General features: G+C 42.6%; 2 protein-coding genes and 1 long non-coding RNA gene across 9 annotated transcripts in view; all 3 read left to right on the top strand.

The window, feature by feature from the left end:
• Positions 1–17,783: 17,783 nt before the first annotated feature.
• Positions 17,784–21,842, top strand: LOC132341709 (sushi, nidogen and EGF-like domain-containing protein 1). Of its 5 annotated transcripts, none has more exons than XR_009490289.1 (8): positions 17,784–17,937; positions 18,669–18,722; positions 18,813–18,857; positions 19,170–19,300; positions 20,054–20,335; positions 20,478–20,615; positions 21,120–21,294; positions 21,724–21,842. XR_009490289.1 is itself a non-coding variant. In XM_059873662.1 (8 exons), exons 2-8 carry the CDS (start codon positions 18,686–18,688, stop codon positions 21,725–21,727), a joined length of 816 nt encoding a protein of 271 aa, XP_059729645.1. In that variant the 5' UTR covers positions 17,785–17,937; positions 18,669–18,685; the 3' UTR covers positions 21,728–21,842. The 5 variants fall into 5 exon arrangements, 4 of the variants coding, with proteins under 4 accessions (XP_059729645.1, XP_059729646.1, XP_059729648.1 ...); XM_059873662.1 differs by having other exon boundaries at positions 17,785–17,937; positions 21,116–21,294; XM_059873663.1 differs by having other exon boundaries at positions 17,788–17,937; positions 18,657–18,722; positions 21,116–21,294.
• A 1,583-nt stretch (positions 21,843–23,425) lies between these two features.
• Positions 23,426–36,276, top strand: LOC132341708 (IgGFc-binding protein-like). 3 transcript variants are annotated; one of them, XM_059873661.1, is made up of 14 exons: positions 23,706–24,164; positions 24,755–24,821; positions 25,784–27,037; positions 27,771–28,087; positions 28,547–28,877; positions 29,455–29,918; positions 30,908–31,469; positions 31,612–32,204; positions 32,414–32,987; positions 33,978–34,177; positions 34,583–34,963; positions 35,209–35,495; positions 35,636–35,668; positions 35,957–36,276. In XM_059873661.1, exons 1-13 carry the CDS (start codon positions 24,162–24,164, stop codon positions 35,640–35,642), a joined length of 5,040 nt encoding a protein of 1,679 aa, XP_059729644.1. In that variant the 5' UTR covers positions 23,706–24,161; the 3' UTR covers positions 35,643–35,668; positions 35,957–36,276. The 3 variants fall into 3 exon arrangements, with proteins under 3 accessions (XP_059729643.1, XP_059729644.1, XP_059729641.1); XM_059873660.1 differs by lacking the exons at positions 23,706–24,164; positions 35,636–35,668 and adding an exon at positions 23,426–23,561; XM_059873658.1 differs by lacking the exon at positions 35,636–35,668.
• Positions 36,277–65,719: 29,443 nt separating this feature from the next.
• Positions 65,720–71,186, top strand: part of LOC132322178 (uncharacterized) — a 21,191-nt gene continuing 15,724 nt past the window's right edge. Inside the window, exon 1 of the long non-coding RNA XR_009485036.1 lies at positions 65,720–66,010. This is a non-coding gene — a long non-coding RNA (uncharacterized LOC132322178). The remainder of the gene's footprint in view (positions 66,011–71,186) is intronic.

The raw sequence follows: 71,186 nt of genomic DNA on the forward strand, positions 1-71,186 counted from the left end.
ATGCCTTCCCTTTCATCTTCACAGAGAGAAGACGGGACCAGAAGTGACAGCTATCACTCTGTGGCTGTTGGTACTAATGGATTTATAGGCTCTGACAGTACAGGGCCCATGATGTGAAAACCTCGTTATTGCCAGAGAAGATTTCCTGTCTTTCACTATATATCAAGAATTAATATTCTTTTACAGAATGTTTTCAGCCTCTTTCTAAATTATTGTTCTTTTTTTGCCAGGGAATGGCAGCCAGCATTCCTTCAGCAGATCACAGGGAAACAGACACGGGACTGCTTTTGGTTGGTTTGTGAAAGTCCCAACAGATTTATATCGCAGAAAATAAAAAAGAGGTGTGAAGTTATACCTGCTATCCCTTCTACCATGTGATTTATAACTAAAAGTACAGTATTTTTTTTCCCCATTTTGGATGAGCAAGGTGAAGCACACCTGGCTCTTGATGTGACATGAGTATGAGGAGAGGCTTTTGCTGGCTTTTGAAGCTTTGAGGATTTTGACACCAGGGTTTGGTGCCCCACCAGCTGCAATAGACCTGTGAGATACCAAGAGGTGACTTGCACTTTGTGACAATGAACAAGGACAGTGAAGACAACATGGGAAGTCAGAGGGACTCCCTCCCTCCCTCCCTCCCTCCCTCCCCTTCCCCCCCTCCCTCCCCTTCCCCCTTCCCCCTTCCCCCTTTCTCTTCCCTCTTCCCTCTTCCTCTTCCTCTTCCCCTTCCCCTTCCTCTTCTTCTTCAAGAAAGTTTGGCTGTTTCATAAAAATGATTAAGAAAAACAACCATGTATTCTCCTTTTCTCAACAGTGACAACATTCTCCTGTTACTGCACTCCTGGCACAAAGCCCATTTTTAAAATTAGGGTCCTGAGCCTTTGGCTGTGTCTCTGTGTTGCCACATCCAAAGCAGATAAAAAGGTTGGTATCAGCAGGAACATCTGATCACCAGACTTTGTGGCTAAAATGTCATCAGTTAGGATGTCCTCTGTTTAAAAGGCAGAGTGGCAGAGAGCAAGGTGATCTGGGACGTAGAAGGTACTGAAGCATCCATCTCTTCCTGCAATGCTGGCCTCCAGCCAGGTTAGGTGCTGATGAAGAATAAACCCTAATTGGAGATGATAAGATGATTTGGGGCAACATGGAACTTAACTAAAGACTTCCATCCTGCTGGAAGGAAAGAAAGATGATATTCTTGTCTGCTCTCTGGAAAAGCCTGGCCTCTGTGAGAGGAAATTGGATTCTAATTTTTGTTACTCAGTGGTGAACACAGAATAGATAAAAGCAAACCCATGAACCTTTAATTTCCTAATCTTGCACTTCGTCAGATTTCACTCTTTTGAACACTTTTTATGTATTAAAGTGGTTTGTGTTCCTCTGTGTTTCAATTCTATCTCCTTAATTTATTTAATTTATTTTATCTTGACTAAAAGGAATTTTATGGGCCTTGATTTTATTCTTGTTTGGAAAGGAAAAGTAAAAAAAAAGAAAAAAAACCCACCAAACCCCAATTTTCAAATGGTGCCATGACCAGGAATAACCCTGACTCTTTAACTTTTCTGAAAAATTTTGCTCAGGTTCTTCACCCTAAAGTTCTAACATTATGATATCCCAACTTTCCTTTTAATGAAATCACACAAAGTGGGCAAGGTTGATAGAAACCACAGGAGATCATCTAATCCAACTTCCCTGCAGAAGTAGAATCTTTCCACCCTTTAAAAAGAAAATTCTTGGCATTCACACTGAGTCTGATTTTGTACAGAGAAACTACTGAGCATTCATCACAGCAACAGAAAAATATTTCTTGGGTGATTTTTAATTTTATTTTTTATTTTATTGATGAGTAGTGGTAAACAGCACTGAACTGACTTGCAGCTTCACACAAATCCCACAGACTGCATATATCCAAGAGGGATACTTTTGTCAGAGGGGGCTAAGAGTCAAAATCCAAGTGATTAAAATCCAAAATGATGCTTAGAATGGGACAGAGAAAAGAAATAGTTTATTTCAAGAATACTCCAGGCCCACCACTATCATTAACCTTGTCTTAAAAGACGAAGGAAAAATGAAGAAAAGCAGGTGGGGATGGGGGTACGAAGAAGAAACAAAATGGTGAAAAAAGCCATGTCTGCTCGGCAGGATTTTGAGAGACTAAAGGAAGAATTATGTTCAAAACTGTCCAAAGAGGGAGATTTATAAAATTAAGAATTTCTCAAGGAAAACAGACTGAAAAAGGCATATGCGTGAGGATTTGTGCTTCTGGCTGGTGTGACCTGGTTGAGTGGCTTTGTGCCAAAGGGGGCCGTGGGCTTCTCAGTCCCTGGGGCTGCAGCATGGAGGAGCTCAGGCACTCTCTGTCCTCTGGAGATCAGCAGTGTCAGGGGTGGCTCTGGAAAGGGCAGGGACGCTGGGGATGGACAGACACCCCTCAGCTGGCTGCAGCTTCAGCTGCTGCGGGGCCATCCCTGGGATATCTAGGCTTAATGCTGGAGATGCTGACACCACAGCAGGGCAGGACTCTGTGGGGACATTTTCTGCAGGACAGGGATGTTTTGGGGGGATGCCAGTCTGTGGGGCCCCACTTTGGCTGCAGTCCCTGCAACCCAGTAAGTGTTGGGTGCTTGGGCATGGCAGAACTTTGTTGTTAGTTTGGGGGTTTTTTGATGTTATAGTTACAATACCCCAAATTCTTCCTGTCTGACAGCCCATTTGTCTATTTCCTGAATATCTCTGGTGCAGATTGAGCTGTAACAAGAAACCATTACCCAATTAGCACAGAGCTTGTACATTGCAGAAAGAAGGCCAATAGATTAATTTAAAAAGAAGTCCAATAGATTCATTTCACACAGCTGCAATCTAAATTTCCATTAGTAACAGTTTAAAAAGACTGAGCCCGAGTCCATTCAAAGTAACCAATACTTGGACAACCTGCAATCCTCCCCATCTTGTGCTACAGGTAATAAATTTTTCCTCTGCAGTCAATGCAGCCAATTGTCTCTCAAGTGCCTTTTAAATATATTAACAAGCAATAAGCCGCTGTCAATACATTACAGAAATTGATTCCCTTCATAAAACACATAAGTACCTCTCAGGAATAATTTGGTAATTTCTTTGTATATGATCAAACTTCACATATTTAGCTGAGCAGAAGGTATTTCCTTCTGCATCCCTTAGGAAAAATTTCTTCACAGAAACAGCTAAGTGCTGATTTTTTTAAATTTTCCACCAATATTTAACACTGCAGAGCAGGAACAAGAAGAGAGATATTTTTCCAAACAGATTCAGAGACATTTATTTACTTTAAATCTATATTTTGCATTAGAAAATACCTACAATACCATCATATTTTTCAACTGAAAAACCAGTCTTTTAAAATTCTTTGATTGTGCAGCAAGAGTTTGTCAGAAATATTTCTGAATTCCTGTCTGTCCATTAGTTTTACTCAAAAGATGTTGACTGGTTGAAAGAGAGTCCTTGCAGCAACATGCTGAGAGAAGGAAAAGCTCTTGCCTGAGACAGTGACATGTTCTGAATCTAAACTCAGTAATACTTGCTGAAAATACAACTCAGGAAACACTTGCAACACTTGATCATTATTTGAGTTGAAAAACTCCACTCTGCTTTGTCAAAAAAACCTTCTTTAATTCACCTGGCAACTTTCCACTTTGGACTCACCTTTTTATCATCAAAACATACACTTCTCATTTACAGGAGGCAGAATTTCCTTCCTCACTAAAGGATCTTCCAGGAGCAGCTCCTTACTCCCTTACTTTGCTGTTCAGTCTCTCTTACTGACGATCTTGTTGCTCTTCACTGAGTGGCACCTGGACTTCTCGGGAAATTCAGTTTTTGTCATCCTTCCTGCTTCTCAGTTTTCCTGGCCTGCTGATTTTCCAGGCAGCCAGTTATCCAAGCATCTGCTATGGAACATCAGAGGTCAATGCTGTGGAAGCCTGATGCAAGAATCACATATTCAAAGTCACTGGCTCACGTTGGGTATTGGTTCATGAGGGCCAGTGGCAGCTGGGCAGAGAGGCTTTCTCTACTTCCCATCCAAAATCATTTCCAGGAGTTTGCCCATCCAGGCCAGTGCTGCTGCTTGGATTGTGTGCGACCCCTTGTTTCATCAGTCCTGATGGGTGTTCTCCACCCTGCTCTATTGTCTTATCAAGGGACTGCAAAATGTGTTTTACACCACAAGCCGTTGCTTCACTAAAATAACGGAGAAAAAAATAAACCTGCGAATTGAGGAGCAGGAGCACACTCTTTTCTACCCAGCTGCAGTGGTTTAATGTTTAGAATATGAGGTCAGTCAATTTCCTTTTCCCTGTCTAAATCAGTGCATAATATTTATGCAATATATTAAATTAATTTTACTGGCTCAGCATTTGAATCCTGTGGAACCAACACTTTAGAGAATATTCTCAGTAAAGTCATGAAAAGCAGCAGTTATAACTCCATCCATCCCACAGCTTCTGACCTAGTTCTGCCATATTGTAAAAAATGCCCAGCCAGAGGGCAGGTTTCCTCAGTCTTTTGTTTGCCTTTTCGGACATATTCTACAGCAGTATTCTAAATCAGCTGAGAAACTTAAAAATCACTATTTCCTCCCAGTAAAAACACCTCAATCTCTCTCAACTCAACCAACTTGCTGTTTCTGAATGGGTAAGTAATTATTATTTTTGCTATTTCCCTCTGTTCAGAGTTCCATGTGCCCCACTGGTTAAGCCATGGCCATAAAATGAGGCAGTTATTTACTGATATTGCAGTTATTTACTGTGGATATTGTGGTGAGAGTTTCCTTTGCAGCAATGTGAAAACACTGCTGATTGCTGGAGCCTTATGCCCAGGTTTCCTCCCTCCCCTGGTCTCCTTCTGACATTCACAGACAAAATCTGCAGAAGACTTCAAGGGGAGGGCTGCACATCAAACAGGGGGGTGTGAGGTGTTTGTTTCCATTGAGCCTTTTCCCTAAACGATTGATGCTCTGCAGTTGGACTCATTCACCATGGAAGCCAAGGCTGGGACAGGCTGGGGAGGCAGCTGGAGCAGAGACCCAGGATTTACCAGTTTAGAGTTCTTCCAGCAGAATAAATACTCTGAGTTCATAGATACCTCCACACAATCAGAACATGGAAATGCCTTTGAAACAAGTGCTGTTACCATCTCCATCATCCTGTGCACCCCTTCTGCACATAAACTGTCCTTTCCACTGCACAATGAAGCCCAATATACATTTTCAGCAGGATAAGCCAGCAGAGAGCTGGAAGCAAGAGTGAGACAGGAAGGTTTGCTATAAAAAGGCTGAACCTGCCCTCAGAATTTTGTTCAAACTTTCAAAGTCTGGATGCTGCCCTGCACTCAATGAGCAAAGGGAAAAAAGACTTTGTCACAACAGTGGTTTAAATCAGCCGTGCTTGATAAACAAAAAACCCACCAGCCTTTGTATGAAAGAAAAGACAGACAGACCAGCAAGCTGTCATGGGTGTCACTATTTAAATAACAAGAAAAACCAAAAAATTACTGAGTTGGCAATTTTTTTGCCATTGTATTGGACAACTTATTTCCCTGAACTTTCTCTTGATTGTATCTGACTTTCTGTTCCCTGCTGGAGCAGCCCGTGATGGCCCTGACACAATTTCTCTTTAGGCCAGAGCTGTGAGACTTTGGGAAGCCCAGGGAATGTGGCAATGTAGGACTGACCATGCCAGCTTAGGTCCCAGGATCAATAAGTCTAGGAACATATCCTGTAAGGTTTTTTAAGGAATATTAATTATTCAAGCCTAGAAGTCATTTTTGTACTGATGGTTAACACTTTCTTTGCAAGCAGATAAGCTTTATGAAGCATCAGACAAGATGTGTCACCTGTCACACCCATCTTGGAGCACTGATACAAATTCCAAAGTATTTATTTTTGCTTATTTATTTTTGCTGAGCCCTTTGCCACTGCAGCTAGATTTCACCAGCTTGGTTGAGAACAAAGTCATAAAATGAGATGGGGAGGCTTACCAAGTAAATTAATTACATAAATTATTTACAAGTTAAATTAATGCCAGACAGCATGGATGTTGTATTGTAAGTCTGGCATAAAACTGAGAAGGCCAAACGCTAACTAAAGAATTTAATGTAAATAACCCTCTTTGATGTCCTCTAATTAAACATACAGCAGAATGATTTTGGCATCAAAAGCATGGGAAGTTATCAAGTCTAAGAAGAAATCCCAATATTTATAGTGTGCCTGTCATCAAAATATATACAGAAAGTAAATTATTCTTCTTCTGATGAGATTGAGCAGAAAAATGTCTTTCCACGAGGCAAAAGCTATGAGCAATGACACAGTTTTAATTAAGGAATGGAAGTAAATTAGGGTAATTACACAGCTCACTAGAGGTCATTCCTTCTGCTCTCTGAAACCAGACTAAGATGCATTTGCAAATGGGCCCCTGTGTTGTACAGGAGTTGTTGTGTCTTCCCTGGTGCTGGTCAATAAAGAAAAACAATTGAATGTGCCCTTTTTCCTACAATTTCCTTTAGCAGAAACCTCTTCATTGTCACCGAATGAAAGTGAAGATCAACAATGTGCCTGAAGCAGGGTAACACAACCAGTTCCTGATGAGAAAGTGGAAATAGTCATGTTTTAACTAAAAGGGATGGAAATAGGAGATTTGGCTCCTCTTTGATACTGGATGACACAGAAAAAACAGTGAACATTGAATTATAAATGCCTTTAAAATATTTTTGCAACTAAGCAAGGACATTTAATTAGTTTTCAAAAGTATCTCATTACTGAGTGTAAATAACACAGTGAAAGTAATTAACTTGTGCAATGCAAATTGCCAGTTGCCAAATATTTACAGTTACAGCTTTACCAATAAACTTCAGACACAGCTATACACCAAAAGAAAAATGAAGGTTAAAATATCTTTGAAAGCTCACATATTTTTATGAGCATAAAATGAAACCAGTCATGACTTACCAAAAAGTTATTACAAATTGCAGACCCATGTCCTCAAGTAGCTGAATTCCTAATTTCACAGCCCAAGAAAAAAACTCCTTCTTCTTTAGAGAGAAGTAGCAGATTTTCCTCTACTGGGTCTGAAACACTCAGCTATTCATAAAAAAAAATGGAGTTGTAAGAAATTTTTGTCAGAAATTGCAGGGTTACTTCCCTCTTGCAAAATAAATCCTGCTCATAGTTCTGAAAAAACTACAAAATCTTGGGGAAGAAACACCACTGTAATATTTCTAGAAAAGCTTAGGGTTTTTTGCTTTCTGATCAAGGCATGTAATAGTTCAAGTTTTGTTGTCAAATCATCTACACTGTTCATCAGGAAAGTAGTCAAAAATCCTGAGCACTCTGTTAATTTGTGGGAAAAACATATTCTGGGGGCTTTCATTCCATTATAAGATTGATTCAGCATTATGCCTACAAAAGCAGAAGAGGAGAAAAACACGGTTGAAACTACCTTAAAGGACTAGCTAGAAATAGAGAAGCTGTGGAAAGAAAGGAGAATAAAAGCTGACAAAAAACCCAGCTTTTGGCCTCATTCCTGCACCATAAGATGCAGCTGAAATATGTGTTGATAATAAAAATATAAGAATTAGGAAGAATACCAACACACCAGACTACTCATTCTCACAGTTTTGGCTAACTGCTTGAAGTGTAAAATTTCACAAGCACAGGGCATATCCCATTCAAGGAATTTTCAGTTCATTATGAAAGGTGCAGATTTCTGACTGTATCAATTAATCAATTTCTTTACAGAATGCCCCACTTTTGCCTATTACACTGCTCAGGGAACAACCTAAGGCAGGGATGTTTCAGTGAAGTGAAATTTAAGTGACAAGATTACATCACTGTTATGCACATAAAGAAGATGTGATTTACCACTGTTTTTTTGCAGATTTAGGTGCAGCATAAATACCATTACCAATGCAGTGGCACACGCTTGCTATGATTGATTACTAAGGGAAAATGGAAAAGAATATTTCGTAATTCTACAGGAGTCCTAAGACATGTGAAACAGGAGCTGGAGTACATTTCTGACAGCCAAGACAGGCTTTTCACCAAAGAAAAAGTTGACGTTTCAGAGCAGATCATTCTATTTTTCTCCTTAATGGCATTTCCTAAACAGTTTATATAAAAACAGAAAAAGCATCCAAAACTTAACCAACTCTAAACATCATCAAATGTGTCAAAGGATTATTGAAGTATTATTCAGCGCATTTATCTGGTCTCATTGTGCCATCATTATGCCCTTGCCACATAACTTCCAGATTAATATAGTTAAAATTAAACATTAACAATACTTGACAACAAAATCCACAATGGAAACTTCTCCTTTGGCCATGGAACTCTTTGCAAAAACTAATGGGTAAAGGTGATGAAGAGTGTTATGGGAATTGTCTCCAAGCTTCTTTTTTTTTCCAAATCAGCATAAAACCACAAAGTGTGTAATTGTTTGGGAAAGGAAACACAATGGGAAAAGCAAATTTTCCTGATAATTTTGAGTTTTTGTTTTAAAATTAATGTTTTCCTAAGAAAACCAGCAGCTAGCCTGTGATACAGCATTTAAAAAGTCAAGATATAAAAATAAATGTGAAATAAAAAATTTTACATGAAAACATAAATCAATAACATTTGTAAAAAAAAAAAAAAAACTCTTCAAAATAATTTTCTTTATTTGTGCCTTTTTTATTTTCCTAGTGATATCTACAACTATTCTAATAGGGATACCAAGAAGCCATTTAAAATATATTTGTGTATTGGGAGTGGTATTGTTAGCAGGAATCTTTCAATGGTACCATTGTCAGTGTTTCATTCCTGTTGCTTATGAATGCATCCTCTTCTTAAGCTTTTCTTTCATAACTTCTCTCTTCAGAAAACTCTTTTTTTCTTTGTTCTCCTTCATATAAGTGAGCTTTGAGGTTTTATCCCAAAATTTTCCAAAAATTCTGATCCATTTTGTGTAGTTATAAAAATCATTTTTGAATTGAGTGAAAATGTGAAGCAAGCCCACTGATCAAAATGTGTGCTTAAAATAAATAATTGAACATTTATTTAAATAATTGTATAAACAATAGCTATAGCACATAAGGCACTTTATTTAGTATAATCTGTTAATATAGAATAGTATATTTATTCACTATTGTTAAAAAATATTTCGGTTTTTAATCTACAACCATGTGGTTTATGTTTATCAACCACAGAAACTGAAAGCTACTGAGGAAGCAGAATTTTTACTAAAAACTTAATTAAAAAGAAATAAAGCACAGAAAGTTAAAAATAAATTAACAAGTCTGGTTTCTTTAAATATCAATCACAATTTTTTTGCACTTAAATATCCTCACACATGTTGGCAAACAAGACATATTTTCAAGATTTTCCTCTTTAGGCTTATGAAATTTAAAACTGAAAGGAAATGTTTCAATGAAGATTTATGTTATTTACGTTTTGGTTTTTTAAAATCGATATTTCAAAACTAAAAATTGTGCCAAGCCCGAAACCTTTAGCAGGCTGACAGAAGTGTGAAATCCACCCTACTGATTGCTCAGCTGTTTTCCACTTCTGTGGCTGAGGAAGTAATCTGAACTGCCGCTGGACATAAAACTAAGGGAAAACTCCCCTATCCATTAGTAGCGTTAAAATGAAGCTGAAATAAAGGATTTATCCAGGTGCCCACACCACGGCGTTTTGCACTACCAGAAACACTCTAAGTGGTCCCTAACTTGTGGCCTCTCTATCTCTGCAAGGATTTTTGGTACAGGGGCAGCAAACCAGGGGCTGATTTGTGCTGAAATTCATTCAGCTGCAGTGATTGAGGAAGGTACATGGCAGAAGAAGTAAAGACACAAAAGGCTGAAGCGGCACATCCACAGGTGTAAAACCAACCACTGACCAGGGAGAATGGAGCCAGCACGTCCTCACTCGCCAGCCAGGCCACTCTGTAGACATCACAATAATTCTCCCTACAAATGTAGCTAATTTCAGAGGCAAGAGATTAGATGAAACACACCACTGATCTGCCAGCCTCGTTTCTACATGGAGTTTAGCATCCTTGGCCTCTCCTGAGTTCAGCGAATATGGAAATGTACAAGGCAGCTTGGAGCGCAAGGGAGCAGCGAGACGAGCTTTTGCCTCTCCCATATTTCAAACATACCATTAGAGTTTTAATGACTGACATAATTATGATACAGTGCTTGTGAGATTCCAGGTCATTAACCTCCTCTGCCATGTGTAAAATGGAATAACTCTGTGGTAACTACTGAAAGAACTACGCGCAGAAATAATTAACACTTATTAGAGGAGTCACACTGAAAATATGCAGACATCAGCAGGTGCTGAGGCTGGCTCTGACTGTGCCAGACCCTGCTGCCTTCACAGGAGAGTGGGATATCCCACCCTGCAGAAGTTGCATGTTTTTAGGACTGGGATCTCTGTAGGATCCCCAGGGGTATCTGCAAGTCCCAGGTGGGCACCTACATTTAGTCTGGTGCCACTTCCAGGGACTTTGAGGTTTCTCTACCTCTGGTTGCTTTGTCATGTTGTAAGCTGATAGTCAAAACCTGCCTCTTCTTGCAAAGATGTGAAAAAAAAAATCGTTTATCTGGCCCAAACTCTATCAAAAATGTTATTTTAGTGACCAAAAAGTCTATTTTCATCATGGTATTGATGGCATTGTATGAGGAACTTGATGACTGAATTCCCATACCTGTGACAACCAGAGAGGTCTGGGACAAGGCCCTGCTCTCTGGCACTGCCTCACATTCCCCAGCAGCTGGAAATTGATAGATTTTACAGAGAAAAAGCCAAGGAGACATAGGCACATGTTCTTGATATTCCTGTGCACTTCCTGGTTTTTCAGGATACTAATCTCAGTACACTACGTGTTCTGCCAGCAGTTCCCAGTGACCACAGATATTTCATCTGGCTGAAGTATGGCTCAGTGGCTTTAGGCTGGGTGTTCCCAGCTGAATCCTTCTGTTTGCTCAGGAGAACCCTGTCCAGCTGGATCAGCAGGAGGTCGCTCCCAGCAGTCACCCTGGAAACCCAGGGTGCTCAGACCCACTGTGTTCTGCCCTGCAGCACTCTCGCCTGGATGCAGGGTCAGCTCACTGCTTTCCAACAGCCCTTCCCCTCAACAGGAGCACCACAAAAACAGAACAGCAGAGAAACATGAATTAGTTTCGCAAACCTGCCAGCCTTTTTAGACCTCTTGAAAGTAATGTCTCACAAATGTCAGGTGGCAGGAAGGCAGGAGCTGTGCAGAGACCACAGGTCTCATGCCAGACAAAAAAGCTGCTACCCATTACTGCAGATAGTCACGAACTCCTAGAATCAGTTGCAATACATTACAGCTTACATTTTGTGAGCCTTAATTAAAATTTTAGTGAAAGGAATCAGTATTACTTGTGGCTTCAGTAGAAAGTAATGTAATTTCTGGAACTGCATATCTCCTTATGTATAATACAGGTGTATTACCACTTAAGCTGGGCTCAAGAGGCAATTTCCCAGTCATATTCTTGTATGACACACTCCTTCATTTCATGGAGCCCTTTCAGACCATGATGATGGGCTTTGTTTCTGGAAAAGGCTTAACCAAACCCTGACATCCAGAGGGTCTCCTAAAATGCTTCACCTCTTGCAGCCTTTCAGTCCACAGCACCAGCCTAGGGTTAATCTAAATAGAACACCCTGAGTCTGTGTGATGTGAACGTCAGCCCTGAATGTTTTGTCGTGCAGATCTGCTCCTTTTGCTCTACAGTATGTGCTAATGTACGTAGACCCTTGTGTCACCTCTGTCAGCATAATTTTGGCTTGCCTAAGCCATATCCATAATTTCCCAAAACACAGATAATTGGAGAGTACTGCACTGCCTATAGAAAATCAGCAATTACAAATAAATTCCTGGTTGTATTCCTTGTCAAGAATGGAACAGTGGTGTTACAATCAGGCCACAATTCTATTGCCCAAAACTACAGAAGGGCAATTCCAAAAGTTTTTGAGGCAGCTACCAACATCAAGCACAGCAGAGAAATGTTTCTGTACTCACTCCAGTGTTCCTCTGTTGGCCTTTTATTTCCCTCAGCTTTTATAAAGGAAGAGGGTCTTTCTTTGTTCTCTTTCATCTGGGTAAGTTCCCCATAGGGTAAACTGTCATTGGCTTGCTCTGCCTTTGCCAGAGGGGTGGGGAAGAGAATCAGAAGGGTAAGAGCATGAGAATCTCATGGGTTCAGATAAAAACCATCTAATAAATGAGGAGGGAATAAAAAAGTAAACAGAAAAGTGATGCAAAGTCAGTCACCCACCCACCTCCCACCAGCAAACTGGGGTCCAGACAGTCTCCAAAAAGTGGTTGCTTTGGGAAGAGCTCCTCTCCACCTCCTTCAGATTTACCTCTGAGTACGGTCCGGGATGATACAGATACTGCTTTGAGTTCCAGCTGTGCCAAATCCCATCCCTTTTCCTAACGCCACCTGCTCCCTGAGAGATCACAGAGTACCAAAGGAGATGCAGATGCTGTGCAAATGCTGTTCAGCAGTAACAAACCACCTGTGTGTTGTCCAATCTCTTTTGGTCCCAGATCTGAAACAGCCCCATATGTGTGGTCAGAAGGGAAATCTCCACCTCAGCTCAGTGCAGAAACATTACATTTTTTCTTTTATTTAACAGTCATGAATGACACAGATGTTCTGAATGGTGTTTTTAAATTTTTTCTCAGAGCTGTAATGCCTCAGAGAGATCTCCCTCTGCACCTTTGACTCACCTTTCCTCCCTTTGGCTCAGCCATACACAGACAGACTGCTTCTGTCAGTATGGGAAGTCACCCTGCGAGTCAGCTGATCCCAGGAGTTTCTGGCACTTGAACTTTCAAGGAAATTCAAAAAAAGGTGACAGTAATTACCTGGGGAAGGCAGAGGCTATTTTGAGGGTAGAAGGCAGCAGTACACTTCTGGAAGCATTTTACCATGTCATGAGTCAAAGCTGAACACTGTGTTGAACATGGGAATCTGTCAGTAAGGGTAAAGGAAGACACCAGATGTAAAAGGACTTATTATAAAAGATACATGAGATTATCTCTTGTGTTGATGTTAAATTTAGAGCTGGTCTTTAACATTTCATAGAGGACAAAGACATGCATGCTTTTGTAACCAAATTCCTGCCATTGCAGGATAGGGACAATCTGGTCCTGACAGGGTAACATCCCTTTAAGGTTGCATTTAATCATTGTCATAGGTGTTCCTGTCATTCAAGATAGCACAAAGTTTTAACTCATTTCTTCCCTTCTCTTCTCTTCATTTTCATGACCTGCATACAGAGAATGGAGATATTTCTCCACAAGAGAATTAGACTATTTGTGTTAGGGCTAGACAGTCAGAAAAGAAGTTCAAGGCCAAAACCACACACTCATGCAAGATCTACTCTTCTAAATCCTTTGAAACATCTGCACAAAACTTGTGAAACCTGGCTTTCTAAATCCTAAGTTACTGAATATCATGTTTGATTTAATTGGAGATCCTAGTAGCCAGACGCTGTGACAGCTAGGTAGAGTCCCTCTCTCATAAAACAAAGGGTGAATCTGCTTGTCCCTCTTAGTTGCACATAGGTCCAATTAAACCTTAGTTTAATTCAAAGCCTGCTGGCAGGCTGTAAGAAGTAAGCCAGTAGCACAAATAATGCATAAAGCAGCAACAAGAGGGTTGTGTGAGTCACGATTCAGCAGATCTGATTGCCTGGCAGGAAGATAAAAGAAAAAAGAGGAGGGAAGATGTACAACATCCATTATCTTCCCCATCTGTTTTGTGGAGAACACTGAAGTTGTCTCCCACAAAATTTTCCAAGGCAAAGCTTTTTTCAACCAGATCTCACCAATACTTGGAGTAAAAAAAAAAAATTAGTTCTTCTGAAAATGTTATTTCTAACACACTGTGCATCTTAAATGATCAATGGTCAACATGATTTTTTGGATAAAATCTTCTTTACCTGGCTGCTTTTATGCTTTCCTGGGTTGTAGGAAGCCTGAGTGCATTGTGTTCAATGTCATCACAAAAGGAAGCTACAGTCTGATCAAAATAAATAGATTCTCAGAATAAGTTAGCTGTGTAATTTGAGCTTCTTAGTCTACACCATCGCTGGAAACCGCTGGCAACAAATAAAATTCCTTTCTAATGGAAAATGCTGGTCCACTTTCCAGAGCACGATACAGCTGTCGTCTTGGCAGACTGTTAATTCACACCACGATGCACAGATGCACCCCAATATAAATATAATTCAGTCATAGATAAGTGCCTGGTGAAAACTTGAAATTTTATCCTAAAATGTTATGTTCTGCTGAGAGGCCAGCCTTGTTTCATGACTGGTTTGCATGTGTGATTCAGATCCAGGACTGAAGAGGTTGCATGTAAAGCCACACACACATGGGAAAGTGGAGCTACTGGCAATACCAGGATGCGGTCAAAGCCTTCCATCTGTTCCAGGGGATGTAGAACTGAGTTCTGACTAAGATGTTTTTGCACCTTTTAAAACCCTTTGCTAATTCAGAGTTGGGTTTCTTTTTGTTGGGTTTCTTTTTGCCAAGAAAACTGTAGTTTAAAACCTTAAAGCTTTGAAATCAAATAAATATTATAGTAAACTGAGTTATTCTAAATTACATCAATTTCAGTTTTAAAAAGAAAGTAAAATTTCTAAAGTATGATGAGCCAGTTGAATTAAGATTTAATAATGTGTGCTCAGATTTTTATTGCGAAGCTGTAAATGAGCTTTTTTGTGTGTCTCCTTGTATTTCCTTCTCTTTCCAAAGGTTCATTGCAAAAAGATTTAATGCAACTAATGATAAATACAACCCAAGCGTCAACCAGGGAGGGGTTCCCAGCGTCTCTTTCTCTCTATACTAATTAGGGAGCACAAGAAATATAAGCAGAGGGATTTAAAAGCAAACAGAGACGCCGGTAGAGAGCAGATACAGGAACTTTCACTACAAACCTGCACTGATGGATATTAATGCAATAAACTCAGCGCATCACTAAACCATCCCTGACCTCCTGTTGCTGCAGAGCAGCGAGTGGGAGCTGTGCTGCATCGCTGGGGCTTGCAGAGTCTCTTTAGAAAGGCTGCTGGCATGGCCAGCAGGTTTCCTGCAGGATTTGAGCAGGGAGAGGCGCCCGCGGTGCCCAGCCCGGCTGGGGCAGCAGGCGGTGACCGATGGCATGGAACGGGCCGGGGCTGTCCTTGCCACACTCCGGGGACCCTGAATAAAACCTGCTTTCCTCCCCCGACCTAGGCTGCCCTTGGGCGGGACAGACGATCGATCCTTCAGGCTGCACTTTCCCAGCTGCGTGCAGGGATCATTAGCACGGCAGGAAAGGGAGAGCCGGGGCTGCCTGGTCATATCAGATCGGATCAGATCAGCGTCTCACCACGTCCTGCATCGCAGCCCGGTGCACAGCCCTTTCCAGAGACTTTGGGGGGAGGTGACAGAGGCCACCCTGTTGAAATGCTGTGGAGTGAAGGTTCCAGAAGGAAAATGTGGCTGGCGTGTCATCTTCCTCCCTCCAACCAGAAAAATAAAGAATTTATTGTGTTTAGGGTCACAGCTGCTGAGGCAGAAGGGAGTGAAGCTCAAATCCAGTGTTCTGTGATCAGTACCAGAGGGAAGAGGAAGGGAAGGGCATTGTCTTTCTCTGTTGTAACTCTTGCTGGTTCCAGTTGTATGAAATTACAACAACATCATCCTCATGAGGGCAAACACAGCAACAAATATTCACAGCACCATGTTCTAAAGCCAAGGTTTAAAACTAATGTGAATCCAAACTCCTGCTTTCCGGTGTTTAAGCCTACAGTTTTCCAAGCAGACAGAATTTGTGCCATTTGACTCAGTCTTCTTCGGGAGCTAAAAGTTGAATATCCAGCAAGGGATCCATTCAGAATTTTTGGTAGTCTTGCAAGACATGACTCTCCAGATTTTACCTTTCGTAGGCACCTGTGGCGAGGAGGCCTGCAAGGTGGTTTCTTACAGTGGATAGAAAGAAGCAACTGAACTTCAGAAGAAAACAGTTATTTTAATTAAAACTACCTATGTAAATCTCTTACCTGAACTGAAAGTTTGGTCCAATCTAGAGAAAAGGAAAATTAGTATTTAACACTAATCAGAATGGGTATGATCCATGATTCATGTCCCCAGAGAGATGATACTAATGCAAATAAGCTTTAAAACCAGCACATAGCAAGATTCCTAGCAAGAACAGTTTTGCAGTCCCTCCCAGCATTAGCAGTGCACATAAATCCGTGTGTTGGGATAAAGTCTTGAATCGGGGAGGAAAACAGAACCAACCAGCCCCAAACCAAACAAACCTCTCTCCATGATGCTCTAAGACACAAAGAGCAAGACATTCCACACTGTCTGGTTTGCACCTCACATGTCACCAGACACTGAAAGCAGTGGCACCCAGTGACGGCCAGCATTAACCTTTCCTTGGAATTCTGCTCCCTCTCCCTGCAAGGCCCTGGCAGAGTTTTACCGATGTTGATGGCTCTCTCCAGCAAAACCACACAGGATTTTATTCCTTGAAAAAATGTCCTGGGGACATTTGCAGGGCAGGGACAGGGTGAGGGTGGGGGGTTGGGGTGAGCATTAAGCTCTGACCAGTTCATCACAAGCTCTTCATCACACCCAGCCAAAGGAGAGAAACTAACCCCAGAATTCTGGAGAATTTGGAAGTGGGCGGGTGGATCTTGCCACTGATGGGGTCCCACAAGAAGTATGGGTGAGGGGAATGCACAGGGACAGCCCAGCTGACTGTCCTTCTGGGAGCCCCTCCAAAAATCCAGTGAATTCCTCAGAATCCTTGCCCACCCTCTTCAACCCCTGTCCACCGTCTCCAGGGAAACAAACCCAAATCTGTCTGGTTTGTTTGCAAAATTAATGAGAGAAGTCCCAGCTGAGGATTCTGGAGAAGTCCAAGCCCAGCTCCTGGACAAAAAAAAAAAAAAAAACAAAAAAACAAAAAAAAAACAAAAAAAAAAAAAAAAAAAAAAACAAAACAAACAACTTTAAAGAGCTTGAAAAAACCCATCTGGAACTGGGAAAATTAGGTTTCTTAAAATACAAGCAAATTAAGGGCTTTTCGTTTAGAAAAATAAGAAGAGAAAAGGAGAGCAATAATAAAGAATTTTCCTGAAAAAATACTTTTAAATTGCCAGGTGAATAAGGAACAGAGATTTTTTTTTTCCTTTAAATAGAATAAAAACTTTTTTCCCTTAAAAAAAAATCCCTAAAACCAAAGATACTATCTTTTTTTTTTTAGAAGAAAAGAAACCACACTAAAAATGTTGGTGGTTTACAGGGTTTTATTTCCTCCAAAAAGTAGAATTCCTGCATATAAGGACTTCTTCTTTCTTCCAGGAAAGAAAGGCTAAAGTACATTATAATAATTTTTTCTTAGCCTCACAACAAAAAAGAGTCCTCAAAATCTCAAAAAAACAGGGATAATCTATTTTCTTCCTGATGATAAAAAAAAGGAGATAAGGATCTATAATTAAAAATAATTTTTAAAGGACTTTTTTGTTTAAAAAAAATTAAATTTGGGGATGAAAGTTGAAAGGGGAAAAATTTTGACATAGGGTGAGGAGGGATCCAGAGATGTCTCCAGAACCCCAAATTAATAAAAAAAAAAGTCATAACTGTGCTTAAAAAGATACATCTGGAGGAGCCCAAAATCCCCAACACATGACAAAATCCTCGCCACGTGATCAAATTTCCCTTTCTAAAGAATCCTGGGAGAGCTCAGAGAGATTGGAGGGGTGGAAAGTTGGCAAATTACATGTTCAGTATTTTTTGTTTTGATAAAAGAAGGAGCAGGACGTGGTGAAAGCCAGCGTTTGAGGGTGTTTGAGCTCATTTTCAGGCTGCAGTTCTTCGCTTCATTGAGATCCAGGTGAGGGAATTTTTATTCTGGTGGGATTTTGGTCATTCCTTGGAATATTGTCTCTTTAAAGTCCTGGGTTTTCATGCATTTAAGGAGGATTTGTGCCTTTAAATCACTTAAAATACATTAAAAAATGTAAATAATCCTCATTTTATTCAGAAAAAAAAGGAAAAAATTGCTGAATTTTGGCACAGAAGGGGAAAAATTTCTTCATTCACACAAATAGATAAAACTGAAGATTCAATTAAATAAAAATCAAATAAATACAACAGAAATAAAAATAGCATTCATCTAAGAACTCCATTAAATAAAATGGCAATGCATTTAGAATTAAAAATTGAAATTAAATTAAATAATGTTCACTTATATAAAATCTTTTATTAAAATTCAATCATAGTAAGTTAAAATTTAAAAATTAAATCAAATTTTAAAATGTCCTGAATTAAATTAAATTACTACTTTTAAATGTACTATAATTAAATCAAAAAGCCGGCTTTTCAAATACTTAAATTATTTTTAAAAATTGTTAATATACCACACATACACAAAGCCCTCCACACAAAATTCATGGACAATGTGTGTGCTTGGTGGTTTATTATGATTTTTTTTTTTTTTTTTTTTTTTTGCCTCTGGAACTTCATTGACTCTGGAACTGCATCATCTCTTTTGGGGAGTGTTGTTGGTTTGCTTGTTTGGATGTATTTATAGTTTCTTTTTAAGTTTTCCAGGTTTTTTTACAGTTATTTTAGGGTCAAGGATGTCACCCTCTAGTATTTTCTCCCTCCTGATTTTAGGTAAATATTTGTTTCTGAAAAGTGTTGTCATTTTCATCCCTGCTGGAAAAATGATTGATTAACTCATTTTCCCTCCTATTTCTTCTCCAGGTTCCATGGTAGAAGAAATAGGAGCCAAAACCTCATCTGAAAAAGGTGAATTTTGGGTGCTTTGCCCTAAAAAAACATTATTTCCACCTAAATCAGACTTTCTCCCACCCACATCATACAATTTTCTTGCTATTCTCCCAAAATTAATGTGTTCCCCATGTAATTCCACTGGGTTCATTCCCTTTCACCCCAGTTTCACTATGAAAACCCAGGAGAAGAAACATCCATTTTTAAGTAACCATGGGAGCCATGGGAACCCCAAATTTGGTGGGTTACACCGCAAAATCCATGTAATTGGCTGGGAATTTGGGGGCAGATCCCAAATCCTGATTTTCCCAAATCCTGATTTTCCTACAGGATCCCTGCTCTATCCCTATGGACTGCACCAGGGGGATAAAACCAACCCCAAACTCGATGATGGGACATCCGAAGCAATCGCCCTCTCTGTTCCCTTCACCTTCTATGGCAAAACCTACCAAACTGTGTTTGTAGGTCACCCCAAATTCCATATTTTGGGGAATTTCCTCCATTTTTTCCAAATTTCCCCTCCATTTCTACTTAATTTTTCAGCAGTGTGCGTGTGGGGTGGGGGGGGTGGGTGAGTGTGAGTGTGTGTGTGGGTCCCCAAAATCAACCCTTCTTGAATTCATGGTGGGTTTTATCCTTGGACACTGAAACATCTTCAGATGGGTGGGGGATCTTGAGCGAACTGGTGATATTGGGGAGGGGCTTGGGAGGTTCTGAGGATGGTGGGTGATGGTGTTGTCCTTCATGGTCATATGGCTGGGGGGGCTTGGGGCAGTTGGTTGGTTTTGGGTGATCCCCCACGGGGTGGATCTTGGGCATTGTGGGATCACGTGGGTAGCAGATTTCGTGAGGGTCCTTTATGGGTGGGAAGGGTGGGTGTTGTGGGGTCCTGTGGGTGGTGCGCCTTGGGAGGGTCCTGGGGATAGATGCTGTTAGGGGGTTCTATGGATCTGATATTTGGGGAGGTCCTGTGGGTGGTGTGTCTTGGGAGGTTGATGGATCTTGAGGGCTTCTTTGGGTGCTGGGGAGTCCTGTGGATGAGGGTTCCTATGGTTGGTGGGTCGTGGGGGAGTCCTGTGGGCGGTGGATCTTGGGGTGTTGATGGGTGTTGGGAGTCCCTGTGGGTGGTGGTTCTAGGCTTGTAGGGTCCGTCTTGAAGACCCCACAACCCCAGTCAAGGTGTTGCACCCACCCGCTCCTGGCGTCACCTCCAGGTGAACAACAACGGGGTGATCTCCTTTGACGAGCCCGTCAGACAATACACCCCCGACCCCTTCCCTCTGGCGGACGGGCGCCCTTTCGTGACTCCCTTCTGGGCAGATGTGGACAACGTGCTGGGTGGAGACATCTTCTACCGCCAGAGCACCGACCCGGCTCTGCTGGAGGACATCAGCCAGCACATGACCCAGTACTTCCCCGACAGCCCCTTCACCGCCACCTGGGCCTTGGTGGCCACCTGGGACCATGTGGCCTACTATGGCTCCACCTCTGAGAAGGTGAGGCCCATGGGGCATGGAGGTGGCTCATTGGGTCTTGTTGACCCACTTGGTGGCCTTGCTGACCGACCTATCTTTGACCTCCAGAACCCATCCCTGGCCTTCATGACCCATCCTTGACCTCTGTGACCTTTCTCCATAGGGGAACACCTTCCAGGCTGTGCTGACCACTGACTCCAAGATGTTCTACATCATCCTCAACTACTGGGACATCCAGTGGACCACAGGGGCAGCGAGTGACGGGGACGCTGAAACAGGACTTGGGGGAACCCCAGCACATGTAGGTGGGAAGAAAGGAGGAGGAGGGGGAGGTTGTCCCACTCCATGTTCTGAGGGTGATGACGATGAAGGTCAGGGATTGGCCCATCCCATTTTCTGGGGATGATGATGATGATGATCATGATGAAGGTCCAGGATTGGCCCACACCATTTTTGGGAAGGTCAAGTTGCCCTGTCCCATCTTCTGGAGAGGATGATGACAAAGGTCAGAGGCTGGTCCATCCCAAACATTGGATATGATAATGATGGTAGTGATGATGATGATGATTGATGATTGATGATGGTGATGGTGATGATGATGATGGTGATGGTGATGATGATGGTGAAGACAGGAGGTTTTCCACCCTTCTTCTGGAGATGAACATGATAGTGATGGTCATGGATTGGTACATATAATTTCTGGGTGACACCAAGTATGTTCGGATCCTGAAATAATTTTTGGGGCCCACTACCCCTTTGGGTGGGGTCTGCCCTTCTAGATCCCCAACCCCAATTTTCCAGGCAGGGTTCAACAGTGGTGATGACACCAACTTCTACAACATTCCTGGATCCCAAACCGATGCTATCATCAACATCACCACCACCTCCAACATCAAGGTCCCAGGACGCTGGGTCTTTAGGGTAGATGACTTCCAGGCCCCAGATGTGGATCCTCCCCAGCTGGACAACAACTGCTGGCTGTAAGTTGGAGGAGAAAATTTGGAAATTTGAGGAAAAGTGGGAATTTGGGGGGTAAATTCAGGAATGAGGGGGGAAAAGTGGGGATTTGGGGCAATAATTTGTGACTGTTTGGAGGCCACTGTGAATTTTGGGGAAGACAGGATTTGTTGGGGGAAATTAGGAATCTAATTTTCTAAAATTCTAAAATTAGGAGTCTAATTTGGGGTAATGGTGGGAATCTTGGTTCAAATATTGAGAATTTAGTGGCATTAGGAACCAGAGAAAATTGGGCATTTGGGGAACAATTGGAAGTTTATTGGGGAAAGGTGGGAATTTTATGGGATAATTTGTGAGGAAAATTTGGATTTCTGAGGGGAATATTTTTGAGGGGTATTGGGGATTTGGGTGGAAAGTGGCTCTTTCTCTTGGGCTGTTGATATCTCCTCTAGGTGAATTGAGGGGAGTGTGGCAGAGGGACCTCACCACTGCCACTGTTATCACCGATGAAGTCACTGTGCAAGTCAAGATCATGCCAGCTTCTAGCAGAGCAATAAAATTTCAGCTAAGACATTGCAGTGTCCATGTCCTTATTGTCATGGCACCCACAGTGATGTCATCACACTTATGTCACCATCACCCTCACTGTTCCCACAGTGGCAGGGGATCGGAGGTGTTTTGGGGTGAAATGTGACAGAATTCATCCAATTTTGCCTTATTGGGTGTTAATTTCTGGGGTCTTGTGCAATATGAAGTCACGTGGCAGCCATGTACAGAGGAGACACAACCCACAAGAAACAACTTGGCACACACCCCCAAAATGCTGCACCTACAACACACTTGGACATCACAAGACATACAAAAGATGCAAGACAAAACTTCACCCCTTCCCACCCTTGATTCCTACTCACAAAACCACAGGAACATTAAGGCTGGAAAAGAACTCCAAGAACCTCAAATCCAACCTTTGACTGAACACCCCATGTCAAGCAGACCATGGCTCTGAGTGCCATGTCCAGTCGTTTCTTGAACACTCCAGGGATGGTGGCTACAGCACCTCCCTGAGCAGACCATTCCAATGCCCAGTCACCCTTTCTGTGAAGAAATTCCTCCTGATGTCCAGCCTGAACCTCCCCTGGCATGGCTGGAGACCATTTCCTTTTGTCCTGCTGCTGGTTGCCTGGGAGAAAAAATTCACTCCCACCTGGCAAAAACCTCTCTTCCAGGTAATTGTAGAAAGTGATGAAAGTCACCCCTCATCATCCTTTCCCCCAGGCTAAACCCCACTAAGCTCCCTCAGCTGCTCCTGATTCTCCGGGCCCTTCCCCAGCTCGGTTCGATTCTCTGGACATCCTCCAGTCCTTCTGTGTCTTTTTTGCCATGAGGGGCCCAAAACTGTCCCCAGGATTTGAGGTGTGGCCTCAGCAGAGCCCAGCACAGGGGACAGCCACTGCCCTGGTCCTGCTGCCCCAGCATGGCTGGCACAGCCCAGGTGCCATTCGCCTTCTTGGCCACCTGGAGCACCTGGCTCAGGTTTTTCTGCGGTCATGAGCACCCCAGGGCCTTTTATAATGAGCAGCTTCCCAACCACTGTGCCCCAGCCTGGAACTGCAGAGGTTCTTGTGACCCAAGGGCAGGACCTGGCACTTCCCCTTGTAGCACCACATGCCATGGGCCTGGGCCTAGTGATCCCATCAATTCCTCAATCTACAAAATGCTGGGGTTTTGATTCCATCCCTTCCTTCCTTCCCTCCTTCCTTCCTTCCTTCCTTCCTTCCTTCCTTCCTTCCTTCCTTCCTTCCTTCCTTCCTTCCTTCCTTCCTTCCTTCCTTCCTTCCTTCCTTCCTTCCTTCCTTCCTTCCTTCCCTTTTTTCTCTCTTCCCCTCTTTTTTTATCCAAATTTCACCCCCTATTTCTCAAAAAATTACTCTATATTTGCTCCATCACTTCACTGTCATTGTGGAATAATTTAAACCACATTGGGAAAAAAAACCTTGATATCTGGTAATGCCAATTTTTGACATCAGTTTTAACAAAAAAAACCCTGTTTTTCTCTCTGTTTTCACCTTTTCTGGCCAAAAATTATCTCACGTCATTGGGTGGGGTTGGTCCCCTGGGGGTGCCTGGATTAGTCATTTTCTTTCCCCTTTTTCTGCCAAAATTAAAAAATAATTGAGGGAGGAGCCAGATCTGCTGTCCTGGGATTGTGTTTTCTTCACAGATTTGGGGATAAAACGGAGCTCTTTGGGGATACAGAGCTAAGCTGGGAATCAAACAGGGCCCAAGGCAGGTAAGAGCAAATGTAGATCTAATAACAATGATTATTTTTTTTGGCAGGAAAGACTTTCCCCAAAGTGGGAAAATCCATCTGAAGACTCCTCAACTTCCCCCCCTTTCCCCACCTCCACCCCCCCCCTTCCCTTCCACTCCAGCCCTGGGTCTTGTCCTGGGAGCAGTGGGATTGGAAGATTTATGAAGGGATTTGGGGGAGAAAAGGGCAGGATAGGGGTTTGGAAGGGAACAAGAGAGGGGAAAAAGGAAGGAAAGTAAGAAGAGAGAAGAAAAGGGAAAAAGAAGGAGGAAAGGAAAAAGAGGGAGGAAAGGAAAATTGGGGAAAGAAGAGAGGAAAAGAAAAAAAAAGGTGCAAGAGTGGGATAAGGAGAAAAAGGGAAAAAAAGGGAGAAAAAGAAAAAAAAGGGGAGGAAAGGAAAACCAGGGAAAGAAGGCAGGGAAGTAGGGAAAAATATGGGAAAGGGGGAATAAGCAGAAAAAAAAGGGGAAAGAGTAAGGCAAGAGAAAAAGGGATAGGAAAAGGAAATGAGGGAGGGAGAAGAAAAGAAAAATTAAGGAAGTGAATGGAACAAAGGGAAAAGGGGGAGGAAAGGATAAAATGGTAAGGAAATTTAAAAAGTGGAGGAAAGCAGTAAAAAAGGGGAAAAGGCATAAAAAAGGGAAAAAAAGATGAAGAAATGGAAAAGCTAGAAGGGGATTTGGATGGAAAAATGAGATCTGGGGAAAAGAGGAGAAAATGGAAAACTGAAACAAAAGAAAGAATGGGGGTAATAAGGGAAAAATAAAATTATAAAAAAAAAAAAAATAGGAATAGGGAAAACCAAAAGGGAAGTAAAGGGGAAAGAAAAAAAGAGGAAAAGGGAAAAGAGATTCAAAGGTACCTGGGATGGTGAGGGAAGACATGTGGAAATGTCCCCCCAAAAGCCAATTTTTGCACCAGGTGGAACAAAATTCATATTTTTGAATAAATACAATTTAAGTAGTGAATTTGAGGATGGCTTGAATGAGAAGAACAGATTTTGGGGAAAAATTCAGTACAACACTGGTTTTTTGGGATGAGTACAAGTCTGAAACACACAGATTTTGGGGATTTGTGTGAGTTTTATATCAAGAAATGGCGAATTTTGGGAAAATTCTAGTGACATTTCAAAAATATGAGAATTTGACTGTTTTTTCACCTTTTTCACCCAGAGCATCATGGATTGCAGCTTGGGAAAAGCAGATGTGCTGAGATGGTTCTGGAATGTTATGTTCTGGGGTAAGTTGAAACAGGTTGGGGAGATGCCCCAAAAGCTATAAAATTCCCCTGAAATAATGAATTTCCTCAAAATAAGGGTTATCCAGCACAGAAGAAGGATTACCCAGCCCCAAAACTCTATCTTTTTCTCAGGGAATTAATTGGGATTTTATCTCAATTCATGATTGGCCAAATGATTTGTTCCTGTGAATGATTATCTGACAGATTAACATAATTCATTAAATATTTTTTCAGAGTTTAATCTCCCAACAGGAGTTTACTTTCCTCACTGGAGAATGAATGTATGAAAAATTAATCAAATCAATGATCAAATTACCTCTCCATCAAATCAGTGATTTAACAAATTAATAGTTCATAATATTAATCAAGTCCATCAAATCTGTAGTCCATTACAGCTATAATCTGTCAGGTCAAGGTTTAAATTTTTTCTCCAAAATAATATCCCATCAAATCAAATCCATAGTCCATAAACTAAATAAACAGTCAAATCAAAAAAAATTACCCATGAAATTAGCATTTCATCAAATCAACAATCTGCCCAATAAAAAGTCCATCAATTTATTAATCCATTGACCCAAAAGTCAATTAGCTCCATAATCCATTGACTCAATAATCCATTAAATCAGTGTTTCATCAAATCAGTGGTCTAGCAAATGAAATCAAAGGCCTAGCAGATTCAAAGTCCATCAAGCCAATAATTTATCTAATCATTAACCCATTAAATTAATAATCCATTAATCAATTAACCAAATTGATCAAGTTATCAAATCTGTAGGCACCAAATCAACAATCCAGCAATCAGTGATCCAGGAAATCAACTGTCCATCAAACCAGTTATCCATCTAACCAATCAAATCTCCATCAAATCAGTAATCCAGCAATGTAATAATCCATCAAATCAATGATGGATTGATTACCAACCAATCTGTCAGATTATCCACCTCTCTTCTTCCTCCCCCCAGCTCTCCTCCATGCCCCCAGCATCACCTCTGAAATGTCACCACCTCACCTGGGTGACGAGTTCCTGGTGGCCTTTCTGCAGAATGGTGACCAGCGCACCCTTCGCAGCGATTTTCGCCTCCTCCTCCTCACTGGCCCCTCCCCATCCACCACTGCCACCATCTCCATGAAGAGGCCCGGATTACGGATGACGGTGCAGGCAGCTGCCAACCAACCAGTCCTGGTGAAGATACCACCTCAAGCTGAGATGGTGGGAAGCCAAATTTTTGAAAACGCTGTGGTGGTGAAGACCACTGCCGCTGTCACCGCAGTAATGGTCAATGACAAACCCACAGCAGCTGACTCCGCCGTCGTTATTCCAGTCCACAGGTGGGGGACGGAATACCATGTGGTCACCCCCAACCCTGGCCCCACCCGCAATGCCCAGTTTGTTGTGGCTGCTTGGGATCAACCCACCACAGTCAACATCCACCTCAATGCTGACATCACCTTCCGTGGACGGCTGCATCGACGCGGCTCCACCCTTACCATCCCGCTGGAGCCGTTCCAAGCAGCACAGATCCAGAGCGCGGCCGATCTTTCCGGAACGCGGGTGGTGGCCCAGAGACCGGTGGCCGTCTTCAGTGGTCACACCTGTGTGGGCAGGTTGAGCCGCTGCGATCACGTGGTGGAACAGCTCCACCCAATCACCCAGTGGGGAAAATCCTTCCTTGTGCCACCAGTGCCCTTCCAGGGACAATCCAACCTCATCTACATCACTGCTGCCCAACCAACGCGTGTCACCGGTCATGGTGAAATCACGAAGACCACGCGAGAGATAGACCCCAACCACTCGCTGCTCTATGGCACCCAAACCCCACAGGGCTTGTTCCTCACTTCCGAAGCTGGTGTCCAGGTTTTTCTGTTGGGCAGTGGCGAGAACAGCGGTGCAATAACTTTTGAGCCCTTTTTTGTCAGCATCCCAGACATAACTGGCTACTGCAACTCTTACAGTGTTGTTGCACTGGAGGGATATGACAACCGCATTCTCCTAGTGGCCAAGACAGCAGAAACTTCTGGAATACTGCTAAACAAGAGGCCATTAGGGAGTGTGGCATGGCAGCAGATCCCTGGGACAGAATATTCATGGGTTGGGATAAATTTGGGAAGTGGATTTGGAATCCATCGTGTGGAGCATGAGACAGCCGCATTTGGGGTGTGGAACGTTGGGATGGGACAAGGGAAGCGCTATGGAGCAGAAGGAGCTTGTGACAGTGGTGAGTGGAGGTGGAATTTGATATCAATAAATGATATAGAATTATGTAGATATCAATAACAGATAATTATTATAATTAAATTTAATTTATATTAATTATTAGTAGAATTAAATTTATATTTAATTTTAATAAATTATATGTAATCATGCAAATGAAAAACACCTATTAAATAATAGCATTACATAATTATATTATTGTATTATATTAATATATAACATTACATGATAATATATAATATTATAATATAAATATTTATAACTATATTAATATACAAATAAATAGGAATTGTAATAAAAAACCTAAATGTAATATACTAAATAAATGAATAAGAATCAATGGAGGGATACATAAATAATACATAAAAATCCCTATCTATAAATATAAACATATTATAAATAATAAATATTGAAGTCTAGAGACAAATACAATATATATATATGAGATAACATGTCTGTTACAAATTTATATTTATACATTATTTATAATCAGATATATCTATTACCTATTTAATAATTCTGTATGATGGAAATACATAAGCATTATGTGAAGAAATAATTCATATCTAAACAAACAGATATAAGATATAGATATTTATAAATAATATAGGAAAACTTACATGTAATTACAAATTAGATACAAAAACATGCAAAATATAAAACAAATATATGCTTATACATATCAATAATATAATCAATTAATAGAATTTAATCATCTTTCACTAATAAACCCACAGACCCCTGCCGGCAGGTGCAGTGCCGCCCTAAGGAGAGCTGTCACCTGGACAAGGGCACGCCCTCCTGCCGCCACGACTACCTGGGCACCTGCACAGGCTCCCCGTCCCTGCAGTACCACACTTTTGATGGAGCCTCCGTGTCCCCCCGTGGTGGCTGCAGGTACACCCTGGCCAGGTACTGCGGGACTGACCCCACCCTGGAGCCCTTCACCGTGGAGGAGCAGCGGAGCTGGGATCACCCCAAGAAGCCGTTGGCCAACGTCAACGTCTACGCCTACAATGTCTCCATCCATGCTGGTGAGGACAAGCCCGTCCAGGTGAGTTTCAGATCCATCATTCCAATAAAACCATTTGTTCCAAGTGGATTAAAATTTCTGGGTGAGTTTGACCTTCAAAAAACAAGGAAAACCATCCAAAAAAGTGTGAGAGGATAAATCACTGAAATATTGATGTTCACCTTAAAAAAATAAGCAGAACCACCACAGCTATGGAATTTGGGGAATTTTTCCCATTACAAATCAATTTTCCAGGTGGAATGTGTTTTTTTCCAATCCTGGCCTCCATACAAACAAGATTAGCTCAGAAGATGTAGAAAATAGTTCAGATTTGGAGCTTGAGCTTTTCTTGGTGTGAAGTAGGGAAAAAATTCTGATTTATAATGCAAATTTATTATTCGTAAAATCATTTCTCCCTTTGTTTGTACATACGTGCTTTTTGTGGGATTGGGAACCACCTGCTGAGGTTTAACCCTCCTCCTCATTTTCCCACCCCACAAGGTTAACAACAAACCCACCACCCTTCCAGCCATCCTGGAAGAGGGAAAAGTCCAGATTTTCCAAAATGAAGGTCGTACCATCCTCCAGACGGATTTTGGGCTGCAGGTGACCTATGATGAGGACCAGGTTATCATGGTGGCAGTGCCCAGCAGCTATTTTGGGGCCAGCTGTGGCCTCTGTGGCAACTTCAATGAGGATACGGATGATGAAGCCATGGTTCCCAATGGTATTCCTGGTGAAGGTGGTGAGGACTGGGCAGAAAGCTGGAGAGATCCATCATGTCAGGAAGATTGTGGAGACCAGGAGACTGCACAGGGCATGGAGGGCTGTGGTGAGTTCATGTGGGGGTCTGTGAGGATCTTGGAGAAGGGAGAAGAAGATCCATGTGAGAACTCAGCAGTGGGTAATTAGCCTAGAGCAACGGTGGTAGACATCAACACAATCAATGTGTCTTTTCACCCCAAAACATCCCAAAATCCACCTACCCTCCTAGGATCTGACCCCTGGTGTCCATAACACATAGAATTATACCAGCTTTTTCCTGAAGGCCCATCCCTGCTTGGTGTCTCATTGACTCCACAACCTTTACAGGCATGAAGAAACCAGTGGGGAAGGAATGACCCCACAACCTACCTGATCTCACTCCAGCTGCCCAAAAACCAGGGAATTGTGCTAAGACTTTTCCCGAGGGTTGTCCCTGTGGGGTGTATCTTGAACTCCAGTTTGATTAGGTGTCAATGTACCCAACACCTCCATTACAGGGAAGGCTTGCATTGGTTGGTTCTCCCTAAAATACTTCTAAGCCCTCCTGATTTGACTTTAGGCATTCACAACACATGGAATTCCACGGGGGCTTTCTTGAGGACCATTCCTATATGACATCTCACAGACTCTTAAATCCCTTGTAGGCATCAAGGCAACCAACAACCCCAGCACCACCATCTCTGCTTGTTTCCACAACAATCGCTCCTACAAGCCCCACGAGGAATTTTGGGAAGATGGGAGCTGCCAGAAGCGGTGCCGGTGTGAGGCTTCAGGGACAGTGACTTGTAAGCCAGGGGGATGCAGATCCCACGAGAAGTGTGTCATGGTTAATGGCATCGCCAGGTGTACACCCAACAAGCACTACACCTGCATCGGGACGGGTGACCCGCACTACACCACCTTTGACGGGGTGAGGTTTGACTTCCAAGGCTCCTGCATCTATCAGTTTGCTGCCCTCTGCACCCCTAAGCCCACCCTGGTCCCCTTCAATGTCACCGTGGAAAACAACCACCGTGGCAGCCGTGCCGTGTCCTTCACCAAGACCGTCAACCTGGAGGTCTATGGGAGCGTCATCAGCATGAGCCAGGAGCACCCACGCAAGGTCAAGGTGGGCAACCCCTCAAGGAATCCCTTTCATCCCCAGACTAACCTCATATTCCCATTTTTTTCCATTCTAATTACCCTTTTACCCCCAAGTCTTCCTTTTCCTCCCCAAACTACTGCATTTTAATGACAAATTCTCAATTCTCCATTTTCTCCCAGATTTTTTTCACCCAAATCCCCCTCTAATTCTTCAAATCCCCTTTATCTCCCCAAATATGTTTTTCTTCACCAAATATCCTTTTCACCATGGGACTCTCCCCTTTTCCCCCAAATTACTCTTCATTTTCCCCCAATTTCACCTTTCTCCAAAAACTTCCCCAATTTACCCTCAAAATTGTTCCTTTTTCCTGCAAAATCCTCTTTTCACCAAAAAGTTTCATTTTCTTCCCTAAAGTGCCTCTTTGTCTGCAAATTCTCTTCTTTTTCCAATAAGGTACCCTTCTTTTCACTCAAATCCCCCATCTATCTTTCTAATACTACTTTTTCCCCCCAAAACACCTCTTTCCTCTTAAAATCCTATTTTCTCAATCTTCCTAGTTCCCCCAAATCACCTGTTTTCCCTGAAATTTCATTTTGTCTCCCATGCTTTCCCCTTCTTTCCCAACAACTCCTCCTTTCCCCTCTAAATACAACTTTTTGTTGCAAATTACCTCTTTTTCTACCAATTTCCTATTTTTCCCCAATTTTTACCTCAAACTAAATTAAATATATAATACACTAAAACCAAATTAAAATATAGAAATAATTCAAATAAAAATACCCAGAAAAGTAAATAAGAAAAAAAAGCATAAAGATAAAAAATGAAAGCCAGTAAAAAGTCAACAAGAAGAAATAAATGTAAAAAGAGAAAATAGAATTTTAAAAATATATAAATTAAAATAAAATTATAATATAAATAAAAATACAAAGCCAAAATAAAATAAAACTATCAAACTATGATTTCAGATCTCTTTTCTCCTGTCTCCACTCTTTGTCTCACTCCCCTTCCTGCAGGTGGACGGTGCCTTTGTGTCCCTTCCCTTCACCCACCCCCACTTTTCTGTGTTCTACCGCGGCGTCCATGGCTTTGTCACCACCGACTTCGGTGTCACTGTCACCTTTGACTGGTACAGCTACGCCCGTGTCATCCTCCCCACCACCTACTCTGGTGCCGTCTGTGGCCTCTGTGGCAATGCCAATGGTGACCCCGATGACGACTTTGTCACCCCTGCTGGCCACCGTGCCTCCCATGAGACCCAGCTGGGTGACAGCTGGAAAGTGGGGGATGTCCCCGGGTGCTCAGCTGGTTGTGGTGCAGAGTGCCCGGTGTGTGACGCAGTGAAGGTGCAGCCATACCGTGGGGACAGGTACTGTGGGGTGATCGCCCGAGCAGGGGGACCCTTCCGGGAGTGTCACCGTGTCATCAACCCAGAGCCGTTCCTGCAGGACTGTGCTTTTGATGCCTGTCACTACAAGGGACACCGTGACACTGTGTGTCAGGGTGTCTCTGCCTATGTCACCGCATGCCAGAGTCACGGGGTGGTTGTGGAGACGTGGAGGACAGCGGAGTTCTGCGGTGAGTATGGGTGGGATGGGGGAAAATGGGAGCCTCCCTTCCCTCCCTCCGCTCCCTCCCCATCCTTCCTTCCTTCCTTGAGGGACTCCCCTTCCCTTCAGATATTCCCCTCACTCCCTATTTCCTTCTTTTTTTCCCCCAGCTCTTTCCTGCCCCCCTCACTCCCACTATGAGCTCTGTGGGAGCCCCTGCCAGCCCACCTGCCAAACCCCCTCGATCCCCTCCTCCTGTCCTGCATCTCCTTGCTCCGAGGGCTGTTTCTGCGACACCGGTTATGTCCTCAGTGGCTCCGACTGTGTCCCCCGTTCTGAGTGTGGCTGTGAGTACCTTGGTCACTACTACCAAAAGGATACAGAGTTCTACGCCTCATGCCGGGAACGCTGCCGCTGCGGCGCTGATGGCACAGTGACCTGCCAGGAGGCTTTCTGTGGTGCCCACGAGGAGTGCCGGGTGGAAGATGGCGTGTTGGGATGTCACCCCACTGGTTACGGACGGTTGGTTGTGTCGGGAGATCCCCACTATGTCACCTTTGATGGACGCACCTTCAATATCCCGGGATCCTGCACCTACGTCCTGGCGCGGGTGTGCGAGCCGACGCGACGGTTGGTCAACTTCACAGTGTTGGTGGAGCACGAGGCAGGCACTCACGGTGACCCGGTGCTGATGAAGAGGGTGGTGGTATCCATCCATGGGTACACTGTCACCATGGAGCGGGGACGGAGGTGGGAGGTGATGGTAAGTCTGGAGACCCCCACAGTGATGTGGAGATGATGAAGAGGGTGGTGGTGTTCATCCATGGGTACAGTGTCAATTTTAGGGAGGGTCCGGTGATTCCCATGGTGACACCACGATTATAAAGAGGGTGGGTGTTTCTCTCCACAGCTACACTGTCTCTGTGGAGTGACTATCCTAAAGTTTCACACGTCACCCTATCCCCATTCCAGGTGGACTTGGAGCGCTACACCCTCCCGCTGGTGACAGAGGACAAGTACCTCCGCATTGGCCAAGAGGGGAATAATATCATCCTTCACACTGCCGCAGGAATCCGCATCCTTTACAACACAGCCACCTTCCTCCTCATCACTGTCCCGGATGTCTACCGCGGCCGGCTGTGCGGCTTGGGCGGCGACTATGACGGGGACCCCAGTGATGACTTCCGGCTGCCCAACGGGGCACTGGCAGAAAACACCCAGGAATTTGTCACCTCCTGGAAGGTTCCAGAGAAGGACAGAGCGTGCAGTGACGGCTGCGATGACGGAGTGTGCAGCAGGTGTGATGTTGCCAAAGAGGCGACGTATGGCAGGAACGGATCCTGCGGGATCATCCGTGACGCGGCAGGGCCCTTCCAGGGATGTCACCCGCGCGTTAGCCCTGTGGAGTATTTCACCCACTGTGTCCATGACGTCTGTGCCGCCAGCGGGGACCGCGCTGCCTTGTGCCACGCACTGCAGGCGTATGCCGCTGCTTGCCAAGCTGCTGGCGCAACGGTCAGAGCGTGGAGGACAAAGGAGTTCTGCCGTAAGTCAGGAAGAATTTTGCCACTTCAGGTCCTTTTTTTCCCTCAAAAGCTACATTTTTCTCTGGGGGTAAAAAAATCCAAAAAACCCTACCTAAAAAGTTGGGGAAAAAAATTCCCTGAAGTTTTGTAAAAAAAGTTTTGGAAAGAATTTCCTCCAGCTGGAGAAAATTTTCCTCATTTTGGAAAATATTGCTACAGATTTTGAAAAAGTTCCCCTGCGTTTCAAAGAGGAAAACGTTTTGCAAAATTTCCTTTAAGTTTTAGAAAATAGTCTTCAATATGAAAAAACCTTAAAAAGTGAAAAAAATCAAATTTCAAAAATGCTTTCTATTTTTGAAAGAATTCGCTGAGATATTAGAAATATTCCCTTCTGTTTTGAAAAAAAAAAATCCTCCCTTTATGCAAAAATTCCTTTAAAATTTGGAAGTTTTCACTCAAATTTGATTAAAACCTTTCAATTGTGAGCAAGGCCTCAAAATCTGAAAAAATTGCTCACCATTTTTAAAAGTTAACTGATTTTGAAAAATTCCCTCCAATTTTGAATGTCTTTCCTCTAATTTTGCAAAAACCCCCCTTCAGTTTGGAAAAAATTTTTTGCAGAAAACCTTCCATTTTTGCTAGAACCCTTCCAATTCAGGAAAAAAGCCAAAATTTCCTGAAGTACAAATCCAGAATTTTTGAGGAAACTGGCCATTTTGGTAAAATAATAGCATTTTACTGAAAACACTCTAATATGGACAAATAACACCATTTTGGAATGATGTCCTTAAATTAAAAAAAAAAAAAAAAAAAAACAATTTTGATAAGAAAAAAAGCCAGTTTTGATGGAAATGCTGAAACTAGGGAAAACACTCCCATTTTTAAAAAGACTCTGCCAAATTAAAAAAAAAACCAACAACTTTTTATCTGAAAACCTTCACATTTTGACCAAAAAACCCTGCACAATTTGGAATTGTCCCAACAATGGTGTTTTTTCCCTTTTCCCCCAGCCCTGTCGTGCCCCCCGAACAGCCACTATGAGCTCTGCACCCGCACCTGTGATCTCACCTGTGCCGCCCTGGTGGGCCCCGCCCGCTGCAGTGGGGGGTGCTTTGAGGGGTGTCAGTGCGACGAGGGGTTTGTCTTCGATGGGGACACCTGCGTGTCACCCGAGCGCTGCGGCTGCCTCCACAGGGGACGCTACCTCAAGGTCAGGTGGCAAGGACAGATGACATCTGAGGCTGAGGGCTGGTTGGGGTTGGTTTTCTGGGAATCAGGTTGGGGGTTGAGCTGCCCCATCTAGAAAGTTCCAGAGGGTTTGGGGTGAAAAAAGGACAAATAACAGGAAAAAGGACTATGGCTGGGGGGAAAAAAATCTAACACTTGGCAAGGGAGTAGCCAGGAAAAATGAATTAATATTTAATGAGGAAAAAGGACAAATAACACAAAGAATTTGTGATTAGCAGGGAAAAAGTTACTATTAACTGGTTGAGCTGCCCAAAGTTCCTCAAATCCACCTGAATTTCTCACTCCCTAGGATTTCACCCTTTGGAATTCAAGAAATTCCCCTAAAATTTGGGAGATCGTGCTTAATCTGTGAGATTTCCTGTTCCAGGCAGGTGAGACTGTCGCCTTCAACAACTGCTCCAAGGAATGCCATTGTCACCCATCACGGGGACTGGTGTGCCGAGACACACAGTGTCCCCAGGACCAGGTGTGCATCACCCGTGACGGGGCACAGGTGTGTGCCAGGAGGGAAGGCCACTGCCGGGTCACACCTGGAGCCACCATGACCACCTTTGATGGTGTCACTGGGCCCCTGTTAGCCAGTGGCACCTACAAGGTGTCAGCCCTCTGTGATGAGGAGGCACTGGATTGGTTCAAGGTGGTGATGGAGGTCAGCGACTGTCGTGACATGAACGTCCCCGCAGCTACAGCGGCCATCGTCTTTGTCCGCGAGGGCGTTGTCAGCGTCAATGGCAACATGGAGGTGTGGGTGAGTGGAGCAGGTGAGGGAGTTTTGGGTGGTTTGGGTCAATCTAGAGACTTTTGGGCAAAAATCTCTCTAGATTTTGCCTGGTAGTGAGCCACTTTAACTGATGTAGAGTGATTTTGCCCAATAATGAGCCATTTTTGCAAAAAGGAGAAGAGCGATTTTGGCTCTAGCCAAGCTAGAGCCTTTTGCCCAGGAACAAACTGGTTCCCTATCATGTTTTTCATAATTTTCTGTAATTTTCCCAGGTCAATGGCCTCTTCACCAGGCCCCCTACCACCGTCTCTGACTCTGTCTTTGTGGCATCATCCCCTGAGAATGTCACCATCACCCACCGCTCTGGGATGTCCGTCGCCATCACCCGGGATGGGGAGGCAACCATCACCGTGACCTCAGGCCTGGCCTCCCGTCTCTGTGCCCCCTGTGGGAATTTCAATGGAAACCCCAGAGACGACCTGAAGCTTCCAGACGGACGTGACGCCCAGAGTGTTGGAGAAGTGGTGGACATGTGGAAATCCCGGGATTTTGCTGGATGGTAATTCCTCAGTAATTTATTTACCCCAAACTCCAAGAAAATTATGTTTTCCCACTCAGAAATTTGGCAGTAATGTCAGTGGGGGAGGGGCTGGGCAGATTCTGGAAGGAATTTTCCAGTTTCTTTGGTTTCATCCGCAGCGACTGAGGCAGGATCCTGTGGGAACGATCCGGGTAAGCAACTGCTTTGCCAAAAAATGAGCCATCTTGCATTATAAGGGGCCCTTTTCTGCCCAATAATGAGGTATTTTTCCCAACAAGCCACTTTGCAAATTAAGTAACATTTTCCCCTGAAAATTAGCCACTTTCCCCCAAATCAGGCCATTACACATAATGCTGACCCACTTTTGCATAAAAAGACCCATTATTTGCACGTTAATAATCAATTTTGCAAAATACTTCCCCATTTTTGCCAAAACGGACCCATTTCTGCCCAAAATGATGTATTTCTTTCTCTTCCAGCCACATCTCCCGCCAGACCCGTCAGGAAGTTGATGCTCCTATCTATCCCATCCCATAGATGGATCCACCTCAAATTCCCCCAAATTTGGGAAAATTCTGGATTTTGCCTCAAATCCATAATGTTTTCCTGGATTTTTCTCAAATGGATTAAATCTGTGTGGATCCTAATGCCCTGATGTCCCACCCATGCCCTGGAACCTAGAAATATATCAAATTCAGGTCAAAAATATCCAAATTGCGCTGTTTTTCCCTATATAAAAATGATGTTGCCAAGGGCTGTTTTTGATACAACAGTCAATAAATGCTTCTAAAGGCTTTTTTTTGGGGTGTGAATTTGAGGTTCATTTGCCAAGTTGGAAAACTGGGGGGGGGGAGGGTGGGGGGGGGGAATCATTATCCCAATGGGTAGTGATATTTTACCTCTAAATGTGCATCAACATGACCCCCAAGTGTGGGGCATTGGGACTCTTATGTGGGGCATTGCAGCCCCAAAGCATGGGGAATTCTGACCCCAAAGTCCAGGGCACTGTGACCCCTAAATTTGTAGCACCATGGCCCCCAGGTGGCACATCACAACCCCAAGCATGGAGTGTTTGACTGCAAATTGTGGGGCAATTTGACCTAAAAGTGTGCAGCACTGTGACCCCTAAGTGTGGTATGTTTGAATCCAAAGTGTGGTGCAATGTGATTTCAAAGAGTGAGGCAGTATGACCCCAAATTGTGGGGGCCACTTGACCATAAATCATGTGGTATGTCCAAAATGTGGGGTGCCATGACCCACAAATCCGTGGCAAAGTGATGGCTAGACATGGGTCGTTGTGACTCCAAAGAGCAAAACACTGTGACGCTCAAGTGTGGGGCAATGTGCTCCCCAGGTGTGAAGTGTTTTTACCCCAAAATACTAGGAATTGTGACCCCAAAATGCGGCACAATGTGACCTGCCAAGTGTGAGGTGTCTTGACAGCCGAGTGTGGGACAATGTGACCCAAGAGTGTGTGGAACTGCAGCCCCTAAGGCTGGGCACGTTAACCCCAGCACAGGGTGCTGTTACCCCGAACTGTGGGGCATTCTGACCCCAAAATGTGTGGTATTTTTCCCCAAAAGTGTGAGACCCTGTAGCCTTTAAGAATGTGGTATTGTGACCTCCAAGTGAGGGCCATTGCAACCCCAAAGTGTGCAGCAATGTGACCCCAAAATGTGGGGGGATGTGACAACATATGTGGGGTGCTGTTACCCATAAATGTGGGGCCCCATGTGAGGGGCACCGTAACCCCAAAATGTAGGATATTATGACCCTAAGTGTAGTGCAATTTTGGCCCCCAATTTGGGGATGTTTTACCCCAAAATGGGGGACAGTGTGACCCCAAAGTTTGGGACAATAAGACCAAAAAGCATGGGACAATATGACCCCCAAATCTGAGATGTTGTAAACCCAAATTTCAGGGCATTGTGACCCCAGTGTTTGGGGCACTGTGCTCCACTCTGAGCCCCTCCCTCTCCAGTCTCCCCCCTCCGTGCTGAATTGCACCTCTCTCCCTCCCCACCCCCTTTTCCTGTTTCAACCCCCTTCCCACTTAGGTTCTTGACCACCCAGGCTGTGGGGTGGGGACTCCCAATTCCTTCTCATTTACCTCCATGGGAGCAGGATAGCCCGTGTCTCCCACCCTGCCTTGGGAAGTCCCCAGATCTCCGAATTCTTGTCTCAAAAATAACAACAAAACCTTGGCAGTGAGATACAAAATTCCCAGAAATACGGGAGGACCTGGCAGAATTCCCAGGTATTTTTGCAACAACTTGGAGACAGCAAAAAGCCCTTGGAACTCTTCTGAAATAAAAGCTCCAAAAATAAGCACAAACATTTTTAACCTCTTTTTTTTTCCTTCCCCCCCCCCCCCCCCCCCCCCCAAAATACTGGCTTTTTTTGGAGTAGTGGATGCGTTTTTGTGGGAAAAGCTGGTATGCAGGTAATTTTCAAGGAGAGCATCAGAGGACTGGGGCTTGTCTGGGGGAGTGGGCTGCCCCAATGTGGTGGGAGGGGTTTGAATTCTTTTGGTGTGACTCAGAGTGGGAGAAGGTGTTGGGGACAGGAGAGGTTGGGAGAGGGGTTTGGGAACAGGGGGTTGGTAGGCTCCAGTTGTAGGAAGCCCTGGGAGCACTGGGAGACAAAACTCAGCTGGCACATTTCAAATATTATGTTACTCAATTGTTCCCTCATTCAATCAATATTCAGCCATTATTATTGCAGTTGTGCTTTTTTATTTGATTTCTGTATGATACAGCAACTTAAAAAGGGTTTTAAAATTGCCTTCTGAGTCAAGAATGAACATAGTTGCATTTTGCAATGAGAGTTCTTGTCACCTTCACCATGATCCCCACATGTGAAAGTAATTTTTATTTTGAAACATGTCAGTGATCTGATTTTTTTTTTTGTCTTAATGTTTTTAAACTATTAAAGGATTGTCAGTCACCTATTTATGGTCTGTTTTGAGCCCTGGAACACCTAGAGTGTGGAGGATGTCTTGGAAGCCTTTTTAGGTTGTTGTGTTGTAAAAGATCAATTGCAATAAATCAAAGGTTAATCAATATTTTATCTTTTCCTCAGAGACAAATGCATTTAACTTTTCTTTGTGTTTTAATGGACAAAAACCTCACTGACACACTGGGGTTGACATTAACTCTTAAATCATCCTTATTTGATAATTTATTCTGTTTCAAGTATTTTTATAGCACAGTCACAAAAGATGCCCAAGTCTCGTGGAGAATAAAAGCCGTTGTGTTAAAAGCATTAGAGAATAAACTAAAATCCTTATTTAAAATTATAAAAAAGAGAAGATTCCTTTAAAATAAGACCAGGCAAGACATGCACATTCCATGTGGTGTTTTGCCACCTGTTCAAGCCAAATGTCCTGCAGCAGTTTTCCAGGAGAAAAAGCTCTCTAACTCAAAAGTACAGCCAATTCTTTCTACAACAAAGACAAAATACAGTTAGTTTCTGCCTCAGTCTGAGAAAATGGCTCCAATTGAAACAAACAAACAAGTCTCTCTTTGTTTTGTTGTTTTTATTTACTTTTCTTTTGCCTGCAAGCACCAAGATTTTAATTTTGTTTTTTAAGATCATGCACTAGTTTTGGCTGCACAGCCACGATTTAATTTACTTCTTAGCTGTAGCCCAATCATTCAAACTTTCAGTAAATTAAAAATGCCATCTTAAGCTTCCACCAAAAACTTTGTGGGGAAATGGAAGTACAACTTTGATAATAAAGCACAGAAATACAAAGCAAAAGATGTGAATCTCACTTTTTTTCTTCACATAGGACCTAAAATGTTATCAGCCTTTTTGTCTACCTACTTGTCAGGCAAACTTTACTTAGAGAAAAAAAAAATAGGTGGTTGCAAATCAGTATTACCTTCCCTGCCTGTATTTGTCAGCAGATCTATCCATAGATCTGTCAGCCAGGGACTGGTGGTGACAGCAGTGGGAGCATGCAGGAGATGGCACACAGAATCACAGCCCCATCCAGCCTGGCCTTGGACACTTTGGACACTTCCAAAGATGGGGCAGACACACATTCTACCCTGATTTTTGGACTCCCAGTGAGTCACAGGCCTGTGTTTTGCTCTAAGATCCACAATTCTTGGCTAGGGTCTCAATTTTTCAACAATCTTCTTTTATTTGATGGTTCCACACACCCTCCCTGTGCCAGGGGAGGACAGAGTCCCAACAGAAGCAGGGTACCTCCAGCGTGTACCCCTGTGCCATAGCACAAGATATGTGCTCCACTTTCAGAGTATTTCCACAAGCAAAACCCCCTATAAAGGTCACTTCTGAACCGCAGAAAATTTCTTTTCCCCTCAGTGGAGAACTTTTTGCTTAAACTAAGCAGACAACTTCCCCTTTGGAATTGAAAGGGGCCAGGAGTAAACCTAGCTCCTGTCTCAGAGACTGGGTCACCTTAACAGTTATTTTTTGCCAACAAATTCTACAATAAAAACATCAAAGATATTTTCTTTCTGCAAAATAAACCTACGTGTCTAGATATGTCTTTGTAAAATTCCTGTCTATGAAAGTGGATGCAGTTTAGAAGGCTACATGATAGTGCTCATGACATTGACCCAGTTATGGGAAAGAGAAGGAGGTATAAAAACGTGGCTGATCTGGATGGAAAAAGACAAGATCAGACCATGGAAAAAGGTGGAAATTATGGTACTGCCCCATATATCATTGTGATTTGGTGCTGCTAAGTCTCAACCCCATCATAGCTGAGATGATATTCTGGTAGTGGTCCCTTACCCAGGCCTAATATTCCAAATAATGACAGGAATTTAGAGCAGACTTTTATGCCAGAAACAGGAGAAGCTTTTACTCCAGTGAAACTGTGATGGAAGTGTGCTCTGTGTGAGTAAACTGTGATCACCTGCCAAAAACACCTGCTTTCCACAACTGCATCCTCCCTGCTGTCTGCCAGCAAACCTTCTCCTGCCTCTGCCTCTAGCCCTGGCATGACAAGGCAGAGCGAGCTGGTAAGGCAGTGAGTAAGGCTGAAGTTATAATCCTATTGTGTTTTACAAAGTCTCACACAGTTTTGGGCAGCGTTTTCAGGCTCTTTGTTGAAGTTGTTCAATAATGTCCTCAGACACAGAGCTAGGAATTATAAATCCAGCCCCAATTGCAGGCAATGCAGTCAGTGCAGAAAAAGTTCAATGACTGTCTTGCTGGTAAAGCAGGAGAGGAGCTGCACATGTGCTGCGCAAGGAGGGAGCTATGCCTCTTAATTAAAATAAAACAACAAAACAAACCCAAAAGTTTCCTTTTCCACTGATGAACGGGGTGAAGGAGGATGGAAATGAGACATGGAAAACAGAGGAGGAAAGGTGTGGAGAACTGCTGGAACAAAAGTGCAAAGCACCAGGAGAGCTCATCACAGGCCACAAAGATGAGATTCAGCATCTCCAGCCCTAAATGCAGTGAAGAAAGGAGGGGCAGGAGAAGACAAGACAAGAATAAGACAAGAATAAGCCACATTATTAGCTTGCCTTTCACTGCAGGGAAGATGTCTCCTGCAGCTTCTAAATCAGTGTTCTGATGTTCTGTCATGGAAACCCCTCTCGGTGTGCTTTGTGCACAGCAGCACCTTGCACCTCTGTTGTCACCAAGGTCACAGGGACCCCTCTGGGGCTCAGTTAAATGCCCGGTTTCCAAAGGTGCTCTGTTGTGTTTTGGCTGCAGCAAGCAGGTGTTTAGAGATATCACAGGCTGTATCCCTTGGTAAAGGCCTGGGGAAAATGATAATAATCCCTGATAATTTGTAAATGTGTTCCTTTGCCAGGCACAGTAGTGTCTCTTCTACACTCCCCCTTTTTCCACAGAGGGCAGGAGTTATGAACCACCAGGGGAAGAAAGCAATATAAACTTATTTTCTTGCCAATAGATTCTGAACCACCCTGGGAGTAATTTTGGCAGTCCTGGATCCATAGCAACTCATACAGAACTTGGTTCAGTCGCAAATCCAAAACCAATGGACATAAACCTTCAATTTGGGAGCGCTGGGATAGGATATTGCAGCAATAACCTCATCTGTCTCTTTCTCCTCCCACAGTATAGCTGAATAAATGTGTACAGATACTTCTTATTTCTTTGTTTACAATTTCTGAAAGCAATGAGTTATGCTTCACCCATTTCTTGGGAATCAAAGGGAAGTGGAAGAAGGAATTGTGTTCTGTGCCAGTCTACACGTTTTACTGCCTCTTCAAGATAGAGGAAACAATGATCTATCTGTCTGCCTGATGCAGAGTGTGATTCACACACCTATTACAACAGAAACACAAAAGCCATGTAGTTGTAAAGCCAATGTAATTAAAACTGGGTATAATCGAAACAATTGGCTGATGACAGACATTACAGCCCTGCACAGCTATTCTCAAAGGACAATATACACAGTTAAAGGTACCTTTTTGGCAAAGCAGCGCTGCTCAGTAGATTTCATTAAAACCCACAGAGATTAATATGTCGTATGAATCAGAAACTTTTGCAGAAGCTTTCAAGTAAAAAACTTTCTGTTATGGTCTCTCAGCTGCTTTTCTCTGCCCAAGCAGCACTATGACTGTGATGGCCGTATAGATAAATAAATGAGCTTACGGACATATAAGACTTTCTTCATATCTGGAAATGATTAGGAAAAGTCTTCGTATGACTGAGATGGAAATTTTCAAACAAAAAAAAAAAAAAAAAAGTGCTTCATTCTCCCAGAAAGGACACAGTTCATGAAAACAGAAAGGTAAAATTTTCAGAAAAGGGTCAATAAAATGCTTGCCCTTTTTTTTTTTTTTTTTAAATCCAGAAATGGCAAATTACATTCATATTTTATCCCACCTACTGAGATTAGAAGCACCATGAAAGGACAAGTCAATGCAAAATCACAGGTGACCCTTCTGCTGACAGCCTCAGCAGATGCAGAAAATGAATCACTGTCCTGTACACCCCTGCAGAAATGCTTCAGGGCCCTGCTTAGTGCTTAATGCCTTTCTGTCCTGCTAAAAATACATCAGCATTAATTCTGTTAAGGAAAAACTGCCTTTCTTTTAAAGAGTGAAACAAGGAGTCCTGCTTCAGGCAGTGGGGAAAAGAAGAGAAGCATCCAAAGAAAAGCCACTGAATTCCTCAGTGAAGCCATGTGGTCCAACAAATCAGAGCAGCAAACACACAATGATAGAGGAAAATGTATGTAGCATCAGTGATCAACAGATACAGGTTTCATTCTTTACACCAGAAGAGTTAAGCAGCAAACAAAATCACAGCAACGGGTCAGTTCAAGCAAGAGACCATTACACCTCAGTAGAATACTCAAGGGTTTCTCCCACTGAAGAATCATTCCAGCTTGATTATAAAACCTAAAGCCTTTCTGAAGGCTAAATCAGGTCTTTCAGGGGCAAACCCAGGCACAAGCCAGGTAGGGATGAAAGTGCTGCTCTGGGGTCTCTCTTCCCACCACATGCCCAGGAGCCCCTGCCTCAGTCCCTGGTGCAGGACAAAAGCAATTTTTCTCACACATTCATGGGCTCTGAAATACCACTTGTGCTCCAATGGCTCTAATTTTTATGGCACACACCTGTTGAAATGATACCAAACCCCAGCCCAGACACTGTGACTCAGAACTGATGCCAATGGCTTGCTCCTAGTGCAGGTGGTGTAGCCTTGTTAAGTGTGGAAATGGAAGGGGGAAGGGGCCAGGAATTGCTGTGGTGTGGTGAGAAAGTGGGCTGGATCAGCCTCTGGGATTTTGCAGAGGATGGCACATGTCATAGAGACGTAATCAGAAGAGGACTAACCTAAGCCAAACCACCTCATATTTGCTCCAAGCCAGAGACAAAGCACAGCTCCCACGGCTCAGAATGACTGGGTTTAAGCCCTGGCCATGTCTGGACAGGTTGATGAATACCCCATCTCTTCAGAGAAGCAAAGCACATATTTCTTTAAACTGCTCTTTTGACCCTGCAGAGGGAAATGACCTTTTTTTTAAACACATGTATAGTGAAAGTCAAACCATTGTCCTTGTTCTGTGTCTACCATTTTTCTCTCTTTGAAATATCTGCGATTTTCATCTGACTTGGAACAAGAACCTTGGAGTACCACTGGACCATCACCCTCAGGCAGCTGGTAAAATCCAGAGCCAGAGAAAATCCAGCATGAAACACATTTCAAAGTCACCTAACAGCACTGATTTAACTAAAACATGCTTTCAGAATCTGCTAATCTTTCCCTTGGAGCTGGCACATGCTGAAAGGAGGAGCTGTGATCCTGTGTAGTCTTTCTGATACAGGTTATATGCCAGTGATGTTGTATTAAGCATAAAGAAGAAGGAAGGAAAGGAAGATGAGAGAACTTTATGCATAAGATTAAGCAACTGGGATTGCTAAAATTCCCTTTGTGAAAGCAGGAGGCAGTGCAGGCTGAGCTCTCTGGCCCAGCTAGCATCTTTGGCAGCTTGTGCAGCAGGGCTCAAGTCATGCAGCCTGTTCATTCACACACCAGTTCTCCTAGATACCTACTTGTTACAGACCAGACTTTCATTGCATCCCCAAGTTCAGTGTTTTCCTGACAGTCTGGAGGAATGACTCATGTCACAACCTGAGTGCAAGAGGTGCAAATCTCACAGACTGGCCATGGGGCAAAAACACCAGTGAAGGGCAAATTTTATTGCAAGGGCAAATTTTATGGCAAGCAAAAAAACCTGTGAAGGGCAAATTTTATCTTGGTGGTCAAGAGGCTGAGAAGGACATGAGCACTATGGATGTAATTGAAGCCTTCTTTTCATGCAGGACATAAATAATTTAAGCATATAAATCAGAGTGATGGATGGTTGAAAAATACCTGGAAATAGGTGTCTTAGTGCTGCAGTGGAAAAGCCCCTCAAACAGTTTTTATAAGGAACCTCATGGATATAGTTGGCTATGACATTTTTCATATTTTGCTGTGCAATTCTCATAAACTTGGTATGAATATTTTTATTGCTCTCACCCCTCATCATTCAAGACCAATGTTGAAAATTTTACCTACATTGAATCCTTCTCCCTGCTATAACAGTTTTCTATGTAAATATTGCCTTCAGCTGCAGAAAACGAAACCTGTCTTCAGCAGGACTGAGCTGTCCCCACCTTGTGCAGGTATTACTGTACCTGCCACCAGCCAAGGTCCCCAGGTGACACATCTGCTAGAAGACTGCAAAAAAACCACAATGTTTTTCTTTCTTTCCTGGAATATCTGAAGCATCCATTGACAGGAGAAATTAAAAAGTTTGCAAAACTCAGTGTGGCCTACACATTTGTTACAGATTGAAATGCTGAAACTCTTGGAGAAATTGAATAAAAAAATTTCATTTTTAAGACTTGTCATTCATTATTATATTTTGCAAGCCTGAGGTCCTTGACTCTCAAGCCTGATGCACCCCCTTGTATGTGTAGTGAGTGTACAAGGAAAGCAGATACTTTGTAATTTTCAGAATTAAAGAGAACCAATAATTACATAATTTATTGAAAGCCATCTAATAAATATACTGCTCTGATGTTTTCTCATCATGTCTGCAATTATAAATAAATAGCAGATTTCATATGCCCTTCTCAGAATAGCTAAAATGGCTTAATACTGAACAAGCAATGTTTTCCATTTGAATCCTAGAGCTTTTACAGTTTTGCCATGTGTGGTGGATTTTACTCATAAAGGAAATACTAATTTTTGAAGTGTTGTTTATTTTTTTCCATAAAAAATGTGTGGGAATATGTGGTCTCAATAAAAAAAAAAATCAGGTAGGAAAATATGTAGGCGGAAACATGGGGGTTTTTTTCCCACTATTGACACATGTAATATTTTATTTATTATACAGTAGTTTCAAGAGAGAAAAAATTTCCAGTCTGGGAGCAAAACAGGGCAACCTGTCTTTAACTGATCAAGCATACATTCCAAGTAACAACTAACAGCAAGTGTTTCCAGGAATTTAACAGCTCTGAAACTAAAACTGCAGTGAACACGGGTTTGGGATTTTTTTTTTTTTTTACAGATTTAGGCACTGCTCTCCAGCAGTTTCCAAGCAAACAAACTGACCTAAATCAGCAACTCAGAACACAGGATTTCAAAACTGCAAAGCAATTACCCACAACATGGAGAGACCTGACCTGGGAAGTTTGTCTGGGCTCCGGGGACAGGTGGGAAAGCTCTGCTGGGAGCTCTGCTGGGAGGAGAAAGGGCCAAGGGCAGGCAGAAATTGCAGATCTCCATGATGGGAGGAACATCTCTGACTCCTGGAAAAACTATTGCAGAGTGCAGGTACTTCTGAAGTTTAATTTTGCTTTAAATTGAGCACATTTGGTCTTCCAGGAATAGCACAGGGCACGTAGATAACCTTTCCTACTCAATTGCTGGGGAAAAAAAACCCCATATCTTTAGCAAAATACAAATACTTTCGTAAAAACACAAGCAGGTGAATGACATTTAATTCCCACATTTTAATTCAAAATGTGGGAAATATCTCATGCAAAACTTGGAGCTGAACATGACCTTTACTTTCCCAGCAGATGTTATCCCAGCTTTTTTCTTAAAGTTTGCTTAGAATGTGTCTGGTGCCCTTAGTGTGCAGGAACCCACTGGGTTTAAAGACAGAGCAAGTCTCCTATGCTGTATTATCCCAAATTTTGTGCTGAGCTGTCAAGCAAGCACCCACAATTTTTGTGGGAAAGGGTACTCGGATTGATGTAGTCCCAGTGTCTGTTTGGCTGTAGGAACACACTGGGAACTCAAAGACCCCATCAGTATGTGCAGCCATGGCATCTGAGAAACTTGGTGCATTCAGAGGAGCAAAATAACCATATCAACATTTCCCCTGCCTTTGAAAAATGTGTTTTAAAGGTCAGCAGGCCAAAAAAGAATACTTCGGAATATGCTTAGCTGAGAAACCTATGCAAATTGTGTGTGGTAATTCATAGCTGGAACCTATAAATGTCTGAAACCTCCCTGTAATGACTCCCTTAGCAGACACAATTCATGTCCTTTGTGCACGTGCAGGATGGGGAAATGTCAGCTTTTGCTTTGTGTCTCGTCCAACCATCATATATCCACACACTGCCATGCAGCACAACTTTAGCCCTGGGATTCTGGAAGCTCAGAGTGAAATTTAGACTGAATATACAACAATAAAAATTGTAAAATGGAAGTGCAAGGCCAGAAGTCAGAAATTAATAAATTAAGAGCATATGTAACTGAATTAAGATATTGCAAGGAAAGAAGGAAAGGGGGAAAAAGAAAAAACCTTGACTAACCGAACAAGCCCCCTCCAAACAAACCAACAAACCAAACAACAACAACAAAAAAGCCCCCCCCCGAAAAAAAAAAAAAGGGAAAAATCATCCAAGTTCTCTGATGCATCACTGGGTTATTTGATGTATCAAAAGTTCCACCTTGCACAGGGGAGGGAAAGGGGCACATGGGGAGCTGATGGCAATGGGAAAGAAAAAGCTTTAACTGAGCCCTGGGTAAAAGCACCTGCATATTGGCAGGGTTCAGACACATACAACCAGAATGCTTTTATGGAAACCTTTCTACCTGTTTCTGTGAAATTCCACATCCATCTCAGTCTTGCAATCGCACATGGTTTTGGGATTTTCCCCCCACAATATTTGGTTCATGTCTGAATGCTGGAGATCCTCCCCAGCCATGTCCAAATGAGCACTGCCAGGCTTTTTAACAGCAAACTCTTTCCCAAAGAAACAATCAGGAGTTAGCACACCCAGGAATTTCAGGAAATGGGAGTTCACACCTTGAAAAATGCAGGGCAGTGTGTGTGTCTGTGTGTGTGTGCAGGGAAAACCCTTTATGCTATCAGGATTGCCCTCCTTTGAGCCTCAGGAGGCAAATCTTTTGTGGTCAGTTTTTAAAGTCTTTTAAAAAAAAATTCTGAAAGTTTTGCAATGGGAATATTTTAAACAGCTGTGTTTATTGATGACCTGTGCTGTATGCATAGATATATATATGTATAGTTATAGTTCTGCAGGTGTTAGCAAAATCTTTAGGAAGCAAATAAAGATGTGATACAAGGCTCTTTAAGTAACTTGGGGAGCATTTTTCATAAAATTCAGAAAAAACCTGTTACTGAAAGACTGAATTTAGTCATAGTAGCTAAAAATTTACAAGAGGGCGATGGAGAGAGGAAGAAATAGTAGCACTTCCAGCTTTCCAGCTTTACAGGTGCCCCAGATGTGTGAGATATATTCCATGTTTAGAAGGAAAGAGAAAATAAAACAAGACAGGTGAAGCACAGAGTCAAAAAATTTTTCAAACTATGTTCTCTAATAAGAGTGTTCAGGACTTGACCTTATTTCTGCAAGTTAACATTAGGAGTGAGTAGAACTTAAAAAATATCCCCCATCTCCTTTGAGATTTTGAGCCTGTCAGGAGCATAACATGCAAAAAAATACATTTTTCAAATGAGATGACACTGTGCCATGTGACAAAGTAACTTAACATGATGGAAAAAATAATAAAACATAAATTATGGAAGCCAACTCTATTAAAAGTTAAAGAAAAAAATGTATCATTTTAAGCTAGTTATTCCAAATGACATCACACAGAGAGGACACCAAATGCTTGGTCAAGGTGGAAGCATTGGCTCTGGTGTCTCCCAACAAATCTTCCCAAGTCCTGACTTTGGTTTTGATGTGAAAAGTCAGCTCTGGAAGAAGATTAGTTTGAGGAGTCTGTTTGGGAAGAATGGGAATATTTTTGATCAGTCTGGCTCGATGGCATCACCCTCCTGATGAGGAGGAGCAAGGTCACTGAGGAAAGTGTGCCAAGAGGCAGAGCAGTGACGCCGGGCAGGCGTGCAGGGCCCCGAGGCGTGCGTGGTTACTGCAGCAGAGGGTGCTGTGCCTGTATGGCCAGAAATGTGGAGACCATCATACACCAAAACCAGAAAACTCAGAGCAGAACGGGATACATCTGCTAGGTGAGAAAAATGCTGCTACTTTTGGAAGGAATAGGTACAAGATGCTTAAAAACCTGAAAGGCCACTCTGGTGGCACTCTGGTGAGTTTGTGTTGAATGAGTTCCTGTTGCAGACTCATCTCCCTAGATCCTTGCTCTTCTTACTTCCTAAAATGGGATCCTTTGCCTCCAGATTCCATTTGTTATTTTTGCAATAATGTTGTTTGTGTTGGAAAAATGTTTCTGTGGAAAATCTGTGGATCATCTCCACTGGCATCACAAAGTGATGCGAATTTGGCTTCCCTGACAACCATTCCAAACCCCAGCAGTGTCTCACAGTGATGGGACCGGCAGTTCTCTGGGCCTGGGACTGGAGACTGACATGGGGACGTTACACAATGTAATTCCAGGAGTGCTGGGAAAGCCTGTCACTGTCTCTGAAGATAGAGATGACAAGCAGGACTCTCTCCTCTCATCAGTTTAAATCCTTGATTACAGCAGCTTTCGGAAGGATAAATTGTGACTGCGTAGCTGAAAAGGAGGGAGATTTCTAGGACAAATCCCTTATTCAACTAGCAAAAAGGCTGAGAAGACACATTTGTGCCAATTTCAAGCAATTGATATTTAATAAAGACTTGTGGCTGGTTTTGGTCTCAGTCTTAAGCAACTGTGTTCAACTTAATTTGTTTTCGTTTCAAAGCATCTGTTTTAGAGTGTACTCACTGAATTGCCAAGCCACAATTCTCAGCCAGAAATGAGAAATAGAACAATACAAATAGAGCCTCATCTGAATGAGTCCAAGGAAAATTAATCTATCGGCATAAGTTGCTTTCATTTGAACAGCAATCTGTCAATACAGCACACTTGTAGAAATGCATAATGTGTCAATATGCACTTTTCTTCAAAAAAGAGAATTTTTCTTTCTGTCACACAAAGCATGGTAACTAATTGATTTATGCTCTGACATTGAATCCTCTTCTATTCTAATTCCACATAACAAGTAAAGGAATAAAACTGATTAATCAAGTGCTGGGTTAAAAGAAATATCTCAGTGGATATTATAAATCTGCCATTTATTACAGTACATGGCTCTTTTAATCCAAGCTGGCCCTTGTATTCTATGTTTGAACCTTCTTTGTCCGTAGAGAAATGTTTACAAACATTAACACAAGTAACGAGTTTGTCCCAAGGGCCACAAGTTCATGTTTCCTGAGAAGGGCACAGAAGGGTCATACCAGAGATGACCTTGCACTGATGTCCAGCAAGCTCAAAACCAACTTTAGGGATTTTATTGCATTTTGATGGTCAAGGGATTGAATTGTCAGACATATTGAAATGAATTTTGTGGTGAAGTTTGATGAATTTGACAGTGTTTAGTGCTTCTCATTGGAGAAATGAGATGATGATGCACTGCATCACTTCAAAGCCATTATGTCAAGTTCTCTGTGTCAGTGCTGTTCTGCATCCATTTCCTTCATGTGAAATGATAATTTAAACACTTCCAGGGCTCACCTTCTCCCCTAGAGGGCTTTGTCTGCTCATGCCATTTCATACAGTAATGAGGACTAATTATACAGAGTGTCATGCTGCACTGAAAAATAGTGAAGGCTTGTTCCATAGAGTGATGCCCAGAGCAGAGGCATCTGAGCTTTACATCTCTAGCACATGGAAAAACAGGAGCGGTCAGGTTGCTCCCTCTATGTATCTTTCTACTGCTTGCCCAAATGAAGTGTTTAACTTTTAACAGGACAGCATCTGCAAGTGTATTTCTGCTTACACACTCAGAAATGACTGATGACTTCATGTGTTCAAGCATTTATGAAAAAAAAAAAAAACCTAGCTAAGAAAATCCCATGGATTCTTTTTTCCTTTTTTCTTTTTTCTTTTTTTTTTTCTTTTTTCTTTTTTTTATTTTTTCCTTTTTTTCTTTTTCCTTTTTTCTTTTTTTTTTTTTCTTTTTCCCCCCCATAAATATCAGATTCTGAATACATCATTGAGCCCTTACTGTGCACATTCACAGTCTGCAAAGGCAAGGTGTGTGTGTTGTGGCATAGGAAGAAGAGGAGGAGCTGCAGAACAGCCACCTGTAGGACACATGAAGGTGTTGTTTGGGCTAATTTGGCCAGAATTCAGCACAAACTCCCCTGTAAATGCAGAAAAGAGAGAAAAAGTTAATGCTTCAGTTCATGGCTGCATGCATAGTGGGTCTTTACATCTGACTGGAGCTTTGGGAACTCTAAAAGCATAACAGGACAAGAACTGAGAACTATTACAACCACTATGATGCCAGAAAGCTGACCACTAGCAGAGGGATTTTTTCTTCTCCTCAAAATCAATGTTGCCTGGCATGTAATACTGTGTTGTGGGCATTAAATTGCCACTGATTTATATGGAAATCCAATAAAACTATAAAAGAAAATCCTTTAAGACCAGATTGTGAATGGCTGAAAATGAAATTACAGGGAAGGGAAAGAAAGGAAGACAAAAGCTTTGTTAGGAAGATTTTTTTTTTTCTGTTTTCTGAATTTAGGTGTAGGTGGAGGGGACTCTGAAGCTGGCACCAGTCACGCCACTAGGTCACTGTGACACCAGCAGCAGAATGAGGATACACTGAAGCTGGTCACAGCATCCTCGGCACCCAGAGGAGGTGGCAGTCCATCCAGTCCATCCTCTGCCCTCACAGCCCTTTCCTGAGCAGTGGGTGGTTGTTCCTCCCCGCTGGGTTCACTGAACATGTTCAGCCCTCTCCACCAACACCCTCTGGCAGCCAGATCATCCACATAACACTTTTCCTCTGCTCAGACTGCGTTCACCTAAACCTCCATCAACAATAATTGTGCATAAAAATGTAAAGGGTGATTTTCCATGACAGCCTGAACTCATGACTTTGGATTTTGTCTTCTGCCAGCTCTTTTTGCCAGTAGAACTGGTTTACTGAAGTAAGTGTAACCCAGCAAGTGGAACAGGTAAGAGTTTAGGGTGAAATCACAGCCAGGTGACTTCTGAACTGTTTTTAGACAGCTCTGAGCATCAACCTGGTCTGACACTTGATCCTCACTGCTACCACAGTCTCAATGAACACTTCAGAGACTAGATTTTCACTAAGAATGGTGTTTCACGTGAAAATAAAGCATTGACATTTATTTGGTTCCTCTTTATAGAGTTTACTGTGTGTATTTTCTTGAGGGATTCATCGTCAGGATTTAATTAAGAAACGCCCCTCCGACTGACAGGACCTTTCTCAGGTGCTGTCTGGGGACACTCAGTTTTTTCAGTCTCATTTTCTGAAGCAGAAAACAGAATTTTTTTTTTTCTTTTTTCTTGTCAACATCTTGAATTGACAGGGATAGATTTCCCCTCCTATTAAATGTATTCCTTTGGGCACAGCTACTACCTTCACCCCAACAGGAGTGAAAATTAAAACCAAAATGAGATAAATGCAATATGAGATATTTGTGAATACAAAAAGCAGCACATATCAATTTTATTGGCCAAGTCTTAAAATGTTTGTTTCTCAATGCTTAAAACTATGTTCTTCTGATCATTGGGGCTTTGGAGGAACTTTAAAACAATGAAAAGTTTGTGTTTCTCCTCACCAGGCAATTTCTAGTCTTGCTGACTTCAGCTGTCCCTCTAAGGATCCAGCGCATACATTTTCAGGTGTTAGGTATTTTTACCCTCAGGTCTCATAGCATGTAGAGATTTTCCTTTTGGTACACAAATGGAATTTCAATTAGGATTTTTCTCTTCCAATTAGTTTTTTTAAACCACAGGCATGCATATTTTTTTTTTCCCTGTACATTATTTTCTTTTCATACAGCTTCTAGAAATGCATAAAGGAAAAATCAAGATCCAATCAGCCTGGCACCATTTCCTTCAACTTTCAGCATGTCTAATACATTTATTTGTCCTACAATATGGAGGAGCTGTCTTAGAAGTGTAAACTGAAATCTTCCCTAACATTTTTAACTTCTAGTGTTAGTTGCACACTAAAAATTATTACTTTTTGGTTTTACATGTGAGCAGGGAAAATTAAAAGGCAGAGTGTCTCACAATATAAATGTGACTCTCATTTTAAATTGCCTTTTCAGCCCTCACATTCAAAAGTGCAGTGTGAGTCTGGCTCTGACTCTGTTTTCACTGCACAGTGACCACATCAGAAAACCTAATGTAAATAAACAATAGCCAAATGTCTCTTAAGAAATACTTCATTTTTTAATTATTATTCTTCCATAAACAAGTCATTCAGTTCACCATAATGGTTTTTATTTTTTGATTTGCCTATTTCTAGCACGTGAATGACTCAAGGATTGATTAGCGATATATCCGTTTTACATGCACAACCAGAGCTGATCACAGGGAAACTTTATACACTGAAAGATGTTTTTTTATGATGTCTTTTGGGAGGAAAAAACCCAAAGGTCATTATTTACCATTTCAGAAATTCTTCTTTTGATGAGCCCTGCCTCTGCACACTGAACAAGGTTTTCAGCATGAAATGACAAACACAATTTTTAATGCCAACCTTTTTGAAAACCCCAGGTTTCCCATAGCTCCTTAACACACTAAATTTTTATTTTTATCTGGGTGAAAGCAGATTGCTCTTGGAAAAAGAAAACTGCAATCTGTCCCCTGGCATTTTCATGGCTGGTAGGGCTTGATGTGAACTGCCAAAATGGTTAGGGCTTCTCTGAGGAAGTAAAAAGAAACACTGATCTGAGCTGAATGCCTGCAAATACCCATGGAAAAAAAAATGCAGCCTGGGTAATAGGCTGGAATTGCTATGAGAAACACATGGCATTTTGGATGTAAAAACACAGGCTTTGTTCTTAATGAGAACCCAATCAGGTTGCTGATAAAACTGGCTTAGCATTCAGACATGCAGAGATGAAACAACTGCTCTCACACAGCGCAGAGGCAGGGAGGACAAATCTGCAGGCATTTCACACTGCTGTGAGCAACCCTCAAAAACACCTTGTGCAGGAAAGGAGGGTCATCACAGACTGAAAACTGGGGCCTGCCAGACTGCAGAAATAGCCCATTAGTTAATGAAGATGCTTTCGAATTCTTCATCAGAACAAACATCTCCAGAAACCATGGAAACTCTTTTTACTAAATTAGTACACATTCACCTTTTCTCTCAAGCCTCACTCTTTCTCCTGCTCTCATTGGCAATTTACACTGGCTCTCTATTGCTCCTCTTTTTTGTAATTCACAGAGGAGTCAAGCAAATACATAACACCATCATATTTTTCATGTTTTTAATCAGTTAAGAAATTCTTTAGAATATATAAAATGTAAAAGAAAATAAATGGTTTGGGGTACACCTTCAGCCTCACTGCTTGTTGGACCTGGAGCAGGGAGCTGTAGCAGCCTCACATCTGCCAGATACTGCATCCAACAGTTCTAACAGAAACTGCTTATATTTTTTAGTTACATGTTTGTGAGATGATAAAAAAAAAAATCCTCAAATCCACACTTTCATGGAAAGGCTGATAAAAGAGAGAGCTTCACTTCACAATTTCCTAGAGGAAACTTCCCCTGAGCTGATTAGAATTCTAAAGTGCCCAGGGTGAGAGGAAGCTGTGCTTGCCTTATCCTCCTGCTTTGGTCTGGGAGCTGAAATGGATGCTGAAGATCCCCCCCAAAAAGAGGATCTCTGGCAAAAAGCTCTAGAAACTGGGATGGGAGGGGGAAGTGCTTTAATCAAATAACTAATTTCTCCAAATAGCTTCCAAAATCCTGTCAGACTTGAAAGGAGAAAACTGTTTTCAAGTAGGAAAAAGAAAAGTCAGTGATCATGAGGGGAGGGATAGAAGAGAAGCCTCTGCACTGGGAGATTTTGTTTTTGCCAAAAGCGTAATGCGTCAGACTTGCTCAGAGAGGAAATGGAGACGGCTTCTCTCAGTGCAGAAGACTCCTCTGTGGAGCAGAACCAGCTGTGAGGAATTCAGTCTGACCACAGACTGTGTGTTCTTTATCAGCCCCAAGCACAGATCTAACACAGTGGTGATCAAGGAAAAAGGATTAACAGTTCTGGTAGGTATTGAAACAAAACCCTCCACCTGATTCCTGGGGAAAGCCCATTTCTCAGCAGCATAAACAAAAATGACACTGGCAGCCAGTTCACTCCTTCCCACTCACAGCTGGGCTGCCTCTCCTCTCACAGAGCGGCTCTGGCTATTGCCAGGCTTTGGATTTTGAAGGAAGGGGAACAAAAAGTCATAAACATATTTCTGTTGTCACAAAGTAAAACGTTTTGCCCTTCTCACACCTGCTTTTCCTATCCACGTGGCCTTACACATGGAAGACTCCAGCATGTCCAGACAACAAGTTTTCTGGAGAATCACTGTGAAATTACTGGTAGACCCAGAAAAATATTTACATATTTTGGTGCTTCTTGAAAGGCCTCAGCACATGACCCTACATCAGCCAAAATTTTCCTTTGCCTGGGAAGGCTGAGGATGGGGAAGGAGCACAGAGGAGAGAAAAGGGAATCTCCTTGTGTACAGAGTCAGGATTTTAAACAGGGGCACTTACAGTCAGTGTGGTCAAAACTGACAGTGTCTCCAGGTACTTTATTGTTTCCTTGGGAGTGTTTTCAACATCTTACTGGAAAAAAAAAAAAAGGAAAAAAAGAAGTCAATCTTAATAGGCCAGTATTTATCTTCTCACTGCAACTCACTTTCTCTGAGGTTGCAAGATTTAATCTAAGGGGTTTTGGCTGAGCTTTTTTTTCCTCTTTTAGCTATCTTTAACATCTACTGAAAGAGACCCACATGGGAGAGATCCTAAACTCACAAGCTGGTTTATTTGCCTGTCCCCTAGAGTAGTATTCTGCCCAATCATCCTGGAACACAGTAGTTGGCAGTTCTTAGGTCTGTCCAGGCTAACAAACAAGATATGAAATAGTAGGAATAATACAATCCTGCTCTATCAATGGATTAATAAAAGCCACTATTTATTATAGTCTACAACAGTATTCATTTACTTTAAAAATACTTCAGTTTCTTCCTCTTATCATAAGGTACTATACTCTATTTACTATAATGACTATGTCAATTAAATTTAAGGAACTTGGGAAATGTTTTACTTGACACATTACTTTTTATAATGGAGATCATATCTTTTTCTTTCTAAAAAACAATAAACACATGTTTATTTCTTTGGTCTTTTACGTCCTTAAAGCTAGGTCAAATTGATACTATCTGCCTAAAATGGTTTATGCTCTCCTCCCCACAAGGTTATTAATTATCTCAAAACTGAATATAATCTTCCAACAATGCTGTTCCTAAAATTTCTCAACTTTCAGTAGCATCACACCCCCAAGGTGAAGGGAAAAAAAAATTAAGAGAGAAGTCAAGTCAGAGAAACCTAAATTTCAGTTGTCCTGCTTTGGGTTGCTGTAGCTAATTGAGAAGAAGCAAATAAAACAAAAAATTGCTCAAAACCCCCTTTGTTTTGCACATAAAACAGATTCATGAAAAAGCATCATTATATTTGGAGCAGAATGGACTAAGCACCACAGGATTTCTCATAACAAAGAGCTGTGGTAGAGCCATCCCTCCTCTGTGAGAGCTCCACATCTGCAGGGAGCAGAGGTCCATGGGCATTTTCTTGCTGACACTTTTTACTTCTCTCCCCATTACTAAGACATATCTGTGTTAAATGTTTCTGTTTTAGTGTCCCCAACCCTGGATACCTTTCATGTCTTTTTGGTCTGTTTTAGATCCCCCTTCCCATCCCTTCAAACAACAGCTCCATCACGGTCCTCCCTGTGCTCTGCAGCAGCCTCCAGAAATCCCAGAGCCCTTTCACAGAGATCTGAGTCTATCTTGGCTCTTGTTGAAAATCCTTCATGCAATACCAAGAAAAACAGAAAAGAAAAAACAAAAACCTGAACAAATTTTACAAAGAAACCTAAATAAATAAAAATTAATCAAACACACGCTCCTGACAATGATCAGGTGTAAGAGAAGCCAACAGTGACAGAGGCTCCTTTCCTCCATGCCAAATCTCTGGTTGCACCATTTGGCCTTAATACAGGAAAAATGACATTTACTCAACAATTTTCAACCTTCTAAAAAATTCTGGTTTACAGTCTTTTATGCAATACCTATCTTGCCTAACACTTAGGGTTTGTAATGTCACAGGAATGGGTCTCTGGGGCCACAGTGCCTAACCCATAACCCCAGAGCTGGCACTTGGCTTTCTGTTTGGGTCACTCTGGCAAACCTGTCCCTCCTTGCTGCACAGAACCACATTTTCAGTGTAAAAAGCAGCTAAGATGTGTGTGTGTGGGGGGGGAAATCAACTGCTTTAAATTGGTCAGAGGCCATTTGGTTTTGTCTGGCTGCACTTTATGCAAGATAAATATTTCATCTGAAGGAACCCCCAGTGAGAAGGACTCACAAACTGGAGATAAGACTGCTGTGTAACTCCACGTGTTTCTGCTGCTGCCAGCACAGAACAGCACAGTGCCCGAGTGTGACAATATCCAACCAGGTGAGCAAGGGAGCCTGAAAGCTATTCATGTCTTCCTGCAAAACACACAAAAAACCTCACCCACAAGTGTAGTATTGTCCACAAGGGTCCCAGGATGAAGGAAGAGACGAGAAAGTTGACTCCATGTATCAGCAAGCTAGGTTTATTATTTTATGATAGAAAATATATTAAAACTATACTAAAAGAACAGAGAGAAAAGATTTCATCAGAAGGCTAAGCTAAGAATAGGAAAGGAATGAATAACAAAGGCTTGTCTCGGACCGAGATGGTCTGGACAGGTGAACTGTGGTTGGATGTTAATTCCAAACAACCAGATGAGACCAATCACAGATTCCCCCTGTTGCATTCCACAGCAGCAGATAAGAATTGTTTACAGTTTGTTCCTGAGGCCTCTCAGCTTCTCAGGAGGGAAAAATCCTAAGGAAAGGATTTTTCCTAAACATGTCGGTGACACACAAGCACAGCCAGGCAGAGGCTGCACTGAGGTCCTTGTAGAAACGTGCACAAAAACTTTGGTGTGTCCCTCACACGTGGCAGGTGGAAGAATTGACCAAGGTGAGTATTTATACCCCTTTAGAAGGCAGAGTGCTGCCTCTGGAAACTCATCAGCTGCCCTGCATGGTTTCCATGATTTCTCTGAACTGCCAAGCAGGATGAGTCTCCACCTGCAGCTCCTGTTTGGGGTTTGCTGCCAGGGAAAGCTGCAGCAGAGACGTGGGGAGGAGCAGTGCAGAGGGACCATGGAGGGGTGAAATCATTCTTGGCCTCCCAAACCTGCCACAGACAAAACTCAGCCTTGGAACAGGGAAAATTCATCTGTTTGTTGGCAGGGCTTGTCATGCACAGGACTGACAGTGACAGTGAATCTTTGTTGCTGCTCCATGTCTCCTGAGAGACCTTTGGCATTGGCATATTAATACCAATACAAATTCCCAAATCCCCATAGTCTTCAGGAGAGCAAGGAGCCCGGCCTGTTTGGTGACACTCCGAGGTCTCCCCTCTTGTGTTCTGCTTGTCCCTTGTCTTCCTGGTGACCCAGGAACTTGTAAAGTCAGATGCAGCTAGAGGATCCAGCTCTCATGTGGATTCAGCTCCCTAAAATGTTGTGACAGCAGAAGGTCAGGCAGAGATGAAGCATTCCATTTATCCTCACTCTCAGGGAAACACAAGGCTCATCTCTCACCAAGTTCCCTCAGGCACAGGACACAGATGTGTGGGAAACTTTCCTTCTTTACTTCCTCCTCTCACATTCTTCATTATACCCTTTTAAAAACAACAACAACAAAAGTGTTTCTTAGTACAGCTAAACACTGGAAAAGTCTTTGAAAATTTTCCTTGTTGGCTTCTATACAAACTCAATTTTTCACATCTCTGCACAATATGTCTGTAGGAAAGTAATGAGCACTTCAAAATTGGAACTTTTTGAAGAGCCTGTTCTACAGTTTCCTGGCAAATATCCTTTGAAGAGTTCAATCACTGGGAGATTTTTTATAAAGGTCATTCTCTCTCCCGAGGCCTTCACAGAAATTAAAGTCAGGCTTTGTATCAGGGTAAACTGATTTGAATTTTCTGCTACAGGATTTTTTACTCCTCAGTGGAAGGCCAGGGTGGGGACCCAGGGGATTTTGTTCCTCAGACTTCTCAGCAAACTCCTCATTAGGATGATTTGCTGGAAGAAGCTGATCTGCCCAAAGCAAAACCTGTGCTGGATTTCTTGCTCTGTCTTTTTGAAGGGAAGATTTCAGGAGTTTCAGAAGTCCCTAAAACACCTCTCCTAACATTTTCTGGATAAAATACTCCTTCATATTTCATCCTGGTTCATCATTGGTTTCTTCTTGCCACAGCCACACTTCAAGAAAAAATAGAGCAGTCCCATGGAATTTTTTTCTTCTCGGCTGTGGTGAATTTTGAAACAATGGGTGGTAGGGGTCTTTAACCCAGAACTCAACCAAAATTTACAGAATTAAGAGTTCAGTGATGCAGAATTTCTGACCTGCAGGCCATTCTTCCCCTGCTCCCTGGATGAATGGGAGGGCAGAGCATTTTCTCAACTTTTAACCTGCTATTTTAACCAGACTTCAGAGAGACCCCCCCTAACCAGTGACCTTTGTGCCTCATGGCCTACATCTTCCACTCAAATTCTTAGGTGGAAAAAATGTTCACAATTTTGGTGACAACAGTTCCATTTCTTTGGGAACTTTACTGTAGACTAATTCATTTTCTGGCATTCATAAGACCCAAGTACTTTGCTATTTCTATCTAACTTTATGAACAGAGAGACTGTCCCATTTACAGACTGGGCACTGCAAAGAGTTATAACCTGTGGGTTGTTTCCTGCAATTCCCACACCTTGGTGTCAAACACTCCTGGAGGGGTTAAGCCATGAAACTTCTGTGATTCCTTCAAAATCCAGTAACAGTGTTAGCTTCGGACCCATATTGTTGTGCTTGGAAGGTAGCCTAAAAGACAGACACTGCCATGAATGCCAGAGAAAAAGCCACCAGGTCTGGGTTCAGGGTTTGCACTCCAGGTCAGCTTCATTGCACCTCAACATCTCTGTTGGAGAGATGTTTGGAGGAGAGTTTAGGAACCACTCTCCCTTCCCATGTACTGATTATTGTTCTGATCCAAAACCAAGTAACAATATGTGTCTCCTTAACTATACAGAAGCTGAGAAAAATATAGGGTGAGATGTTCCCAGAAACACCTATGCTGACTGTGCTTTTCAGTTACTTGACAGCATAAAACCAAGTTAGAAAAAGAGGTGATAATTTGAGATTGATGGTTCATTTTGCAAGTCTCCAAAGAAATGAGAGGAGCCTGGATTTAAAAAATGTAGTAAACGTAGGCTGCATTTTTTATTTTTATTTTCCTGTCTTAGTTTCACATCAGTACTTGAAGTATTAAATCACTTCACACTGAAAAAGGCTTTAGCTATTATAGTTACTGTAAAGTAATAAGTAAATCTCTTATCTCATCTTTAGGCATTTTTGTTTCTGTTGAAGGTTTGAAAAGAGTTTTCAGGGACACAGAAAACCACCACTATGTTGTGAGGATGAGGATGGTGCATTCTTACAGAAATATCCCAGGATTTTTAGGGCACTTTTAGATCAGCAGGTCCTGGTATTTTCCTCATCCTGAACCTCAGCTGCATGACACCCCTGCATTGGTGGTGACAGAAGAGGTCTGTGATGGGACAGATCACATTCTCAGCCTCTAACAGCATTTGAACTTCTCTTTTAGGTCAACCTTTAAAGTCGAGAACAAACTGTGAATCCAGTCTTGCCTATTTTTAAAGAGAGACAAGGCAGATCACAACTTCCACAGTTACACTCTCCCTGAAAATATTTTGCTTTTCCACACAAGGTTTACTTTCCCTATCTGTAAAACTTCTGTGAAGGTACCAAAAAGTGTTGTAAGACCAAGGTTTTAAACCCATCACTGTGAAGGGGCACAGAACTGAGCCCTGAGCCCTCCTATTCCTACCCGTGTCTGTCTGAAATAGAATTAGATGGTGACTATGGAAAAAATATATAAACATCCCAAAAAAATCTAACAATCTTTTTTTTTTTTTTAAACAGTTAAGCCACCTTCTATCTCAGAAAAATATCCAAACACCTCATCACTGATTTTACAGTGACATTTCAATGTCAGTGAAAATTTTGCTGAGAATTTATTGGAGGGTTTGGAGATAGAATGCAGAGGAAATATTGCTAAAAAAATGTGTATTTAAAAACAACAACAACAACAAAACCCAACCACCACAATCCAACACTGGAAAACCTTGGAGTTTTTCCAAGTTGCTGTGATAACAGCACATTCCATACAAATGCACTTATTACACAAGAGCCTGTTAAAAACTGGCTAAAGTGGTATTGGAAACTCAAAAACCCCTGGGAGACAAAATTACCCAGGGTCTGATTTCTAGTTAGACTCTTCTAAGTAAGCAGAAGAAAGTTTTAGGAAGTTTGACTGTAAAATTAACTGATTTTTTTGTAATTTTAAATAGGAATTACAGCTGAACTATTCTCCCACTCTGGCCTTGTCTATACCAAGATTCAGCTCAGACTGCAGGCCTTCTGACAGTCGAATATTTAAAAACTAGTGTGTAATAGTCACTCCTAGAATGCAAGAAAAAGCTGATGGTTGTACTGTTGCCAGTTAAAATCTAGGGCCACTATTGAGGAAATGATCATTTTACATAATAATGCTTTCATATTAACCAGACTCGGTCAGGCAAAGTAATTGACAGACAGGTACAACATGGCAAATCCTGTCTTTATGTGTCTGTCTGAACAAAACCACAAGGACTCAATTATTTTCTTTTCCTGGAGAGATGAGGAGCAGGATGGATCACATGTGACAAAACAATGTAATGTTTTTTAGCCATTCCTTCTCCCACAAACCATGAGATTCACCTGCCTGATGATGATTTATCTATGCTCCATGAATCCATTCTGGTCTCATTATGCACTCCATCCAGCTGGTCAAGGTAGCAGAAACAAGTTCCTCACTTCTATCTGTGCTGTAGCATAGCTGGGATGGGATTAGTTTTATTTGGACAAGGCTTTAGGAACAGAAAGTTGTTTGTGATCACTGTGTTAAACTGGAGCTGTGCCCCCAGGGAGAGAGATTCCATCTGTTTGTTGGGCCCAAGCAGAGACAACAGGTGCTTCCCTGTCTCTGCATAAACCCAGGGAGCTGCATAATCTGAACCCTGCTGGGTGCCCACATGGGACACTTCAGTCAAAAGTCATTCTTTTAAAAATAAGGAGATGGAAAAATGGCTGTGCAGATAACTGTGTAAGGAAAAGTACAGCTGGCATCAGAATTTGGATAAAATCCATAACACCATCCCCTCTTGGAACATTCCTGCTTTTTATTTAGGAGGTTTGGGAGCAAGTCTGTATTGATTCCCTTTCAGACAAGTTGCATGACACTACACTCTCATTTTAAAGAGGGTTTTTACAGAAGTAAATTGTCTTTTCAGCAGCCATTTCCGTGGGAATTGCTGTGGGAGCAAAACACTATCCCAATGCTGAAATGGGAGATTTGGTGGATCCCCTTAGCAAATCCCTTTTGCATATCCAGACCTGTCCGTCCGTCCGTCCATCCATCCATCCATCCATCCATCCATCCATCCATCCACTCCATCCACTCCATCCACTTGTTTATTTCCTGGCTCCAGCAGAATTTCTCCCCCCAGGGGACACATGGTGGCTCACAGGGGAGTGCGCTGAAGGGTCCCATGCCCTGAGGGTGAAAACTCTCACTGCTGAGCACCAGTGCTAGAGGAAAAGACCTCTGTGTCCCTCACCTGATCCATGGAGTGCTATCAGTCCTGGGCCCCCTGGAAGCAGTTTTGATGCTGTAACTGGAGATTGAAGTATTAAAGGCTTCTAAAATTCAAATTCTGGATCTGGTGACTGCCTTGGTGGCTCTCCAGTTGGCTTTGCTGTGGTGTCCCACATGTCTTGCCCTCTCAGGGGCTGCATCCTTTCCTGGCAGGAAGGGAATTTTAATGTAGCAGGGGAAAACACAACACACCCTGTGATTTACCTGCTTTTGTTCTATTTCTTTACTAATGTCCATGCCCTCCTGCCAACTGTCAGACTTTCTGAATTGCCTTTCTGCCGATGACGTTAGCAGCTTAATCTCTCATGTTATATTCACTGTCTTGTAAGGAAATGCTGCCAGAATTCTTTGCTCCCTCATTTAGCACTGGCTCATTCCAGCTCCACAGCCACTCACTCAGGCTTCTGCACACCTCGTGTCACCTCATTGAGATGCTGCTGCATGTCCCCCTTTCTCAGGAGACGTCACACCCCTGCACTTTCTCCTGCTTTTCCAGAGATCAATTATCTCCTGGTCCTTTTATCTCTCTCACAGCCATATGCTCTATTCTCCCCTTTGCTGTGTGAGCCATTCCAGAGCTGAGTGTGAGGAACTGCAAGCAGTCCTCCAAACGAGGCTTCTCCAGCTGGAGCAAGGCCATTTTCCAAATCTCGTGGCTGATAAATGTGTGTGTGCATCTTGGGATGCTGTTGGCTTTATTTGAGCAGATGTTATCATTGTGCCAGGGATCTCTTAGTTTATCCACCACTACCCCTCACTCCTACCTGAAATTCAACAGCATAAGGAAACAGTGCTAGGTGTGTAGTATGGCTCAGTAAAAAGAAGTAATAAAAAGCTAGGAACACTGATTATATTCCCATTTGGTTAAAAAAAAAAAAAAAAAGAGAACTATCCCAAATTTTCTTCGTAGAGCTGAGAAGTGTTTTGTGGACCATGCACAGTGTCTGGCAGCAGTCTCACTCAGAACAGATCACCCTGAAGTGACTGAGAATTAATTCCTTCATGGAGTTTAAAGAACATTTCTCCAAGGTTTATATACAAAGGTTACATGCCATTCTTCTCAACCAGGAGATGCTTGAAATTTATTGCAAATATTTAAAATTTTGTAAATGTATAAATACAAGCACATGGCAGCTTTAATCACACTGGGTTGGGTAAAAAGTTGCAGTGCAGCAATACTTCTAGTCCTGGTTTTATTTCCATCTTTAGTTTAAAAATCTGCTATGAAATAAGAGCAAGTTGAAAATGAAGGCTAACAATTTAACCTCCCAAGTAAAATGCAGACTATTTAGAGCAGCATTTCCTGTTTACATGTGACTTCACTGCCTGGGAATTTAAGGGATCAGACCTCTCTGGAACACCCTAAAGCACAGCTTCTTAGATGTTATCCTAACATTTAAGCACACATCAAGGAAAGCTGTAATCAGGCATTAATGCTCTGTGGAGCATGGATGGGTGATACTGTGATTCCAAAGGAGAAAATAAAAGGAGGCAGGGGCTGGCCTTGGCCCACTTAGACCTTCAGAGATGTAGGCTGCAATTCATGAAGTGGTGACCCTCATTTTGAAGTGATGACAGAGCTCCTTCTAATGATTTTAGAGGGTGATTTTTGGTAGTACTGAATATGACACACAGATGCAATTACCATGAGGTGGCTAAGTCCAAGGCTGTGAGTGCAAGTCATCACAGTTTATGAAGGGAAACAATTCCTGCAGTCCTAATTTCAGTGTGTGAGATACACAACATTAATTTCCTTAACATGCCTTTGAACTATCTCTTAGTATATGTTTTCTAATTTAAAACTTATTAAAAAAGAGTGGAGAAGGGGGAGAAAGATACAAGGGAAGACAATCCAATGCTTTCAGCACCTTCATCCTGAGACAAATATAATAAAACTGCACCAGTAAAATTACACTGATAGAAACCGAGAGCATGGGAAGGTCAAACAGCATTTGCATTTTGAATGGAACAGTTTTAGACCTGACCTTGGTATTTCACTTCTTTTAGCATGATTTAAATATTTGATGAAAAAATATCTGACAATCTCACTGAAACAGTGTCCCAAATCAAACATATTGTCTAATAGTGTCTGACTATTAACCATCTTTTTATGATTAATTTATTAAATAGCTTTGTTCTCTTGCTGTGCACTCATCTGTTTTAAGAAGAGTAACCTCTACAGACCAGTTTCGTGCTGTGCAGAAGCCAGAAACTGGAAACAGAAAAGGCACTTAAAACTGTGAGAAAATTGAAACAAGAGCTCAGTTCCATAAGTAGTAATAAAATGTATCACTTATGATAAAACCCTTAAAATACCATAAACCCCAAAAGAGATGCATGTGTGCATCTCTGTAGATATTTATGCATTACTGAGAACTGTACAGATCCACCCCTGCATGTGTATAGGCATATGTATAGGCATTTTATAAAATAAATGGGCACAATAAAGAAAAGCAATGTGACTTCTGGTATCACCATGGGTATATGCAGTGTGGCTCTTAGAATGCATAAATAAAATTATGCTGTGCATATACCTACGAAAAGATGGTTTTTTAATGCATATGTGTTCACTGATTTTTTTTTCTTTTAATTCCATACAAATTGTGTTTTGTACTGTCTGCATATTGATTTTTTTTGCTCTTAACAGCAAAAGAATACATAAGGAGGCTTGCTTGGGAAGTGTACATAAGGAAGTCTGCTTGGGAAGTGAACATTGTTTTATGATTTCTTTCCCCTTTGGAAAAATAGAAAAGAAGGAACAGCAAAAAGAAACTGCTTTGAATATCACTTGTCTTTTGTTTTGTTAATAGGCAAAAAAGAACACATAACAACAGCAACAAAAAGGAGTTGAGTAAAAGAAATTCATCAGTTTCTCTGAGAGTGCCTGTGACCTGAGGTGTGCTAACTCACCCAAGTCAACCACACTGCCAAGCTGTGTGACTTGCCAACAAGAGAGAAAAAAACAGTTCTGCAGAATCAGTGAGATCATTTCAGATGTGTAATACAAGGTTGTTGGGGAAAAAAAACAACCCAACAACACTACAAGCTCAATGCTCTGGGGTATATTTCCCTGGCTGTTTTTCTGGGCCCAGATGATTTACTGGTGATGTTTTCTTACCCAGGAACTGCAGTGCAAAGGCAATAACATATTTATTTAATCTCACATGCTTTTCCCAGGAACTGCAGTGCAAAGAAATGACACATTTCTTTAATCTCACATGTTGTTCTGTGCAATTGGCAGCTTTTCTGGCATCGACTCAGAACTCAGGGGAGCACCTAATTCCAGACAAAGGCTTTCTTTAAAAAAAGAAACTGAAATCAGCTGCCAAATGCTTGTTTAAGGCGGTGTGGTTTTGGGAAGTATTTTATTATGTTTCGTCATTACTCTTCCATCCACTTGTTTTTGAATCAATCCTTATAGTTGAATTCAGCTGCCAGATAACTCACAGCATCCAACAGCAGCTGCACCAGGACAGCACACACAGCCAGCAGCAAAGAACCCTCTGCTCTCACAGCAAGCTGGGGAGCACCAGCCACGGTCCAGCTCTGTCAGGACACACGTGCCCACACAGGATCTCACCCCAGGTTCAATGTCAAGGGCAGCATTGGTGGCCCCTGATGGGCTGGACCTGTTTCTGCAGGGCAAACATCTTGTGGAAACTGACTGCAAGGGGAACAGCAAAATGTGATGGTGGAGTAGCTCTCAACCAGGAGTTTGGGATGAAAAGGTATGTGCTCAATGCAGTGGTTCAGTTTGGTCTCTGGAGGAAAATAAGGCGCTAGTCCAGTTAGTCCAGGTGTTGGGGTTACCTAAGCCCTGAAGCTTTCTGTCCCCTTCTGTACTGGCCCCGGACATCTCGCCCTCCACTGCTAACAGGCCAGCCCAGAGGTTGTGTTGGTTTGGTGTGGCCAGGGTTTGGAAGCAGGGTGGAAGCAGGGTGGCTTCTGGGAGAATCTGCTGGAAGCTTCTCCAAGTCCAGGAGAGCCAATGCTGCTGGCTGCAGGGTGCACCCAGCCCTGGCCAAGGCCAAGGCCATCAGAGAAAATGGTAATGGCCCTGAGAAAACATATTTAGGAAGGAAAAAAAGGTTATTGTGCAGATGTAACTGCAGACATTGAAGAGCAGAGTGAGAGTATGTGAGGGGAACAACTCTGCAGACCCCAAGTTCAGCGGAGAAGGAGGGGCAGGAGGTGCTCCAGGTGTGGAGCTGAGGTTGCCCTGCAGCCCGTGGTGCAGCAGCTGTGCCCCTGCAGCCCTTGGAGGGCACAGGGCTGCAGGGATCCATCTGCAGCCCCTGGAGGAGGCCAGGGTCACAGCCCTCTCTCAGGCATCCCCCAGCCCTGCTGGGCCAGGGGGATGCCTGAGAGAGGCTGTGACTCTCAGCAGTGGGAGAGCTGTGCTGGAGCAGGGTCCTGGCAGGAGCCTGTGACCCTGTGGAGAGAGGAGCCCATGCTGGAGCAGGTTGTGCCTGAAGGACTGAGCCCATGGCAGAGTGACCCACGTGGCAGCAGTTCATGGAGAACTGTTGCTCTTGCAATGGACTCATCTTGGAGCAGCTCATGGAGAGCTGACTCCTGTGGGATGGACTCCACAGTGCAGCAGGGGAATTACTCCTGTACCTGAGCAGCTGGAGAAAAAACATGATGAACTGACCCAACCCCCATGCCCTATGCTTTTAAGATTTATTTTACTTCTCATTATCCTGCCCTGATTTATTTAGTAGCAAGTTCAGTTAATACCCCCAAGTTCAGTCTGTTTTTCCTGTGATGGTATTTCTTAACTCATGAACCCTTTGTTACATTTTCTCTCCCCTGTCCACCTGAGGAGGGGAGTGAGAGAGAAGCTTTGGTGGGTGCCTGGAATCCAGCCACTGCAGATGCAGGAATGTTCTTGGCACCACAAACCCAAGGTCCCCTGTGTGCACCACCACAGAGCTCTGTCCCCAGAATGAACTCAGCCCTCCAGTTCTGACTCACAGTTTGGGAACTGACACCCAAAGGTGGCTGCACCAACCCCAGGGTATGGGTGAAAGCAAAGCTGAGAGTCCCTGAGCGTAGAGATCCTTACCGCCAAGCTACTCCAAGGTACATCACTCACCCTGTTTGCTTTTCCAGTAAGAAATCAAGTTCTCTTTGAAAACATTATGCAGAGCAATCTGTGTTGGCTCTTCAAGTCCTGATTCACATTAATTACCACTAATCAGAGAACACTTTGGAACTTTTAAGAGTTTATTTCCAGTTGTGTGCCATCTTGCATGGCTGCCAGAAAGAGTAATGAAATGGATGATAAGCCAACTTCTTGGCAATTCAGAGTGGTGATAGATGCTAGCTCAGGCTGTAGTGAATATGGGAGCAAGAGTAATGAGGTTTATTTTTAATGCAAATCTTAAATAAATATAGCCACTGCTAAAGTGAATTTTAGCTTTTTCCTTTTTCACAGAGAGCATTATTATGTGCTCATATATCTATCTATATCTATATCTACATCTATATCTATATCTAATCTATATCTATATCTATATCTAATCTATATCTAGATATAGATCTATAGATCTATGTATCTGTATCTATCTATATTCTGATACTCTGCAAAGTTTAATGCTGATGATGCTTGGATCTGGTGCATCCTTTTCTTCCACAACCACTTCACCAATTTGCTCTCAAAATAAGTAATTGCACTATGTCTCCAACAGAGGTGAACAATTAATTAGCTCATAAAGATATCACTTATTTTTTCCTAGAAAAGGGAGGTGTCTGTTGGGACACCTTGTAGTAATTCCTTCAAGAATCTCCTCGTCCAGCTTTAAGGTGGTATTACATTGCAGAACAGAGAAAGTGAGGATTTTTGCCTTTCAGGACTGTCAAAGCCAAGAGTCTGAGCAGTTTCAAGCAGAGCTGTTGAGAGTGCAGAACATGTGGTTTGGGTTAAATCCACAAGATCTGTACTCAGGACCATTCACAGAATGAATGAGTTATTGACAGTATATCAAGACCAGCTGCATTTCCAACATTTCAGTAATTCTGGGGGTTTGTGCTAATCACTTCACAGATAAAATCCTGGTTGTTGAAGGCATCAGTGCTTGTGCAAGTGTGTCATGAATGTTGCCTGTAAAAGCCTCAAACACAACTGATTCAGTTAATGACATGGCTTCTAGTTTAACTGGCAATAACCCCATGGGAGGGAGGGAGGGAGGGAGGGGGGAGGAGGAGGAAGGAAGGAAGGAAGGAAGGAAGGAAGGAAGGAAGGAAGGAAGGAAGGAAGGAAGGAAGGAAGGAAGGAAGGAAGGAAGGAAGGAAGGAAGGAAGGAAGGAAGGAAGGAAGGAAGGAAGGAAGGGGCGGAAGGAAGGGGCGGAAGGAAGGAAGGAAGGAAGGGGCGGAAGGAAGGGGCGGAAGGAAGGGGCGGAAGGAAGGGGCGGAAGGAAGGGGCGGAAGGAAGGAAGGGGCGGAAGGAAGGGGCGGAAGGAAGGGGCGGAAGGAAGGAAGAAAGGAAGGAAGGAAGGAAGGAAGGAAGGAAGGAAGGAAGGAAGGAAGGAAGGAAGGAAGGAAGGAAGGAAGGAAGGAAGGAAGGAAGGAAGGAAGGAAGGAAGGAAGGAAGGAAGGAAGGAAGGAAGGAAGGAAGGAAGGAAGGAAGGAAGGAAGGAAGGAAGGAAGGAAGGAAGGAAGGAAGGAAGGAAGGAAGGATCCAAATTACATATGCAGAGCAGATAGATACTTTGCCAGTGAGCCCCAAAGAAGGTCCATTTTAATTAGCACAAGGGAGTAGACAAACTGAAAAGTAAGAGCATCCCAGAGAAAGCAGCAACATCAGCCTTTGGCAGCAAGATTTAATCCAAGGGCACTGGTCTTGCAAATGCTGTCACTGGTTTCGGGGTAGTAGTGAATTCTAGCAAAGAGAAGAGCATTAAAAATAAATTCTTTCTCTCTGAGAGACAAAAGAGAAAACCCACCTCAGCTTTTACGTGCTCTTGACTCAAACCCAAATCAAAGAAATTTTGGAATGAGGTTGATGATATTATGTGCCCAGAGAGTCACAGACCTGCAGTATCTTCAGTGTAAAGTGCCTGTGAGAGAATTTAAATTTTCTTTCTGGAGCTATATGAGAAAAAATGTTGACAGTGGTTGCATAAAAATCATGAGATATTTTCAGTTTATAAATTTGTGCTGTTGTCAGAAATAAAAGAATTAATGAACCTTAACTGCAAATGTCATTTGAACTCCAGTTTGGATTAATACACTACCTACATCTGAATTCCTTAATTGCAAAAATGCATCAGCAAATTTATAGACATATAATATATGTACACATGTATGAGTGTGCATTACTTTTTACATCTTGCGAAAATAAATCAGAAGCACAGAAATTGTATATTTGTAAGCTTTTGTCAATAAATTTGTTCTTCGCTTGAGATCTTCATATACCAAATTGCAGCCTGAAGCAAACTTTTAGTGGTCTGGGTATAGTTATAAATCCCTAAAATTATGGTTTTGTAATGGAAACCGTGACAGACCCTTAATTATAGCAGAAAGAACATGAGATTTAGCAATACATATTAATATATCTCCTTAGAAAATATAATTGCAAAGCAATTAGGCATTAGGCTGTCTGTCTACCAACTCTTTCTCCCTCGCAGGAGAAAGCTGAAAGTGATATTAATTTTAAATCACCTGGAAAGAATCATGCTGGGCCTGCAGCACAGGAGCACCTTGTGTGTCCTTGCAAGGTTCCACTGGCTTTGGGGCACTGGGCTGCAGACAGAGATGTCCCTGTCCATCTGAAGGGGGGAGGCTCACTCAGGGCTACTTGGTCACCAGGTTTTTGGCTGCCGCTCGTGGCATCTGGATCATTTTCTCCCTGTCACCAAGCTGTGGGGCACAGCACCAGTCACCGTGGCTGTTGGGGAGCACCGTGTACCTCTCAGGGGTCAGACAAAGCTCTGTTCTTCCCCTCATGCTAACAGGTCACCTGAACAAGCTGCTGTGTCAAAAGCCAGGTGCCAGAGGTATTTCCTTGGGCATCCATTCCAGAATGTCATTCTTACTGCCGGTTTGAGCTGAGAGAATATGAAATGTACAAAGGTCACCTTAATCTGGACTGATAAAATCCAGTTAGGAGATGAGACAACACACTTAGGAACTGAGTTTCACTGGGTTTAGTGAATTAAATAAGTGAGGGAATACTGTAACTCTCCCTGGATATGACTAGTTTTAATTCCTGGCATGCTTACATGCTATTTCTCAACAGCCCAAAAAGCCACCACCATGGAAATTCCAGTGCTACCATCTGTGTTTTTCTCTGGCTGCTGGGCAGGGTCCACATCCTGACTAACTGGGCAGAAAATCCTGTCAGGGCTGGTGTGCCGCTCCATCCTGTGCAGCTGTCCTCAATCAACACCTGTGCAGCTCCAGTACCCTGCCCAGTCCAGCCAAAGTTCCCTTCCCAGTCCCTCCTTGGATTGCTTTCAGGTTCCATCAGGACAAAGGCAGAGTTCTGCCTACAGCTTTGAGGGCAGCATGACGAAGATGCTGAACAGTGGGAGCCTTTTCTTCTTTTTACGTTGGCATTTGGGATGAGGTGGAGGACATGTCCATAGAGGACTAGCTGCTGGCAGTGCAGAGCTCTGTGCACCCCATCCATTTGCTCTTTCTTCCTTCTTTCCCCACTTCTGTTCACCACGTGCCATTCCCCTCAGATATTTTCACACTTATCCTGAAACCTGACCTATCCCAACATGAGGATGTGTGATGAAATTTCTGATTATAGCTCCAATTGCCCTTCTTTCTTGTTTTGTCATAAGCATTGAGCTGGGGGACATATCCACAGTCCCTAAAAATCCTATTTCCCAGCTCCCTCAGGAGCAGTGGCAGGGTTTGGGTTGGAACCCACCCCCAAGGATGGTCTGCTC

The sequence above is a fragment of the Haemorhous mexicanus genome, chromosome Z (genome assembly GCF_027477595.1).
Source record: "Haemorhous mexicanus isolate bHaeMex1 chromosome Z, bHaeMex1.pri, whole genome shotgun sequence".
Lineage (NCBI taxonomy): Eukaryota > Metazoa > Chordata > Aves > Passeriformes > Fringillidae > Haemorhous > Haemorhous mexicanus.

Coding starts and splice junctions, on each gene's coding strand:
- LOC132341709 (XM_059873662.1), top strand. CDS start 18,686: ATGTCACCCTCTAGTATTTTCTCCCTCCTGATTTTAG. Junction 18,723..18,812: donor TTTCTCCCTCCTGATTTTAG/GTAAATATTTGT, acceptor TTTCTTCTCCAG/GTTCCATGGTAGAAGAAATA. Junction 19,301..20,053: donor AAACCTACCAAACTGTGTTT/GTAGGTCACCCC, acceptor CGTCACCTCCAG/GTGAACAACAACGGGGTGAT.
- LOC132341708 (XM_059873658.1), top strand. Junction 32,205..32,413: donor GACGGAGGTGGGAGGTGATG/GTAAGTCTGGAG, acceptor TCCCCATTCCAG/GTGGACTTGGAGCGCTACAC. Junction 34,964..35,208: donor ATGGCAACATGGAGGTGTGG/GTGAGTGGAGCA, acceptor TAATTTTCCCAG/GTCAATGGCCTCTTCACCAG.